The 70,526-nt window shown below is 41.6% G+C and overlaps 6 protein-coding genes and 1 long non-coding RNA gene across 12 annotated transcripts in view; 3 read left to right on the top strand and 4 right to left on the bottom strand.

Moving 5' to 3' along the window:
* The window catches only part of LOC103992733 (uncharacterized), a 6,471-nt gene extending 1,844 nt beyond the window's left edge, over positions 1-4,627 (bottom strand). The window contains exons 1-16 of one of the 2 annotated variants that reach the window (XM_009412556.3): positions 4,413-4,626; positions 3,455-3,534; positions 3,230-3,316; positions 2,993-3,043; positions 2,782-2,899; positions 2,563-2,619; positions 2,397-2,461; positions 2,204-2,287; positions 2,045-2,095; positions 1,880-1,942; positions 1,744-1,790; positions 1,568-1,637; positions 1,419-1,481; positions 468-557; positions 342-380; positions 1-211 (exon numbers count right to left, since the gene is read on the bottom strand). The exon at positions 1-211 is cut by the window's left edge and continues 17 nt beyond it. In XM_009412556.3, coding sequence (XP_009410831.2) covers positions 1-211; positions 342-380; positions 468-557; positions 1,419-1,481; positions 1,568-1,637; positions 1,744-1,790; positions 1,880-1,942; positions 2,045-2,095; positions 2,204-2,287; positions 2,397-2,461; positions 2,563-2,619; positions 2,782-2,899; positions 2,993-3,043; positions 3,230-3,316; positions 3,455-3,534; positions 4,413-4,530 — 1,294 coding nt within the window. In that variant the 5' untranslated portion in view covers positions 4,531-4,626. Of the gene's footprint in view, positions 212-341; positions 381-467; positions 558-1,418; positions 1,482-1,567; positions 1,638-1,743; positions 1,791-1,879; positions 1,943-2,044; positions 2,096-2,203; positions 2,288-2,396; positions 2,462-2,562; positions 2,620-2,781; positions 3,044-3,229; positions 3,317-3,454; positions 3,535-4,412 lie in introns of both variants that reach the window. The other variant, XM_065193302.1, reaches the window with a different exon arrangement.
* Positions 4,628-31,054: 26,427 nt separating this feature from the next.
* LOC135679490 (TPR repeat-containing thioredoxin TTL1-like) lies at positions 31,055-35,772 on the bottom strand. The gene is made up of 7 exons (XM_065193301.1): positions 33,995-35,772; positions 33,184-33,379; positions 32,921-33,105; positions 32,506-32,839; positions 32,217-32,421; positions 31,774-31,880; positions 31,055-31,655 (listed from the first exon to the last, which is right to left on the bottom strand). The coding sequence occupies exons 1-7, from the start codon at positions 34,879-34,881 to the stop codon at positions 31,503-31,505; spliced, it is 2,067 nt and encodes a 688-aa protein (XP_065049373.1). The 5' UTR covers positions 34,882-35,772; the 3' UTR covers positions 31,055-31,502.
* Positions 35,773-39,859: 4,087 nt separating this feature from the next.
* On the bottom strand, positions 39,860-44,937 carry LOC103992731 (ketol-acid reductoisomerase, chloroplastic). Its single transcript, XM_009412553.3, has 10 exons — positions 44,593-44,937; positions 44,367-44,459; positions 43,417-43,482; positions 42,278-42,418; positions 41,632-41,859; positions 41,355-41,472; positions 41,140-41,279; positions 40,903-41,070; positions 40,574-40,729; positions 39,860-40,448 (listed from the first exon to the last, which is right to left on the bottom strand). The coding sequence occupies exons 1-10, from the start codon at positions 44,875-44,877 to the stop codon at positions 40,080-40,082; spliced, it is 1,764 nt and encodes a 587-aa protein (XP_009410828.2). The 5' UTR covers positions 44,878-44,937; the 3' UTR covers positions 39,860-40,079.
* A 928-nt stretch (positions 44,938-45,865) lies between these two features.
* Positions 45,866-48,382, top strand: LOC135679488 (uncharacterized). Its single transcript, XM_065193300.1, has 2 exons — positions 45,866-46,605; positions 47,426-48,382. The coding sequence occupies exons 1-2, from the start codon at positions 46,139-46,141 to the stop codon at positions 48,276-48,278; spliced, it is 1,320 nt and encodes a 439-aa protein (XP_065049372.1). The 5' UTR covers positions 45,866-46,138; the 3' UTR covers positions 48,279-48,382.
* Positions 48,383-55,354: 6,972 nt separating this feature from the next.
* LOC135679487 (protein trichome birefringence-like 37) lies at positions 55,355-57,542 on the top strand. Its single transcript, XM_065193299.1, has 5 exons — positions 55,355-55,522; positions 55,620-55,779; positions 56,632-56,807; positions 56,902-57,060; positions 57,149-57,542. Exons 1-5 carry the CDS (start codon positions 55,365-55,367, stop codon positions 57,438-57,440), a joined length of 945 nt encoding a protein of 314 aa, XP_065049371.1. The 5' UTR covers positions 55,355-55,364; the 3' UTR covers positions 57,441-57,542.
* Positions 57,543-62,549: 5,007 nt separating this feature from the next.
* On the top strand, positions 62,550-65,317 carry LOC135679486 (protein trichome birefringence-like 38). The gene is made up of 5 exons (XM_065193298.1): positions 62,550-63,038; positions 63,143-63,314; positions 64,283-64,458; positions 64,553-64,711; positions 64,800-65,317. The coding sequence occupies exons 1-5, from the start codon at positions 62,716-62,718 to the stop codon at positions 65,089-65,091; spliced, it is 1,122 nt and encodes a 373-aa protein (XP_065049370.1). The 5' UTR covers positions 62,550-62,715; the 3' UTR covers positions 65,092-65,317.
* A 10-nt stretch (positions 65,318-65,327) lies between these two features.
* On the bottom strand, positions 65,328-69,993 carry LOC103993011 (uncharacterized). 5 transcript variants are annotated; one of them, XR_010515269.1, is made up of 7 exons: positions 69,748-69,993; positions 69,503-69,665; positions 67,982-68,099; positions 67,061-67,871; positions 66,852-66,950; positions 65,846-66,000; positions 65,329-65,758 (listed from the first exon to the last, which is right to left on the bottom strand). It is a non-coding gene; the product is annotated as an uncharacterized LOC103993011 (long non-coding RNA). The 5 variants fall into 5 exon arrangements; XR_010515268.1 differs by having other exon boundaries at positions 65,328-65,758; positions 67,982-69,665; XR_010515267.1 differs by having other exon boundaries at positions 67,061-68,099.
* Between the last annotated feature and the right edge of the window lie 533 nt (positions 69,994-70,526).

Below are 70,526 nucleotides of genomic sequence, written 5' to 3'. Positions count from 1 at the left end.
CAACTGAAGTGGTTGTATCAGGATCGAACTCTATGCTATTTGCCTCCCTCAAATTCATAACAGATTGAGCGAATTCAATGACAGCAATCTGCATACCAAGACAAATTCCTAGATATGGAACTTTGTTTTCACGGGCGTATTTAGCTGCAAGGATTTTTCCCTTCACCCCTCTGTCTCCAAAACCTCCTGGGACTAGTATGCCATCTGCACCCTGAGACGAAAGATTGCTAGCATGGCCTCAAGAGAAAAAAAAACTAATATGATGAAATTAAAGCTAAGAAAGTTGACAGAAAATGTATTTTCCTATAAATAATTGACAGTATAACCTGAACCAAGCTCACCTTCAATAGTTTCCACGCTGCTTTGTAAGATTCAGGCACCTGTATAAAGAAAAATCTTAAGATTTTTGTCAAATTTGATCCAACAAGAATTAAAAGAGATCATCTTAAACTGTCAAATTGAAGGACCTCTTTTGCAGTTGTTTCTTCAAGATCAGATGATGGGACCCAGTCCACGACAAGTTTTTTCCGGCAAGCAACAGAAGCATGCAAAAGAGCCTGCAAAGGTTCACAAGAGAATCTAAAATGTACACATGGGAAAGTTCATAGCAGACTAGAAAAATGAATCAAATAATGCATCCTTTGATCAAGACAAATGAGCACTAAATGATAGCTAATCATAACAAAGAAATGTCATAACCCAGCTTGATCAAATAACTGACACATCAACATGACAGGCGTAAAATACTAGCCCAAAATGCTTAGACCCAAGTTATTAGAGGTACACCCATCAAGCTCTTATAATAAATTTAATTCCAAATATTCCTTAATAATGGTCAAACTCCAAAATTGCAAAATCAATTTCTCAAATAATGACTCTTGTTGCTACAAAGTTCACTTGTAATGACAGTTCCTCTGCCAAGTGCTTTTCTACCTGTATCTTCTGCTTGTTTCACATTAAGAAGCCTTGTTAAATATCACTAATAGTGCAAACATTATTCTCGCCGATTTCAAAAAAGTTTAACCTTAAAAGAGAGATTCTAAGTTAGATACATGAAGTAATCCATGATATTTTTAAATTTTCTGAACTTTTAAATTGTCCTTAGGCATTTACATAAACAGCTTCACAAGTCCAGAGTTTAGAACTTTTAAATTGTCCTTGAGCATTTAAACAAGTAACTTCACGTACGACCAATGGCATGTGATAAAAAACAATATTTGATTTGTTTGTAGAAAAAAACTACAGCAATCACATGGAATAAAGGTAACACTGCAGCTTCCAGTGTATCTTGCCTCCTAATGGTAGCAAGGAAAACAAGGATGATAGAAGAAATAAATTGAGTAATACAGATTTATCCACCTATTGAGTAGAGTAGAAGAAAAGAGGATGTTAGATCGATAAATAATACATGAACTCACCTTCAATACGGAGAGGTAAGAATCAGAAAAACCAGTATATTTTCCTACCATAGCAATCCTGACCTAAAAGGTTAAATATGGTTAAAATGGTAAGATTTTGGATCTTTCCAGTGAACTAGAAAAGATTAGCAGAGAAAGAAGGAACTCACAGGATCATGCAATGTATCACAGAGTTTAGCTCTACTCATCCATTCTTCCAGCATGTGTTCCTTAGCACGTCTGTGGATGTTATAGTTACCATCATTAGGAACTAGATTTAATAAGAAAAGGATCAACTGTTGACCTATCAAAGAGATTGAATAAGTAAGCTATGTATCAGACAGACCCTTGAAGGTTCAATAGTTTCAGAAGAGCTTCATGTGCCTTTTGCTCCTAGAGGTGAAGAAGTATGTTACTATGAATGCTAAAACAAATTTGGCAAACACTGAAATCCACAATATCATCAACGTAAAATACTCTACCCTCAATAACAAAGGAATGTGCCAAATGTTTGTAACATCATGTAGAGTAATAATATTGGCTACCTGTAAAAAGGAAAAGAAAACTGTTGTTTGTAAGCATCAAAATGTGTGCACCTCCTTTATAGAAGGTATAATAGACACAGAGCAAGAGTCTAAAGAAGTTACCTGTACATGACAAAATTGTGAAAGTTTTTCTTTAACTTTTACATCAAGTGGCTGTCAGAAGCATCAAATGGAACCCTCAAATATCAACAAAGAAGTTGGAATAAATACTAAACAAGAAAGAAGGGACCGGAGTGAGGAGATCAGAGTTTTGGTATAGACCTTCTCACTGCGGCAGGCTAGAATATTTGGTGTCAGCCCGAGTCCTCGCAATCCCCTAACACTATGTTGGGTTGGCTTGGTTTTCTACAGGGATACAAGGAAAATATAATCCATGAAATATAGGAATAATATACAATTTAGTTGCAAAAGATTTTAATCAAGGCCACATTATGTGTAGGTTTTTAGTCATTACCGGCTCCCCAACTGCCTTAAGAACTGGTACAAGACTGACATGAACCAGACAGAAGTTACCAGGTCCTGTTTAGAACATAAGGATAAACCTCGCTTACAAAGGATGACAAGTAAAAATGCTCTTAAGAGTAACAGAAGTTTAAAGGTGCCTCAAAGACTTTCCTTACCCACACGGTAAGAGAATTGACCCAAAGCTTCTATGAATGGCATCGATTCAATATCCCCTGCATCAAGTATTCCACTGTCAATATTATGAGGAGTATGGTTCCTGCACACATACTTGGACAAACATGGAAGTATTATGCAAATTATATATCTCACAAGTAAGATGAGATTGTATTATTCTACTCCACATTTTCTAGAACAGAACCCTGAAGCAATTTTACCTATAGTTCCACCCAATTCTATAACACAAACATCAGCTGGTCCTTCTTGGCCATCCACAGGAATCATCGCTACACATTCAATCCACTCTTGTATGGCATCAGTGATATGAGGCACGACCTTCAAAAGGCGAAGAGGACACACTATAGTGGTACCAAGACAATATAAAATTTGTGGTACACAATTGGGTTGATGGTTTAGAGAGACAGATACCTGAACTGTTTTCCCCAGATAGTCTCCTCTCCTCTCCTTCTGGATGACGGACTATCACGGGACATGACATCCAGAGAAGAGAAACTTAGTCATTCCATAAAGAATGAACAAGGACAGAGAGGAAAAAAATAACATTGACGAAAATAAATCTCTCATTTCAACGTAAATAACAGCTCAACATAGTTATAATGCTGTCTGTAAATCATATGGTCATCCATCTAAAGCCTGATTGAGCACCTGATAGATTTTCCCAGTTGTGATATTGTTGTCACGAGTTAACTTGATATCAAGGAAACGTTCATAATTTCCTAGATCCAAATCCACCTACAAGGAGAAAAAAAAGAAAAAAGAAAAAAGAAGAAGCCGAAGGCCACCATAAGAAGTGAAACAAAGCCAAAGAACAAATGACTTGCTGAACAATTTAAAAGGGCTCTGATGGTCCATATCTTATGTGTTCTTTACCTCACCACCATCATCTAAGACAAAGACTTCCCCATGCTCAAAGGGGGACATAGTCCCAGCGTCAGTGTTCAGATAAGGATCTGTGTGAATCCACAAAGGACAGCATTAAGCCATCTTTATAAAAAACAACGGGGACAAACTGATAACTTTGCCACGGATATTGACCGGAAGAGAAGACATTTCTTCTTCTTCTTTAGAAAAGAAACCGAGGAAAACATGACCAGAATAAAAGTCGAACAAGATAGAAGCTTTAGCGAACCGAGAACATAATAACTGAAGCAGAAAATAAATCGGAAAAATCCGATAGGTCATATAAATAGTCTTTGTTTCCAGATCATTTCGTGTCAAACAAAAGTACCCAAGCAGACATCATCGTCATCACCAAGGACAGCCCAGGAAGACTTCAAAGTATGGCCATCGCAAGTCCTGTGCATGCATCAGAACGACAAACCATGCAATCTCCAATCACCACTCTTATTTCTCCTTGTCTTTCCTAAGGATAAGGATGAAGGACACTCCATATCGCAGGTGATTTTTCCAAAAAAACCAACAGGGGAACGAGGCTGACGCAAGGCTAATGCAGGGGAAAGAGATGAATGCAAAGGCAAACCGAATTAAGAAGCATGTGGACTTGACACATGAACACCACATGGGAGGGGGTCAAGATGCAAGATTTCTTCTTCCATGCTTCATAGTTTCAAAAGATTAACGTTGCAAACAAGATTGGATCTGAATGTTTGATACAAGGCAACAAACAACGCAGCCGAACCTCCATAACCTTCCGGAAATAGATAAACGAAAAAAAGATGTTACTTTCAAGAAGAAAAATGGGGGCAAGGAGCAATCTTGATCGATGGGGACGACGCTGACACCATGAATCCACCTCGTTAGAGACAAAAAAAAACCGAGCAAAATGCTTTTTTGGGACGTAAACTTGGAGGGGGGGCGAGGCAAGCACCGATTTTTATGGAGGTGACGCGGAGTCCGCAGGCCTTGAGAACGACGCCGATGCTGCTGGCCGTCACCCCTTTCCCCAGCCCGCTCACCACTCCCCCCGTCACCAATACGTACTTCATCTCTCTCCTCTGGCTCAAGAAGAACAGAGAGTGCGACAAAGGGTATGAGTGCCTCCACCCACGCACACTACGCTTCTCCTGCTGTCGCTATGGAGACCGGCGAGGATCGGCAACGGAGTGGCGTTATTTATAGATCCTAACGCCCGAAAAAAGCAATCCCTTCTCCCCTTTCTTTCTTTTTATATTGCTTTTTCCGTCTATATATATATATATATATATATATATATATATATATATATATATATATATCCTCCATTGTTATTTTTTCTAAATGATACCTTTGTTTTGAATAATGCTCAAAATATGTTGTCCCAACCTCAAGTTACTATTGTTGACTTTGTCCTTATCATCAGTTGGTCCAAATAGATATTATAATGCTTTGATCATCATAATAAAAATATTAGAAAATTATATTTAAAAATATTATACATAATATTAGTGAACTTATAATCTTTATTAAATTAATTTTAAATCTAAAAAATTAATATTGTGATGTTCTACCAGCAATTTCAATCAAAGAAATACAGCATGATATATCTATAATATTTTTAAAATAATTTTATCATGTTTTAAACACTTTTATTATTGGAAAACATTATCAATCAAAATAATGTTAGTGTACACAACTTTAAGCCATGGCCTCGGGGCCGACGCGGCCTGGTTCGGATCCGGATGATAGGGGATCTCCTTGGGACGTTCCTCGAGACTACTGAGGTGGTCGATTAAGGTGGTCCGATCAGGAGGGGGTTGTCGTTTCATCCGGGAAGGAACTCTTTGCCTGGGCGTTTAGTGAGAGACCTCCGCCTGCGCACCTGCACAAAGGTCGAGTCGAGGAGCTCGACCCAACCCCTCCAACGATCAAATTAGTGGATGGTGAAGGTGGTTTCTTTTATTAAGTCGTCTTTTCTCTTTTTCGCCTCCCACCTCCTCAGAGCGTGGGGGTTTTTATAGTAAGAATTACCGTTGCATGATGTGCCTGCCCGCAGGGAGTAGGATCGTACTTCTAGTAGCGTCTGACATTGCCGTTGGCGTGGTGTGAGGGATCGAGCCTGAGCAGGGTGTTAATGTGCCTTGGTAGGCATTCCGGTCTGCTTTGACCAGGTGTCTCATCGGGTCAACAGAGACGTGAGACATCATCTGGGGCAACTGATGTCACGTGAGTCTTATCGTAATTATTACCTTCATCAATACACTAGAAACCATTTGATATATCATACTAGGATTTAAATAAATAAACCAACGTCATCCAAATAGAGATCAAAATTTATTTTATTATAATATTTTAGTTAGCGCAACAAAATATTATAAAAATTTATTTAAAATATTATATATAATTTAAATAAACATCTAATCTCTTTTAAATAACAATTAAATATGCATAAAATATAATATTAATTATAATATTTTTAAATGTATTTTTAATGCCATAACAAAAACACTATAATACTATTATCCATTCACTTGGAACGATGTACTCCATGAATCGATCCATAACGTGCTTTATGAGAGATATTTTCAATATTATTGGAGGACACAATTTGAAAAAAAAATAAAGAAAAATTGTTCATGTAAATCGTAATATATAAATGATTTCTATTTAATATTTTTTCCTTCCCATTTTACTGCATACTTCAAAACGGTACGACCCATCTCCTCCCACTAGGACCCACCGCTAACAAGTGGGACCAATCAAGGTTGAGTTGGAGTGTAAGAAAATTTGAGTCTCAAATAAATAAAAATAAAAAAAAGCTTCTTTTGGCCATTTTGCTTCTCACTCAAAAATCCTACCGCGTCTTACCCGGGGTAGCTCACTGGGACCCATCGGTAACAAGCAAAAGAAGACGAGAAGGGTTGCTGAATATGAGTGCGAAAATAAAAAATAACAAAACCCCTTTTCTTCTGTGCACTCGAAAGCGCTCGACCCGTTTGAACCCCAAGTAGTTCATTGTGCCCCATCAGTAACAAGTACGACCAATCGAGGTTATGAGTTGAACAATAATCCTTTTCTTTCTCGCGTTTTGACCCATTCGTACCCGTAGGAGTAGTAGCTTTTCGGGACCCACCATCAACAATCCAAGCCCGGCTGATCGAGGTAGAGTCGGAGAAGGAAGTTGTGATGTGGAGATTAGCACATTAATTCGGTAGGTAAACATATAATGGATGATCATTATTACATTAATCTGATGAACGTTGATTGGTGATTAAATTAGATAATCCTCTTCATCATGTATCAATCGTGGAACTCAAACGAGTGTTGTTCTCTTCCCTTTGTTCTCCTACGGTCGTCGTCGGCCACTTACTATGACGCCATGGGCGGCTTTATCACGTCATCCGGTTGCTTCGGGTCAAAAGCAATGGCAGAGTCATATCGATACATGGCTCAAAACGATTTGATCGCTGACCAGACCACGAGACATATCGTAAGGAGTTTTACTCTTCTCTCATACAGTTGGATTACTGCACATCCATGGCCTCCGAGGGCCTACCAGTCATCTGCCAAACGATGGAAGTAAGCCACATGCCATGCTATCTGTGACAAGAACATGTCCACTCTTGTTCTTTTCCCCTGGGAGTCACATGCCATGCTATCTGTGACACCGTCTTCTCCACATTCCGATGAGATGGTAGGTTCTCTTTAACGTTTTCTGTTGATTGTCCTCTTCCTGATTAAAGAAGAAGTCGAGTCACATAATAAGAGATTGGTTGCAGTCTTCTTCAAGTTCTCGAAACCTAGCTTATCATGGCCTACGTCAGGAGTGGAGCCGTGGAGGGTGGAAGGAACCCGGGACTGGAAAGCCGAGGAATGATGATTTCTTCCATTGCAAGGAAAGAATGCGTCTTCTTGGATGTTCTTCTTCTGTGCTGGGATTAATTAGTATTGCACCGGTCTACCGTATGCAGATGGCAAGACTGACACTTGCTGTTTGGATTTGGTGTGGCCGATGTGTCTTCTCCAGCATATAAACAGGTTCAAAAGAGAGCAATCATGCACGGCAATACGTAAATTACATGATCTGATCGACATATTGGAGTTTATGGATGAAAAGGAGATTCTTGATGACCAAAAAAATAATGGAAATGAAATGATATCAGCTATCGCTCTCATTCTTTCTCGGAGATGCTTTCTCTTCCAAAGTTCATCCGATGCAAACAGAACTCTGATGAAGAACAGTTCTACTATGCACTGGTGCTGCAGCATCTGACCATGCATCTCGCACTATGCTAACACGGTGGAACAGGAAGAGCCCATGCATCTCACACCGCTTTGCCACGTCCTGCTGCATGCATGCACGCGATTTATGCTTGCTCTCGGATACTACGTGTTTGATTAGCACATGGAATCATGCTGTACACTCTCTCTCTCTCTCTCTCTCTGTGATGAGGTTTCAGATTTTATCGGAAAGAAGATCCTTGAACTGAGACGAAGAAGAAGGCATTCTCTCAAATCCAAACAAAGAGTCATCGACGTCGCCCTCAATCTTCCATTAAAGTAGTGTTTGAATTCTGGATAGAGTCTATCAGTTTTTATAGCTGTCTGCTTTGCGTAAACAAATGCTCGGCTTTAGGTGGGTAAGTCAAAAAACTTTCTCCATTACATCCTACGAGTGTTGAAGATTAAACAACTGCACACTTTAGACATGGCCATCTTTGAAGGTAGTAGAGAGCGACTTTAGGTTAAAAGGGTTGAGCACTACGATCCACGAGCATTTTCAACCTAGAATCTCTTTAATTGGAGTACCGGCTACTGACACCCAGACCCAATTTGGTATCTAACATCCTAAAGTTAAACCTACTGATATGTAAAGCTTCTTAAGTCAAATTCGGATGGGAGTTATCTTAGAGTCTAAGTTTGAAAGCGTTGGCTAGAGGAGTTCATCGATGGCACGGCTCTTGAGACCAAGAAAACATCATTGTTTTCGTGCGACAAGCATCGAGACATGCTTGCGTTTGTAAACACCTTTCCAACCTAAACAGTGTCTCTTGATGTTGATGTATTGATCCTCACCATGTATTCCCATTTGACAAGAAGCAATGTTCGTTGTCATTTTGTCTGTGCTACGTGCCATCTCAAATCCATGGAATAAACATACTTATCAGCAAGAGCTGCAACCCTCATCGCTATTTAATTGGAGATATATTTGATTCGGACACGCGGGAGTCGGATTGCTCGTACCGTTCTCCATCATCATCAAGCTTTGTCTTCTCCTCAAACGCCACGAGGTGTGATGCCAACACCTCCATGTCTTCGTTCTCTAGTAGCCAAAAAGTGATGGATTAGTTGTCTTAATCGATGCTTACGAAGGTCGATGATCCTAATCTCATTTTGGTCAACACACCGACGGTGCCTACCCCGGACCGCGACAGGGATCACGGAACGGTCGACCTTGGAGTCCTGCATGACCAATGTTTGACGACGATTTCGTGTTCGCTGGCATGGGTTCATGTTGGAGATCGGTTCCGCGCGCACATGGTAGAATGGGCCCCAGGCAACACGCGGCGGCCGCAGCGAATCCAACGCGCGGAGCTTTGTCGAGTGGCTTTGGTGGCCGTGTCTTCGTCGGCTGCCTCGAACGAAACGGTCATAACGGTCGTTGCGATGGCATTGGATCTCGTGTCCACCGGTGGCTTCGATTATTAGATATCACGGACTTGGGAGTTTGACATTATTGGGGTCTTAGCGCAGTAGGTGGGTCAAAAACAATTAACACCAAGTGGGCCGACCGCCGATTTGTCTCCTTGATTGGAGATGGAGATGTCAGTGGCGCAATTTATTAACGAAGATTTTGGTCGTTGATTTTTGTTGTATGACGTTTATTTTATTGCTTTATGTACCTACAAATACAAATAAATATATATCAGGCTTTTACATATACATCCTTGTCATTTTGAAAAAAGAGATAAATTAATCTTTATATATTTTAATATCGTATATGCATATCCCTCATGATCCTTCACATGTGCTACTTATCATTAACATTGGTCTAAAAAGTTTCAACTTACACTTAACCACAATGAAATATGAGTGATATGGATGCATATACACACACACAACATAGCCTCAATTCTTAAGTAGAAAATTCTCTAACATGTAATGCATATTTTATATATCTATGTATATATTTCCCTGGTTGAGTTTAATGATTCGGAATTATCAAAGGGCATCAGTGAAGTTGTAATGGTTCATACATTAATTATGACAAACCAAGGCATGACTTACCATGGAGCCAAACTTTTGTTCTTATGAACCAAAACACGATAGACGCAAAAATATACAGAATAAAGATCGTTGGTCATGCAACCTAATTTTTAGTTGCTAAAGAATGCCATCCAAAAATATTTTGTAATGAAATAATGATAACAATAATTGATAGACCACCCACCATTATTCTGGAGTGGTGTAAAAGATTACAAGAAAATTGTGCATGATTTTTGTTGATGAACTGATGCATCGTGACTGATGAGTCGCATGGCCTGGTCCACGGGTCAATGTCGGGAGTCTTTGATCCGATGAGATAGTTATCAAGGTCGATCACGCCTTTAGGATGGGGTGCTAGCACCAGAATGTTGATTGACGTCTCTCGGTCAAGATATTGGTTGGCGACTCTTGGTCGGGATGGTCGTAGCTCAAGGGTGGTCGCTCTCCTGCAAAGAAGGCCATCGTCGGTTGGTTTTCGACTTTGGCCCCTCAACGAGTAAGTCAGGGCTTGGTTGGTTTTGTTTGTTTTTTTGTCTCTCTCTTAACCAGATGTCGGTCATGGGTTTTTATACTACTTTACGAGGGTCGACCGTACGCGGGATTGGCGTGGCAGCCGATCCTAGAGGGGCGAGATGGTACCTTTATGCAGTTGCCGTCCCGGGACGCATGGAGTGACGCCAGACGGCGTCGTCCCGAGCTTTTCGGGATGGGACATATCGAGGAACGCTTTAGTACGGACTTTGGTTTGGCGCATGGGAGTGCTCCTTTTGCTGACTTGGCGGTGGCATGGCGTGGCGTTGATTGTGACATAGCCTGGACCCAAAATATACCTTATCAATTTTCACAACAGTTATTATTACTATTATATCTCATGTCATTATGAAAGAGTTATTGTAGTACACGAGTCTCGTATACATTCATACTTTTGACTATTTGAAGTACATATTTTTTAAAGATATCATTCTTAATATTTTATAAAATATTGATTATATATATATATATAAGTATTATTGTTTACGTTAAACATAGTGTAATAAGCCAAAGTATGCTAGTGAATTTAAATATGAGATTAAGTTATAGAAATATGTATACATATGGTGATTAGATGTGATGGTTAAATTTTAATCAACCTTAAATGAATTTAGATTTGAATAAATGTAGTCATAATTAATATAAATAAGTTTTAGTTTTAAACATTATGTATATGGAGGGTCATAATCTATTTAGGCATAGAAAGAATAATAAAAAAATAAATGATAATATAAATAAAAAAGGAGTGCTATACCAAATATTGAGATACATATAGATCGAAGAATGAGTTCACACCAAGGATATCATCTTTATCAAACTAAATTATACTCAATTGAAATTACTGTAATATTAAAATTATATTAGTAAAAATAAAAAAAATTAAAATAAGACATAGGGGGATTCAACATTAGTCCTCAAGATAATCTCTTAAGTACCCTTTATCTTATTTTTGTCTTATTCTTTTTACCAACATGCTAACCCACTCTTTTTTCTTTTTTTTTAACTATCTTCTCAACTTTTCTCATGGAGGCCAAGAAACCCTAACTCTAACGAAGATTGAGATATATTACTCTCCAGCACACTCAGATCATTAAGAAATACAATCTTTCATTGATATCTTTATTTTTGAGTTCAATTGAGTAAGTATAAGTTTAATTGACTATAAATTAGTGGTCATATAAATTATTATATGCATAATATATTTTAGAAAGTATGTTTCATTATGAGTTAGACATGAGCTAAATATAAATATATATATATATATATTTATAAATATTAAAAATATATAAATTATAATAAAAATATATTTTATACATATATATGATTATGTACGATGTGAAAGTGCATAGATATATTATGACATGCAATGCACATATATATTATGACATGTAGTGTGAGAGTATATGTATGTATTATGACGTACGGTATAAGAGTACATATATATATTATGATATGCGATGTAAGAGTTCATTTATGTATTATAACATATGGTGTAGGGGTGTACATATATATTATAATATACAAAATGGAAATACCCATATATACTATAATGACGTATGGTATGGAAGTATACGTATATGTTAAGATATGAGGCATAGAAGTTCATGAATCTACTATATTTCCTACATATGCATATAAGTATTTTGAGTTATTTTGATATAAAATTTTACCGCTTTATTTTGCATATGCTATTTTATAGAATTATGCTTACTAAAAAGATCATAAAATAAGATGTCTCCTGTTAAATATCTTATGTAAATGATTTTAAAATTTTGCATACATAACATGAAGCATGTTTGTCTAAATAAAGTTATAAAAGCTTACACTAATTGAGTGATTATTCATTGTAGATCTTATTTTAAGGTAAGGATACTAGCACATCGAGCCTATGTCATTGATTATAAAGGAAAGTGAGCATATGCAAGCCTATGTCATCGTAAATATAGATGATGATATATGGACATTTTATATGTATAAATTTTGGACATATTATTGTGTTTGTGTTTTCATATGATTAGATATTATAATTATGTATAATTGGTACAAACAAAATCCTATCATTTTATTTACTAAATTATCATATTTTAATTTTAAGATTGCATGCTTTTCATTACACTTTTATGGACGACACTAATAAAAATAAAAATATAGTATTCTATTTTAATCATACATATACGATGGGTGCAACTAGAAATAGAATATTATAGTTGTGATGTTTGAATCGAAAGTAGGATTAAGGTGGTTCCAAAACAAAGATAGGCTTGTCATTAAACTATCGTTATTGGTCCCATAAATATTACAGATGATAAATACAGCCAAACGACTTTTCCTACAGTTGATTGGATGCATGAATATAGGTTTTTTAAAATGAACAAATCGAGTCACCGATACGCTTGTCGGTGGACTTAAAACATTTGTCATCCGTTGATGGAGGGAGCTCAACTTTTGATTTTTTTTTGGGTCTCAAAACATTTTCCTTACCTTCTCTGTCAAATATTTTAAAAAATGGAGAGGAAATAGAAGGATAAATCAAGCACTTAATGATAATTTATGTATAATATTATCCATAACAGTTAAGATTTCCTGTGATAACAATGTTATTGAGGTGATGAAACTTGGGGAGATCTCGACTGGTTGTTATTAAATGTTATCACATACGTAATTTAATCAAGCTATAATATTAATATATCGATAACATACTTTTTCTTTTTGTTTCTTCACACTGCAATTGCTGGGGTTTCGGTATCGAAGACATCATGGAGATGGAGCTGCAATACCAGTACAGAATTCATAGATTCTCCTCTCGTAGCCTGTGAAAGCTGACATTAGATCACCCTACAAGTCGTCACCGAGGCAGCACGGCACATGCCTTGGATGTCAGGGAGCCATCTGCTGCGTAGCTTTATGATTGAATTGGTACATCATCACATGCAATTCCATTGATTCACAGAAAGCATGATGCATCACGTCGATCGACAATTTTCTCGTCGTCACCATGGTGCTGCTACTATGCATGCCGTCAACGTACGGGCGTGTCTCGTGATTCACATGCGTAACCACTGTTCATGCTCACCAAGGCTGCCCACCGGAATACACACTGTAGTCATCGGTAGTGAGAAGGATATGACCATACGTAGCACTTCATTAATGTACTGTGGTGATGGCAGTGCGTTAAGATGGAAAATTCGACAATGTTAATTGCATGATGAGGTGGGCGGTGTTGTGTTTTCGTTTTCCATATGTTGAGGCATGTGTTATCTAACATTTTCTGCAGCTACATGCACTATCTTCTTCAAACGAGGGACAGCGCATCCATGCACACAGTGTAGCCTGCGAATACAAACCTCGCGGTGTCCTCCTCTGCCATCGTTAGCGATGGGTGAAGTGGCGTGTCACGTTGCTGCAGCTATATATGATCGATTGGAAGTGTCTTCCTACATGCAGAGCCCATCATGGCGGCAGAAACAGTTCCGACCGGTGGATTATGTGGGAGCATGTCCACGTGAAATATACGCGGCAAGGTGAAGCCCACATGGCTGAGATGTGGGCGACACGTGGGACGCAGCCGACCCCGGCTCGCCTCCTCCGCGGACAGATCAAGTAAAATGTGGGAAGAATGTCAACGATCTAAGTCGAAAACTTTGCTGATAGTTTTCTTGGAACAATTGATTCCCTCCACCGTAAGTATCGATCAGGTGGATTGCTCATCAAGGACACATGCTTGCAATCCGTAAGATCGATGGTTTTCGATCAGGATCCTGATTATGGTATTGTTATGCAGAATAAAAATTAAAATTAAATAACAATATATCAAATATAAGATACCTATCTTTCGATGCTAAGTCTGATCTATATACTCATCGTTGTCGGATTTAGAATCTGTAATGATGTCTATTGTAAGAGAAACTGAAACGTCTTCTCTTTTTTTATCCTTTGACAAGACCTCTACTAGCAATTAATTAGGGGAAAAGATATGTAATTTTCAATGAAAAATTAATTTTTCATTAGAAGGTCTTCCTTCCTTTATATAGATAAGTAATTAAAAGAGTGATTCCCATCAAAATTATCTTTAACAAATCATATTAGATATTTCTTACAAATAATCATAATTAAAATCCAATCATATCTATAATATATCTTACATAAGCTAACATTTTTTCACTTGGCTCATTAATTAATAAGATATAAAAAATTAAAATAAATAAAATAAAAAAGTATTTAAAAAAATATATCTTAATTAGATTATGAGATTAAAGAAAATATTTTATATGTGCATACAAATTTTATAAAATAGGCTAATAAGTTTAATAAATATAATAATATCATATTAAATCTGATTATCAATGTGAGTCATAATGATTATATATCATCGATATCATACTTCATTCTATATACCACAATACTATTAGTCTTCGCTGATGCTGTCCAAAATGATCCCCATGATTTATCTTATGAAGACAATCCTATTATACACATCCAACCACATACATAAATGTTAACAAGATAATAAAACTAAATAACCTTAATTACATAAATAAAAATATCAATTATAATATATACTTAAACATTCTCATCGTATCTTTTATGGATTGTTCATAAACCCAATAATAAAAATACGTTCTCTCAAATATTTTAAGTTGTAAGACATTAGTAAATCAATCAACAATCAATACAGTAAAACTTATTTTTTAATTGATATTAATTATTTCTACTCATTTATTGAACCAATCAAGTACTTTATAATTTTTTTAATTTTTGAGAGGAAAAAAAATCCTTTTAAAAACCCCGAATTCTCACGGTGTTGTCGCTGCCACTGCATTCTACTACGCCCACGTGCGCATCTCTTATTAGCTGTGCATCGATCGTCTATCGTATACACGTTGCTCGTGGATCATCTATCGTATATGCGTCGCTCGTGGTGCTGCGATTGTTCTCAAGCAGTTGACCGGTAAAGTCACCGTTGCTGCATCGTGCTCACGTGCAATTATGCATCACTGCACTGTACTATGCCAACGTGTTGTCACAGACAAACTTCTAAACAGGGTGTTTGATGTAATGCTTATGTATGTCCGTGTCTTTTGGTATGTTCATGCTTTGTACAATATGTAGAGGGACGGTCGAAGGCTTAATAGTCCCATTTTAGTTAGGTTGGTGGCCGCTGTAGGCTTATAAATAAAGGTTGTATCATGTGGACACGTGTGAGAGATTTTTGGTCTATAATGGACCATTTTACCCTTTGTTGTGCAACTGTTCAGAGCTTGTAAAGTCTGTTTGTAATTTGCATTGTCTATGAAGTAGTGTTTCGGACATGTTTGCTTGTGGATCCCGAGTGAGGCGTTTTCTCTATCATGTTCTCTCAAATGTGAGTCCTAAGGGATCATGGGAGGCTTCGGGTAGGCTGACCTTTGCGGACGGACACGCAAGGGTGCCGCACGACTTAGGCAAAACCAGCTAAGTCCGAGAAGATGGTATCAGAGCGGGACAAGCACTCATAGAAACACTTAGCATGCAAACGTGGGGGACCTAGCGGGGCTGCGTTGAGGGCAGTCAGCACACGCGCGACCGTTTGGGGGAAAACGGGCATGGGGATATAGGGAAAAGGAGTCGCTCGGAGGAGCGGGCATCTGAGATTGACATTCAGAGGAATGGCCAACCCTTCGCGCAAGAGGCACCACGAGAACAGACAAGCTTGGAAGAATGCGAAGCGCACAAAGGTTGGGATGGCTGAGTTTGAGCTACGGCTCAACGTTGACAACCATACTTGATGGTGCTCTAGGCAAGTGAGGCGCTTGGTAAAGGATGAGACCATGCAAGGTGGAATGAGTTGCTCAACGACCAAAAGAGTTATGCAAAACTCACAGAGGTGAGGGAAATTGCTAGCTCGAAGAATTTGGTACTCATACATGGGCTTGTATGCGGACGATGGAATGTTCGTGGCCATCCTAAGGCGACCGAAACTCGGCGCCATGGAGCATTGAAACTTTCTCTTCGGAATGTGAAGGATACGTTCGTCGGAGGCTGAAGTGTGTAACGAGTTCAGCATGTTGCTAGGCCTTGAGTGGTGCAGCGGGGGCTGTATTGACGTGGAGTCGCAATCTAGCAAGTGTGTTTGCAGGAGGCAGAACAATGCACAATTTGTTCAGCATATCAGAGTAGTCCAAGGGGATGGTGGTCTCCGAAATGAAGAGAGATGTTGCTCCAACGGGACAGTTATCCAGGAGGGATAAGTCCCAGCTCTCTAGAGGGAGAATCATGTGGGACAGATCTCACAAGTTGAGGAGGAGTACCTCAACAAATAACAACTCCATGAAGCTCAATGGACTGATCAAGCGGCGAGGAGTCGTCGCATGATCTTGCTTGAGAGAATGCATTGGTGGATGCATTGCGAGATTAAGTGGGGGAGCGACCCAAAGCAACACAAATGAAGACACACTTAGAGTCGATATGGAGATCAGACTCAAGGGAGGGCTGACCCGTGGAATGGTGGGCGCGAGGGCCACCATCAACTCAATGCAAAAACGAGGAGCGGAGCAGCTTGGGTGTAACTTGGCAAAGTACCCAAGCCGCATAAAGGGAGCCAGCATAGAAGATGGAACATGGTGCGGAGGCATAGTGCTTTCCTTGGACAGAGGTCAAGGACATGAACTCTTGCATAGGCAAGAACAGGATCATGTTGTTCCATGGGTCATTCATTCTGTCTGAGCGGACTCATCTTGCATGGTGCCAAAGACGAAGGGAGCTTCTGGGCACATGCACCTTATCTCGGAAAAGCATTTAATGGAGGAACTAAGGCGACTCAATTTGCGGAGGCGAAGTTGGGTTCAGAAGGCCTTAGCACGGGGCAAGAGGACGCAGATGCGGGTACTCTTGAAGAATATGTCATAGTGTTGTCATTCAAGTTGCTCTAAAGGAGGCGGTGCGCAGCGAAGATTGTGCTAGTAGGGGTAGAGGCCCAGGATCCAGACAATGATGCACTAATTACAGTGAAGTCGGGGGACTTCTGGAGCTACTAGGCGACGGACTATCCTAGAGCGGTGCTTCATCTTGGTGTGACCCAAGAGTGGGTGGATGAAGGTTGATTGCCAAGGGAGCGAACAAAATCGAAGGTGGAAGAGACCCTGCAATGTATTGGCAGAGGCCACACATGAAGGGTTCACAATTCGAGTTCATCCCACAAGGATCAGAATGCAATAGAGATGTCACCAGGAGGCAACATGGTGCAGCGGATCGTGGTGGAATAGTTCGTGGCAATACGATACACATAATCTAGTCCCGTGAGGGACTAGATCATACGGAGGTATGATCGGGAGCTACTGGAAGCTCCACTTCGGTGAACAACACGACGACAAAAAGGGCTATGGATTCAAGGAGTGAAGGCCATGGTACCGTAGAGGCGGGTCTTCCGTACGTGCATCGAAGGTTGCATCGGATGAAAACCTTGGTCATAAGCATATGGGGGCTGGGTTCCACCAAGGGAAAAGTTCAAATGCAAGTACCAGTGAGTTCCATGGGAGGGACTTGATCATGCAGAGGTATGATCGAAGCAGCTGGGGAGTTAAACTCCTCTAGAGCTCATATTCGCTTAAGAGAGCCCAACAAGTCAGGGGACAAGGTCGAGTAAGCGAACGTTGTTACCAAGAAAGCTAAGGAGAACATAATCGGTGCAAACCCTACAACATGATGGCAGAGGCCATACATGAGAGTTGTAGTCTGTCTTTCCATCGACCAAAGGGAGCTGTTTGGAGAACACATAGATGTTGAAGCAGGGGGTCGAAAGGGGCGAGGAAGCGACGACGAGTCCAAAGGGACTTAGCTACCCAAAATCAAGCATCAGATAGAATGGAGGTGGACTCAGAGGGGTACCACAGAGGCATATCTACTGATTGTGAAGAAAAGGGATGCAGATGCGAGGCGACGGATAGTAGTGCCATAGGCATGGCAACGCCATGGTACCGTAGAAGCGGGACTTCCGTGCAAGTCATTGATCCCTTGCTCTCATTGAGGGAGAGCGTTTGGTCATGAAAGAGGCCGAGGAGGTGGAGTATGCAAAGGCAAACTCCAAATACCGAGACAAAGCTTAAGGGCAGAGGCCAAGGAACTTCATAAAATCGGTGTCAATGAGTTTCTCATCAAGATAGCCGAAAGTGAAGGACTTCGGGTCAAGCAAGAGTGCACGACCAAGGAACGAAGCAGGCAGTACGCGGTGCTGTACCTTCGCTACTCAGGGGAGTAGGCGGCAGGATTGATGGAGAAGACGGTGCAATCCCAGAAGCAACCAAATCTATTAGAGAATTACTCCAAGTTGGGGTGAAAACTTCCTGCATTCCAGAAGTTCGATGGCATTGAGAAGGTGAATCACAGTAGCTAACTCAACGCAAGGAGTGAAAATACTTCAAGTGCTTCAGAAGTGCGAACAAAGAGTAGGCGAAGGCTAGTAACCAACTCGATGCATGGAGTACAACCTCGAGGAGGCGGGCGAAGTCAAGTAACCTTTGCCTTCTCAACTCTTAAGAGAATGGGCAAAACTGAGTACCCCAATTCTCTTATCTATCCAGCAGAGGAGCTCTGCATATGTTCAAAGACCCTTCGAAGATAATGGAAGACAATAGTTGTCAAATCCTCACCAACGGTGATCAGTGTTATCGAGAGTGGATTGTCCGCTTCATTTCCCAATGAAATGTCAATCAAAAGCAGAAGTGATGTGAAATTACTTGGATGTGACAACTAAGTGAAAGAAGAGTCAATGAGAAAAATTTTGAGGAGAAAGGACCCAAAATTTCAGAAATTTACGAGATGATGCTCGTTAAAGCTCCAACAAGCATCCACCCAGTTCGAACAGAATGAGGCATTTGAGAGACTAGCGCAGTAAGGATGGTCTTTTCCTTCATTTGGAGGATCCACAAGAATCAATAGGAATCAACACAACTCAGCCAACCCCACACTAGAGTCAGAGTCATTGGCGAGTTCAAGCAGCATGACGGATCAAAGGTTCGACTACTCAAAAATAACATCAGAGAGCAATTGGGAGCCAAGAGGCACATTGTAGCTGGAGCAGAAGATTGAAGACTCAGCAAAGGCGAGGAGTTGCAGTGTCGGCAAAGGCTTCAACGAGGACGTCGAAGGAATAAGTGGGAGAGAATGTCACAGACAAACTTCTAAACAGGGTGTTTGATATAATGCTTATGTATGTCTGTGTCTTTTGGTATGTTCATGCTTTGTACATCATGTAGAGGGACGACCGAAGGCTTAATAGTCCCATTTTAGTTAGGTTGGTGGCCGCTGTAGGCTTGTAAATAAAGGTTGTGTCATGTGGACACGTGTGAGAGATTTTCGATATGTAATGGACCATTTTACCCTTTGTTGTGCAACTGTTCAGAGCTTGTAAAGTTTGTTTGTAATTTGCATTGTCTCTGAAGTGTTGTTTCAGACATGTTTGCTTGTGGATCCCGAGTCAGGTGTTTTCTCTATCATGTTCTCTCAAATGTGTTAGGATCGAGAGCACTAAGAGGGGGGGGGGGGGGGGGGGGGTGAATTAGTGCAGCGGAAATCTTACAGTAATTTAAAACCGAAAGCTGCGTTCGTCCGATAAAAAACGATTTCGATATAAAAGCAGAATCACAGTGCAGTTTGCGTCTAAGCGCAGTTTTGCGTCTAAGCGCAGTTTGCGTCTAAACACAGTTTGCGTCTAAGCACAGTTTGCGTCTAAGTGCAGTTTGCGTCTAAACTCAGTTTTACGTCCAAACGCAGTTTTACGTCTAAACGCAGTTTTGCGTCTAAACGCAATTTTACGTCTAAACGCAGTTTTACGTCTAAACGCAGTTTTACGTCTAAATGCAGTTTTACGTCTAAACGCAGTTTTACATCTAAACGCAGTTTTGCGTCTAAACGCAGTTTTACGTCTAAACGTAATTTTACGTCTAAATGTAGTTTTGCGTCTAAAAGCAGTTTTGAACCTTGAAAAGCGTTTTACGTAGAAAGCAATTTGCAGTTATAAATGGAATCCGAATGTAAGCGTAAACTGCAGTGTGAAGATCGTACGAAAACACGATTTACGTTTGAATGCAGATTCTGAAAGATCAGAGCTTAGAAACTCGTTCGTAAAGGCGCAGAGGGCAGTAGCAATGTAGGAGGTTTGCAGTAATGATAAAGTGCTCAAGGTAAAAGCAAACCAGAGATTTAGAGTGGTTCGGTCAGTCTTGACCTACTCCACTTTTGGCTTCCTCCTCCGACGAGGTCACCGACGTCAACTAGCTGCCTTCCTTCAATGGGCGAAGGCTAACTGCCCTTTTACAGTTTCTCTCCTTTTGACAGGCTTAGGAGACAACCTTTACAGATCCTTTCTCTCCTCTCTTTACAACTCAAGACTTAAAGAACAGAAGGAGGAGAACTTTAGGACTTTACACAAATTTGAGCTCTTAGAATCACTGAAAAGATCAAGAATTCGGTGTGGATCTGTTTTCTTTCAGTGTTGAATGGGTGGGGTATTTATAGGCCCCAACCCAATTCAAATTTGGAGCTCAAAACGATCAAATCCCGGAATTCCGGGATCAGGCGGTTGCACCTCTTGACTGGAGAGGTGGCACCGCCTGGCAGAGCTCGAAGACTGAGCTCAGGCGATTGCACCTCTCTGCCAGAGCTCGAAGACTGAGCTCGGTGGTTGCACCGCCTGGCAGAGCTCGAAGACTGAGCTCGGTGGTTGCATCACCTAGCAGAGCTCGAAACTGAGCTCAGGCTGATGCACCTCTCTGCCAGAGCTCGAAACTTGAGCTCTGGCGGTGCTACCTCTTGACAGAGGAGGTTGCACCGCCCAGTCTAGCTCGAAGACTGAGCCCTGGGCGGTTGCACCTCTTGGAATAGCACCGCCCAGTCCCGCTGGAAGACATGGCCTGGGCGGTTGCACCTCTTGGCTGGGGCGGTTGCACCGCCCAGCCTCGCAGCCCTGGCGGTTGCACCTCCTGGCCTAGGCGGTTGCACCGCCTGGTGCAATCAGGGTCCGAATGGTTCGCTCCATTCGGCCCAATTTGAATCTTTTCAGGGGCCCAATTGCCCCAAGATTAAGCTAATGGGATCACCTCCCATTTTCAAGCTTAATCATCATGCTAACTACGATTAACTCTAAGAAAACTTCTGCAGCTATGCTCCGATGCGTCAATCGCTTCTTCCGGCGAGTTTCCGGCAAACTTCCGTCGATCATCCGATAAACCCTCGGTGATCCTTCTGCGGACATCCGGCATACTCCTGGATTTTGCGACGATCCACTTGGCGAGTTCCGACGAGCTTCGCTTGGCAAGCTTCTGGACTTCTCGGATCTGTTCTCGCTGAACCTCCGACGACCGTCCGAACTTCCGTCGAACTCTCGAACTCCCAACATGATCATGATCTTGACTCCGGCGCAACACTTGCTGCTTGTCTTACTCTCATCGTAGTTAATCCTGCACACCAAATCAAAACTTCGATCGAGACAATTAATCCTAAGCAATTAACCAAGTTGTCCGACATGTCATTGGTCCCTCGACGCTTCGTCCGATTCTTCGGCGCATCGTCCTCTTCTGCAGCCTATTGCCCAATCGGCCAGTTGACTCCGCAACTCCGATATCCTTGGCACAATACCCGCTCTTCTTGGCCCGATGCCCGAGTCCACGGCCCGAAGCCTTCTGTCGATACGTCGACCGATCCACCGGCCCGACGTCCAATCTTTTGACATGTTCCTTCGGCACAACATGATTTTCCTGCTTTAATTGTCTCATCCTTATCGAAGCATCCTGCGTCACTCAAAACGCAGATTAAATGCATAAACATATATCAAGTAGTTTCATCATCAAAATACGAGATTCAACAATCTCCCCCTTTTTGATGATGACAACCACTTGATGACGGAGTTAAACTTAACTCCCAGAGTTTAAATAAACTCCCCCTATCAATATGCCATATTGATAGAACCTTGAATTCAAACTGAATTCAAGTCATTGCAATATTCATCATGAATACTTGCAACACGTCAACATGAACATATGCATAAACTTATGCATCACATGTCATGTCATCAACATACTTCTCCCCCTTTGTCATCAACAAAACGGAAAAGTATCACAATCAAGTGTTTGTGATATTGGTTCAACTCATTGCATGAAAAACATAATATCAAGTTTTATCATCATGCAATTTTGCTAGAAAATATAGCAAGTGTTGAATCATGCTTAGAACATTCATGCTATCAAGTTTTAGATATGCAAGTTTTATGACATATAAGATAGCACTTTTGGTAATGTTCAAGATAGCAAGTTCTACATCATGTAAGCTAGCAAATTAGAGATGTTCAAGAAGGCAACTCTTGCTTCTTGAAAATTTTGTTCACTTTGCTAGATGCGCAAGTTAGCATTTTTGCCTCTTGAGATAAGTAAGATAGCGCATTAGCTTCTTTTGAGATAGCAACTTTTTGCTTCTCTTTAGACCAACAAGCTAGCAATTTTTACGATATACAAGTTTCACAATATATAAGCTAGCAAAAATTTCGAAAGCAAATGCAAGATAGCTTTCTTGTGTAAGCTCATGATTCTTGCTTCCTATTGCAATGTGCAAATTGCAAGTTTTGCTTCTTGAGATATTCAAGATAGTGATGTTCAAGAAGACAATTTTTCTTCTTGAAATAAGCAAGTTAGCAATCTTTGCTACTTAAAATATGCAAGCTAGCAATCAAGTTTTTGCATCTTCTTGACTTGTACAAGCTAACTATCTCCCCCTTTGTCATTGTAAAAAAAAAGAAAGAGAGAATACAGTTTTGTAGTTCTCTTTTCCTTTTACAACGATTTCAAAATCATGACAAATGATGAATAATCAAGTTATGAATGTCAAGATAATTTTTCATCATGAATATTTTATCATTGCATGCATTATTATCATAAATTGAAGTATTACATGCATGATATCATATCACCATTCATAATTACATTAATATTTCAATATAACAATTTCTTCTCAAAATGTGTAACTTGGCACTCATAGCATTTTAAATCATGATTTACATCATATGCAATACATCACATCATAATTAGAAAGCACAAGTATTGCATGCATAATTGTACATCATAAATGTTTCATATCATGATGGTATCAATTTTGTCAAATTATATCCTACCATGCATGATCAAAACTTCTCCCCATTTTATCATTGAAAACAAGAAGAAAGTAGGGGGAAGAGCATAAAAGTGTTAAATATTTCAATCATTTCAAGGCATTTACATCATAGATTAAGTCATGATTCGTGATTCATCATAAAGCAAGTTAGTTTTCAATCATCACATAAGGCTTTTAAGGAATTTTTGAAACATAGGAGAATGATTAATTTAAGCGTACAATGTTTCAATCCAATTCAAGTCATGAATATCAATGCTTTCATATTGTGAGTATCAATTCATGAATATCACAAGATATTATTTGTGACTTCAATTTTGCAAGATCAAGATTATGATTTAGATAAAACTTATTCAAATCAAATCATTAACTTGAAATTCATAATCAAGTCATTAAAATTAATTTCGAGATTCACAAAATATCATGAAATCATTAATCTCGATCAAATGGGAAAAGCATTTTTTAAGAGATTCCTTTTCATCTAAGCATGCCTTAGTCTTTATATGCCAAATTAAGATAAGCATGAAAGTTCAAGACATAAGGCAAAGAAATCTTGTATTATGAAATATATGATATCAAGACTCATGATTCATTCGAAAAGATATAGTACAAAGAGCAACTTGAAACATTCTTATCAAGATCACATTTTAAAATATTCCAAGTTTCAAGATATCAATATGACACTTCATTGAATTGCATTTCATTTGAAGAACTCCTTTTTGATAAATGTAGGGAGCATAATGAACGATCTTGATTTATAAAGAGCTTCATGTTATCAAGATCATGATTTTAATAATTATTCTCTTTAGCAAAGAATCACAAAAGCACTTTATTTTTGCATAAGAAATCACATTGTGTTATGATTTATAAATTCTTTTTCTGCACACGAATCATAGGAGATATGAATGTGAAACAAATCTTTGCAAGCAAAAACACTATCATTCATATTTCAAGATGGAGTTTATAAGCATGAATCATTTCATCAAATCCATTTTAGAAAAATATTTTTCATAAGTGTATGAGAAAATCCGATTGTTAGGATACCAATTGTTAAGTGAATCCGAAAATGAAATTAACACTTTCATATATTCAAACATGATTTTTGCTATAGATCTTGAAATTAAGTCAAGAAGATCAAACAAGCTCATGATCATGGATAACTTAAAATCACATGCATAAAATTATTAATAACCATTTCATATTACATCTTTATGCATTACTTTAAATCAAACGTGATTTCATTCAACAATGTTAATCAAACATGATACACATTATTACTTCTTAACCATGATCAAAATCATTTTGTTTGTTTATCATAAAATATGCAATATTATTTTCGAAATTATCAGCATGATCATAATTTTTGTATTTTTATTTTTAAACATGTAATTTTCAAGAAAATTAATTCTAAACTAAAAAAGAAAATATATCATGAAAGCATCAAGTAATTTCAAAATAAACCAAAGGCATTTTAATTACCTCAACGTCGTAGGCTGGTAAGGCGTATTTTGTCGCCTCGCTTTTGTTGACTTTCTCGTCTTCAGATGAGCTCGATTCATCCCAATTTTTGTTCTTCTTCTTGCGTTTGAAGCAAGTAGTTCCATTCTTTTTGCTTTTTAATTTTCGTTTCATTTGTAGTTTAAGTTCACCATCACTTGAGCTTACGCTCGAGTGATCTTCAAATGTTCTATGTCCCAAATCCTTCCTGTTCTTTGGAAGGTTGGTTTGTTCATCATTGTCCTCATCACTTGAGTCATCGCTCAAGTGGCATTCATTTGTCCAGAGTTCCAAATCCTTCCTGTTCTTTGGAAGGTGATTGTGTTCAACATGTTCATCATGTGCATTGTGCACCATTTCATATGTCATCAATGAACCAATTAGTTCTTCAAGTGGTAAGTTGTTTAGATTTTTAGCTTCTTGTATTGCAGTTACTTTTGAATCCCACTTTTTAGAAAGAGAACGCAAAATCTTGTTTACGAGTTCAAAATCCGAAAAACATTTTCCAAGAGCTCTTAAACTATTGACGACATCCGTGAAACGGGTGTACATGTCGCCTATAGTCTCGCTTGGTTGCATTTGAAAAAACTCAAAATCATGCAATAAAAAGTTAACTTTCGAGTGTTTGACTCTACTAGTTCCCTCGTGCGTGATTTCAAGAATTCGCCAAATGTCAAAAGCCGTTTCACACGTAGAAATCCGATTGAACTCATTTTTGTCCAATGCGCAAAATAAGGCATTCATAGCCTTTGCGTTTAAAGAAAAATTCTTCTTCTCCAAATCCGACCATTCGTTCATCGGTTTGGAGGGAAGTTGAAAACCGTTTTCAATGATACTCCATAAGTCTAAATTTGTAGAAATCAAGAAAACTCTCATTCGAGTTTTCCAATAAGTGTAGTCCAATCCGTTAAACAACGGTGGACGAAAGACCGAAAAGCCCTCTTGAAGAGCCATTTCTCTCAGGTGTAAATCCGAAATGAGAAATACCTCGCTTTGATACCAATTGTTAGGATCGAGAGCACTAAGAGGGGGGGGGGGGTGAATTAGTGCAGCGGAAATCTTACAGTAATTTAAAACCGAAAGCTGCGTTCGTCCGATAAAAAACGATTTCGATATAAAAGCAGAATCACAGTGCAGTTTGCGTCTAAGCGCAGTTTTGCGTCTAAGCGCAGTTTGCGTCTAAACACAGTTTGCGTCTAAGCGCAGTTTGCGTCTAAACTCAGTTTTACGTCCAAACACAGTTTTACGTCTAAACGCAGTTTTACGTCTAAACGCAGTTTTACGTCTAAACGCAGTTTTGCGTCTAAACGCAATTTTACATCTAAACGCAGTTTTACGTCTAAACGCAGTTTTACGTCTAAATGCAGTTTTACGTCTAAACGCAGTTTTACGTCTAAACGCAGTTTTGCGTCTAAACGCAGTTTTACGTCTAAACGTAATTTTACGTCTAAATGTAGTTTTGCGTCTAAAAGCAGTTTTGAACCTTGAAAAGCGTTTTACGTAGAAAGCAATTTGCAGTTATAAATGGAATCCGAATGTAAGCGTAAACTGCAGTGTGAAGATCGTACGAAAACACGATTTACGTTTGAATGCAGATTCTGAAAGATCAGAGCTTAGAAACTCGTTCGTAAAGGCGCAGAGGGCAGTAGCAATGTAGGAGGTTTGCAGTAATGATAAAGTGCTCAAGGTAAAAGCAAACCAGAGATTTAGAGTGGTTCGGTCAGTCTTGACCTACTCCACTTTTGGCTTCCTCCTCCGACGAGGTCACCGACGTCAACTAGCTGCCTTCCTTCAATGGGCGAAGGCTAACTGCCCTTTTACAGTTTCTCTCCTTTTGACAGGCTTAGGAGACAACCTTTACAGATCCTTTCTCTCCTCTCTTTACAACTCAAGACTTAAAGAACAGAAGGAGGATAACTTTAGGACTTTACACAAATTTGAGCTCTTAGAATCACTGAAAAGATCAAGAATTCGGTGTGGATCTGTTTTCTTTCAGTGTTGAATGGGTGGGGTATTTATAGGCCCCAACCCAATTCAAATTTGGAGCTCAAAACGATCAAATCCCGGAATTCCGGGATCAGGCGGTTGCACCTCTTGACTGGAGAGGTGGCACCGCCTGGCAGAGCTCGAAGACTGAGCTCAGGCGATTGCACCTCTCTGCCAGAGCTCGAAGACTGAGCTCGGTGGTTGCACCGCCTGGCAGAGCTCGAAGACTGAGCTCGGTGGTTGCATCACCTAGCAGAGCTCGAAACTGAGCTCAGGCTGATGCACCTCTCTGCCAGAGCTCGAAACTTGAGCTCTGGCGGTGCTACCTCTTGACAGAGGAGGTTGCACCACCCAGTCTAGCTCGAAGACTGAGCCCTGGGCGGTTGCACCTCTTGGCTGGGGCGGTTGCACCGCCCAGTCCCGCTGGAAGACATGGCCTGGGCGGTTGCACCGCCCAGCCTCGCAGCCCTGGCGGTTGCACCTCCTGGCCTAGGCGGTTGCACCGCCTGGTGCAATCAGGGTCCGAATGGTTCGCTCCATTCGGCCCAATTTGAATCTTTTCAGGGGCCCAATTGCCCCAAGATTAAGCTAATGGGATCACCTCCCATTTTCAAGCTTAATCATCGTGCTAACTACGATTAACTCTAAGAAAACTTCTGCAGCTATGCTCCGATGCGTCAATCGCTTCTTCCGGCGAGTTTCCGGCGAACTTCCGTCGATCATCCGATAAACCCTCGGTGATCCTTCTGCGGACATCCGGCATACTCCTGGACTTTGCGACGATCCACTTGGCGAGTTCCGACGAGCTTCGCTTGGCAAGCTTCTGGACTTCTCGGATCTGTTCTCGCTGAACCTCCGACGACCGTCCGAACTTCCGTCGAACTCTCGAACTCCCAACGTGATCATGATCTTGACTCCGGCGCAACACCTGCTGCTTGTCTTACTCTCATCGTAGTTAATCCTGCACACCAAATCAAAACTTCGATCGAGACAATTAATCCTAAGCAATTAACCAAGTTGTCCGACATGTCATTGGTCCCTCGACGCTTCGTCCGATTCTTCGGCGCATCGTCCTCTTCTGCAGCCTATTGCCCAATCGGCCAGTTGACTCCGCAACTCCGATATCCTTGGCACAATACCCGCTCTTCTTGGCCCGATGCCCGAGTCCACGGCCCGAAGCCTTCTGTCGATACGTCGACCGATCCACCGGCCCGACGTCCAATCTTCTGACATGTTCCTTCGGCACAACATGATTTTCCTGCTTTAATTGTCTCATCCTTATCGAAGCATCCTGCGTCACTCAAAACGCAGATTAAATGCATAAACATATATCAAGTAGTTTCATCATCAAAATACGAGATTCAACAAAATGTGGGTCCTAAGGGACCATGGGAGGCTTCGAGTAGGCTGACATTTGCGGACGGACACGCAAGGGTGCCGCACGACTTAGGCAAAACCAGCTAAGTCCGTGACAGTGTGGTGGTTATGTGCCAATTAGCGACCATACTCTCGTCGTAATGCTCGGTGATGTTTACGAGTCTATCATGCAACTGTTGGGTACCGTGGCTTTAAGCATCTAGTCAACGCCAGCCATGACCAGTAAATGTTATAGCAACGTTGCTGTAACCATCGTAAGCAGTGATAGTTGCGACATTCGTCATAGTCATGGCACTACTACAGTGACATTGCCACCGTCGCTAATACCCATTGTAAGCATAAAAACTGTGATTATACTATTGTTATGCTAAAAACTAAAATCAAATAACAATAAATCAAATATACGACATATATACCTTTCCATACTATTCAAAACATATTTATATAGATACATCCTCGCCAGATCTGAAAGCTAGACTCACTTTCTCTTCTCTGTCTATACTTCATACTCCTATGAACGTTATATTAGCAACAAATGAGAGATAATAAAAGATTTATAATCTCTTAATGATATATTGTTTTGTCCCTAAGAGATTCTATCCTTTTATAGGTGAGAGCATAGGGTTAAGGATAATTAATTAGGAAAATTCCTCCATCAAAATCATCTCTAAAAGAATCTTATTATAATTAAATTTTATTTATTAATAATTATAATCAAAATTTAATTATATCTATAATCTAATAAAAATTACTACTCGTAGGTTCGATTACACGTGCTACATGAAGCCCATCATAAATGGGTTGATAAATAGGTAGAATGATCGATTGATCCACCGCCAATCACGGCTTCAAATTTTAAATCGGCCGGAAATGTGTATCTGACAGCTTAGAAAATGGATAAAAGAATAAAAAAGAAAGAAGATGACATCAAACTTTTACGCAATGCAAATAAATACTTGAAAATGTACCAAAGCACATGCATTTTGAGACTTTAGGATTCTTTCTTCATCTCTCCTCTCTCCTATACGCCAAGCATTGCTTTCCATCCTTTTCGAATGGAAGATGCAGAAGCACGTGGTTAATAGAGCAATCAAGAAACCCAGTCTTTGTTGGATGAATCTAAAATTATGTGATCTTTCACTTATCTCTATACATTTCTATAAAAGACAAGACTGATGAAAATAATAAAAGATAAAAACAATTATTAAAAAAAATTTATTAAAGAAATGAAAATACTTAAATATATTTACATGTTACTCAACAGAACAAAGGATTTTCCCTATGAAGGATTTTACTGTTGTTGTGACCGAAGACAAGAAGTGAAAAAAAAGTATGTCTCTCTTCTGTTTATACTCTCGATAGAACCAAAGATTTTTCTAAAAAATTTTTTATATAGTTAAGAAATCTTATCTTGGATCACTAATCAATAAACATTGCTCCTAACCATCCATCCAAATGTCGAATCAGTCACTTTCCACTGACATAACCACTGCTCGTCCAGTATAAGCTCATATTAATAATAATAATATATCTATCTAATAATTCTATAAACAATTCTAACCTTATCCATAGCTATATATTTCTAATATTTAATTATATATCAAAAGTAAATTACGAATAAATTTAATTTATATATTATTATTAATTTTAATTTAAATATTTTGATCAATGGTTTGAATTAAACGGAATTACAAACCCATTAGAATGAATCACGATTAGATCGTAACACTTAAACCCAATTTAAATCGATCATATCTGTTTCTATTTGAGCCAAAATCTAATTTAAATATCTATCATTTTTTTCTATCAAATTCATCTAAATTCGACTCAAATAGGTTGTTGGATAGACTCGAATCTCCTAACGAATCCAAAATATAGTCGCGCTCTCTCCGGCCATTAATGAGTGCCAAGTCTTATCTTGTCTTGTAAGAAACAAGCTACTGCTGCAACCCTATCATCATCATCACTCTTTTGATGCTGCCTTTTGGTACTACAAAATGTCAATGTCGATGTGGTCTACTTTATGAACACTATCATTACCGTGTTCTGAGAGCAATTAAAAGGAATTGTTGCCGCCAATTCTTCATGGCTTTGCACGAGCACAAGCTTGAACAGTAGTGACGAGGGTTTTGGTGGTTGGGAGATGGCACTGCAGCCACGAGACATGATCGCATTCACGTCCCACCCACTGGTTTGTCGATGGTGAACGAAGACATGGGTGCTGCTCCATAATGGAGGGTGAGGTCAAGGACATGGAGAGGTTGTGGGGGTACCCAATGGTCGCAAGTTGCACCCTTGCCGACAACCAACCCTAGAAGAGAAATGACAGCTGACTTTGGAGCCAAATCTAGTGTTTCTTCCACAGGCGGAAGGAAGGGGCAACCCTTCCCCTTCCAACCTGGCTTCCATTCCATGTCTTTGGCTTCATCTTGCTTGCTGCTCTCTCTCTCTCTCTCTTGATCTGAGAACAGTCCTCTGCCTCTGCAAGCACCTGCTGATCTCAAAGCACACAAGGTAGGAGAAGACGAGGATTGGCAACATATTACCAAAGCATGTTGTGTGAACCAAATAGTCAAAGTGTGTTGCAGATGAGAAAGCATTCAGCATGTATCAGCATAGCAGAAGCAAAACAATATCTGAGAACACCTTGTGAAGAGGCCCTCTGCCTCTGCAAGCACCTATTGCTAAGCACACGAACTGTGTGCCAAAACCGAACGCAACACTGTCTGATACTCGAACTGTGTTGCAGTCAACACAACAAAGAGGTATTGATGAAGAGAGTAAAGAAGTTGGCACATACCGAAATGAGAAAGAATTCTTTTATTTCACAGATATGGCAGCAGCATGTATCAGCATGGCAGAAGCACAACAACATCAATGACATCCCGTCTTTTCCCTCCCTTTTATCGACTACCACCTCCGTGGCTTCCGATGCTTTTCTCTATATGACTTATATACATGAAATAAATCTTAACCAGCCTCCACAGACACCAATTGATACTACAAACATGCGTCTAGAGAAGACGAGATTGATTTCTCGGTAGATAAGAACATCCTAGCCTAACCAGAAAAGGAAATGATAATGGAAATGACGATCCTGGAACTCCGCAAATGGAGGGATCAAACAAAGCAAAAGTAAAAGGGGAATGATGCTTCAGCTCGATTGCTGGATCAAATGGGAGCTGAATTTTGAATCATCGAAGAAAGGTGGGGGCTCGCCCTAGGACAAATCAAAAGAATCACTTTATTCATCTTAAAGACCGTAGTGCCTCACCGAGTACTCTAACACCTGCTGGCTCGGACAGATCATCTCCTTCACTCTTGTCCCGTTCTTGTAGATCTTAAACGTCGGGACTATCCTCACATTCTCTGCCTTTGCAACATCAGGGCTCCGGTTGATATCCACCTTTCGGTACAAGCACAAAACAAAAGTTAATGCTTAGAAATAAAAATGAAATCAAGCAACAAAAAAGCATGGATGATACAAAGATGGGCAAACTGTGATGCAGGGCTAACAATATTACCCTGAGAAAATTTGCAGATGGGTACCGATTACAGAGTGCATCAACAGATGGGGTTATCTCAGTGCATTGTGGGTTCGAAGCCACCATGAAGTAGACAACAGAAGCTCCTGAAATGGAACAAATTTACTCTCTCATTGGATGTATGAAATGACTGAAAGAAACGTCAGTTGCATGAAACTAAGAAAAATGTCCCATCATAATTTAACTTTGTTAAAACAAAAAGAAAAAGGAAAATAAAGCCAGCATTGTCTTCCTAGACAGTAAGTGCATCATACTGCTAGTAACAGTATGAAATGAAGAGTCATGTCCTACTGGTGATCTGAAGATCACAAGTGCACCACCACTAAACTCTAGAACCGGCTTGGAGAAGAGTAATGATGAAGTTTTAGAATGAAGTCCATAACAGAGTAGGAATACTTAATCACTCGAAGATGCTAACTGACCAGGAAAAGATATTGCTGCTCGGAATTGTTCTACACCAGTGACCTCCTCAACCTCTCCACCAAACTTCAGATTGGAGACATCTTCACCACGGCATGTTTTCAATGCAACCTGAGCATGGAATAAGGCTTCGGCCACCTCAGTGTCCTGCGGAAGCTCCTTCCTCAGGACTTCATAATCTCGGACACATTCAGCCCAGCACTCAAGCTGATTACAATGTGACAAAAAAGGGTTAAAACAAAATAATTCTTGATCTCTCGGTGTCAGAGAAAATGAATCACGTGATACAACCTTGGCATAGGAATCAGCTCGTCTGAGAAGAGCCTTTGTGTAATTGGGTCGGATTCTAAGAGCGTCACTGCAGTCATCAACAGATTTCTGCCACTGCCCAAGCTTAGAACGGCAAGCTGCTCTGTTGCATAGAAGGACCGAATTTGATGTATTGTACCTGAGTCCTTCCCCATAAGCTGCACAGGCCTCTGCGAAATTCCCCAACTTAAAGAGCTCATTTCCTTGAGCTCGAGCCCTTGCCACTGACCTCACATTGCTCATGACCATTGTCACTTCTACATTCCTAGCATCCACCTTCCTGGCCTTTTCAGCTGCCGTGACTGCATTATCGAACCTGTAAGAGTTCCATTTCATGTCTCATCACCCAAGAATTGTTTCTATGCTATTCTGCAGAACTCCAAAGGTATCAGCTTACCTCCCCATTGCCATATCAACTTGCGCTCTAACAATGTAGAAATAGGAAGAGGAAAGCATACCAAAGATCTTGGTAGCTGAGGAGAAAGGGAGTGAGTCCTTGAATTCAGATGATCTTGAAAGAACTGAATCAGCCTCATCAGGATGTTGGAGGTGCAGAAGAGCTTCCGCCCTCGATGCAATTAGCTGCGAGACGCCAAACTGGAAGTTAATTACATATTTAAATTTCACCAAGAAAACCAAAAATGAACCTTCAGGATTTACCGGCGGAGAAGAGTCTGCTCCTGCAGCAATTGCTGCATCAGCTTCTCTTAATGCACTCTTCCAGTCTCCTATCTTCCGGGCATCTCCGCATTTTACCAAATGTCTCTCCACCGCTTGAGTCTTCTGCAACTCAACAGGGTCAGGCGGCTGCCCAGTTAAAAGGAGATGCTTCCTCGCATCCTCAACTAGCCCTAACCTGTGAAAAGAAATGGATTAGACAATACAATGCATTGAAGCAAAAAAACTATGATAATTGCATTGACTGCAATAGATTCTCCAGCAGAAAATCACAAAGCAACATAAAAAATAATCCAGTCTGTGTTGGCCAAAATATTGGATTTACCCAATTAGAAGAGGAGCAAATATTTCCACCTATAACAAATGCCACCAGAATCTGTGCTCAGAGTTCATTCAAATTGAAGCTTTTCAATCAAACTCATGATTTCTACATAAGCATGGAACCTCCAAGAAAACACATGATCCAACAAAAATTAAATACACATCAAACAGGCTAGATCAATCGAGCATAAGGATCAAAGCTTTTGACAAAAGAACAACTAAAAACATGAACATGATTCCAGTATTATATGGCGAGCAAACAAAGAACACAAAAACAGATCAGCCATCAAGGTGGAAGCTTTGGAGCAAATGACAACCAAAAGAACAAAGAAATGATCAAAACCAGTGAAGAGAATGCATCCCTTGCACTGCACATGTATTGTGGGAGACGAACCAGCACCTACACGTCCTCCGGTATGAACTAAGAACAAGCGAGTGAACCAGAACAGATCTTTGGTAATATTGGTCTCACCTTAGATTTAGACATGCCAGCCGATGGTGCGCCCGCCCGTTCGCAGGATCCAACCGGACGGCCTCCTCGCACTCTCTCACCGCCTCCTGCAACCTGCCGAGCCCCATCAGTGCCGCCGCACGATTACTCCGGCATGGAGCATTCTCCGGGCACATGGCCACCGCCCGATCGTAGAACGCCAGCGCCTCCCCGTATTGTCCCCTCTTGTAGTGCTCGTTCCCTGCCCTCGTCACTTCCTGCGGATCCATTCTCCCGGTCGCCCTCCTTGTGGTCGAATCCACCGAATTCCCCATGCCGGCACCACCACTGGGTCTGGCCGCTCCGCCACCGCTCATACCACCCCGCATTATACTGCCATGGCCGTAGTTCCCGGTGCCCGACCCGAGCACATCGCTCCTCGGAGTCGTCCTGGGCATCATCCCGGTCTTTCCGATCTTTCCCGAGGGGTAGATGTTCCCGGTAGGTAGCACATTGGTGTTCGGAGAGCTCGCGGTGCAGATACTACCGCCGCAGCCGCCTCCGACGGAGAAGATTAGTGGCCCGGAGCCAGATTGGTGTTGGCTGATCTCGCCGGATAGCTCCCCGTAGTGGCTCCGCCGCCCCGGGTCGGGGGCAGCGGGCCTCCGGGCGGCGGGGCCGGAAGGGGAGTGGGGCGGCGGGGCGACCTTGCCGGAGGCGGAGCCGGAGGAGCTGGAGCTGCTGCTGCTGTTAGCGGGGCAGGGGCGAAGGGGGGAAACAGGGGATCCAAGGTCAGGGAAGTCGGGCTTGTTCTCCTCCATGCGGAGGGCCGCTTGAAACCGGTCGGCGACCGGCTCGACCTGCCCGGGCGCAGCCAAGCCCGAGCCTGCCTTCTGGTCCGGTCGGCTCGTCTCGCCGGCACGTGACATCAGAAGCCTCGCGACCACCACTTCGGATCTCCTCTTTCACCACCCGCCCTCTGTCTCTCTTACGGATTAATGCCGTTAGCTTTGACAGCCGTAATGGCCACAGCCGATGGACAGAAGGCTACAACAACACAACACAACCCAAAAGGCCTCAAAGACGTACTCCTTAAAAGAAGAAGGGGTGTGTGTGTGCGTGAGTGAGCGAGAGAGAGAGAGAAGAGCTGAAAGATCTCGTGATTTGGTAACACGGAGAAAAGAGAGGAATGGATATGCCCATCTCGGTAGATTTGGAGACGGAGGAAGAGAGAAGTGGGAGAAGGGAACGAAAAAGAAAGGAAGCAGTGAGAGAGAGAGAGAAACAAATAGAAAATGGGGAGAGGAAACTTTTCTGTCGTTTCCGCGCTCTCTATTATTTGCCCCTTCTCCTCCGTCCTCACGGTGACGCAATCTCTCGCTCGCTCTCTCTCTCTCTCTCTCTCCCCTTCTCCCTCGGACTGATGTTTCTCACCCTACATCACGCTAATGCCAATTGACTTCTTGTAGGAGATTGAGATTACGTGTTAATTCGTCCCCCTCTTCCGTGGTTCGCAGTTCGCGAGGCGGCGCATTGTGGATCCTGGCCGGGGGATTCCCGGAATCTTTGACGGAGAAGGGAGGGGGGGTTGGATTTGGGCTAGCGAGGGGAAGGAGAGGAAGGGCGTTTTGGGTAATTCGGTCAGGCGCCACCCCGGGACGATGGGCAGGTGGCCACGTGCGGTGCTTCGATCGCCAGCTGGGCCATTCGGGGAACCCCAAGCGCCGCGTCGCCCTCCACCAAAGCACTCGACGGCGTTAGCGCCGCCGTAGGCGGTGATCCGACGGAGTAGATCTGGTGAACCCCCGGTGTGGAGTCGCGATTGGGTCTTCGATGCGTGCACCGGCTTGAGACCTCCTCACCTTCCTATTTATGATCAAAATTGGAAACCAAGAACAGATAGGATCAAATTGATTTTGCATACAATGAAACAAAAGATCACACAGGAATAGCTTAATACTATTCCAAGCTAATTGGTTGTAACAGTGAACCCAAGAGAGTTTATTTTAGAGACAGTAGGAATACAATAATAAATAATATATTATCTAATGCATATAAAATGTACTCACACGATATAAGATGTGTTCACATTAATAGCATATCTTAATTTCATAATAATTAGCAACAGAATATCATCTTGATGGATTAATTAAGAGATCCTTCATTTATTTATTTATTTCAAATGTATTATCATTTTCACCACTATCTCTTAAATTAAAGCATAAATGTTGAAGAGTAGAATGAAAATGATAAAGTCATTTAATCCTTAGTTAAAGAGTAGGGGAACCAATGATTGATAAACCCTATGAATCACTATCTTTTGAGGTTCATGAGGCCTAAAAATATAAAATCGTACAGGCAAGCCCGATTTGTTTCTGGGCCGTTTTGGTTTGTTTTTGGATTGTTTTTGCGTGACGCGACGAACGTCGTGAGCGGAGCAAAATGTCAGCCATCTCAGTACCCTGGAATCCCCCGGGTGGCACAGGGCTGGATGGGTCATTCGTATAGTAGGGACGGTGTTGCCTCTCACTTCACTTGCTGTCCGCCGCTCGCTCAGTCAAAAATGATCAGTTTTGACCCTTTTTGGGTCGTTTTGGCCTGTTTTGGGGTAGCATAACGTTTAAATGTTGATTTATTAAAATGATGTTAGAAGGAGAGTTATGAGCTCTTGATCTCCTGAGTCACCCTTATTTTTAGAGACGATTTTTGGGATTCACGAACTTTGAAAGGGTAAAATCGAACTAGCATACTCAAAATAAATAATTCCTCGTGAGCTTACGAGATCATACCAATGATAATTAAATATTTATTTATTAGTAAAAATATCTATTTATATGATTTACGAGTAAAAATATACTTATATATTCTTAAAAAATATTAGAAAAGTAAACAAAAGAAAAAAAAAATAAAGATAATTTTCATGAAAAAAACGTCAATTTTTTTTAGGATATCAGAATAAATTAATTCAAATAGTTCAACTGAGAATAATATATTTTTATTGACACTTCAATATATATATATGTATGTATGTATGTATGTATATATATGTATAGATACATGTAAAATACTTGATAATATATTGTCTAATGCATAATATTGCATATTAAGATGTTATAAAAGATATGCTCCTAACAATAGAAATTCTCAATAAATTAATATTTGGTAAGGGAATATTGTCTTGATCTTGAGGCAAGGATTAGGTACATGTACTAAGAGAAGGATAATTAATTAGCTCCCAGTGGAAGAATCAATAGAGAATTTGTTCTGTTTTCTCAACCTTAAACCAATTCACTCTTCTTTTATCTATCCTTAATGGTAATTTATTTCACCATACTCCTAATTTGTTCCATGACAAGGCTTACCGGTGGACAAGCAATCATTAAAGAGATATTAAATATAAATAAACTGAATAATTAAATACCAAGCAATCAATCATCATAAAGAAAATATTATGTCGAATCACGTCATTCTCCAAGCCACAGAAGAGAGAAAATATTTTGTAGAATCTATTTGTTTTATAGGTAAATATTTTCTAATATTAGTGCATTAGAAATGACGATAGGAAATCAAACAAGTCTAATTATGTGCCTAATTAAGCACTTGCAATGCATATTTCTGAGGTCAAGTCGAGTCAACCAACCTGCTTGCATAAATTCTACCAGTCTTTCTTGGGCTTCATATTATATCTTCTACGGCAGATCGATGCTTCCCTCATCGGTGACTCGATCGAGACAAACCTCTGCTCTTTGAATATAACAGTCTCGAGTACTACAGGCATTAATGTGCGTGCGTTGGCAGTGGATGTCATCCACTGAACTCGCTCATGGTTTGGTATGTGCTCTGCACAAGCGACGCCGATGGCGGTATCTCCTCGCTCCGCACACAGGTTTGGGTGTTCGTCCCGTTGACCTGGTCAACCGTGCCGGCCTTTTAATACTCTAATCACACGCATAAGCTCGTGCGTTTGCAAGAGACGTGTCTGCGGACCTCCCACTTGCACCGGCAGCGGGAAACTAGAGTGCAGATTTGAGAGGGGAGATGTTATTCCTTGTGCCACTGCTCTTGATCTAACCAGCGAGATGTGGGAGCCGTGAAAGGAGGAGGAGGAAAAGATTTGAAGCCTGGAGCTCATCTGGGAGCCGCAAGTGGTCCTCGACACCTCTGAGTCGGAGGGACGCAATGAAGTGAAAGCTTGCTGTAGATTCCCTGACATGGATGAATGATGAAAGGGAGGCAGAGAGAGGTTTGGCGTGGCGTCGGTGTTTATTATATGAGGGTTTTAGCGGCAGCAGCAGCAGCACAGGGTGGCCAGTCGAATGATGCTGCTTACAAGGACAGCATCCCTGTTTGTTAGCAAAGAGCATCGTATCTTCTGGGGAAGGTTCACTGCGCTGAGCTCAAAGCTCCATCGGTGGTGGGCGGGAGTTGGTGTTGGCAAGCTCGATTTGTCATTGTTTTACCGCTAACACACTCCATTGTGTTCTGCATCCGCATGGGGGCTTCAGATTGGCTAAGCAGGTGCAGATCGGTGGTGTTTCAATGTCTTCTATGACAAAGAATTAAGTAGGCAATAACTTCCAAGCTTTTGGAGCTCCCAACATCCATGGCGACCACACATAAAGCGCCAAGCAAGTGATTACTGCCAGTCTAAAGCTGATGTACTTGGCCTGCAGATCACATGGCTAAAGCATTGTTTACAGTTTGACGTGTTCCTCTGAGCCTCCTTTTGCCTTTGGTACATCCAAATTAACTCTTTGAGCAAGCTTTTGGGCCTCTTTTTCGAGGAGGACGAGATGACCACATTGGTGCGTGACCTGTGAAGGACTCGGATTTGATGGTCTTCAGGTCGAACGAAGTCCCTCTTTTACCTCGTTTGTTGGTACACACTGCCTGTGAAAGCTATGGAGGGCAGGCATGTTCGGTTTTCGTCTTCTTCACTTTGATCCGTTCGCTGTCATTGCTTGCGTCAACGTCCGTGCCAGTAGCTATCTACGAATCTTTCTCTCCGGGAAAAGGTTTCGAGATCAGAGGTCATGGCCGTGCTGCCGTGACTCCACACCTGTTCCACAAACACCGACATGGTTAAAGAAAGGAGAGATGCAAACAATGTTGATTCCGTGGGTCAATTCTATGCCAACTATTATCCATTGTCCGGTGGCATCAGAGACCCAATTCCATCAAATTCATCTACCCATCTCCCAAGAACGTCCTCCATGTGGGCATGAAGACGAGCACAGTGCAAGCAGCAGAGAGTCTCATGTTCAGTAAGGACGCCATGAGCTCTTCTCTCTGTCCCCATACGTATTTTACGCACACGCGCTCCGAAGAGATGACAAACGCCATAAGCGTCAGTTCTGCACCGAAAAATTCTTAGTAGAAATCAGACTATCAAGAAGACGGAGAGGGTTAAGTTTCTCTTGGTTGCTTCAATGCTCGTGACGTGATTGCATCGTAAGAGGGGAGAGCTCTTGAAGCTCTAATGCTCGTGCGCCGCTCGGGTTCCACGCCGGAGGGGTTGAAGCCATGACGACAACAATGATCGATGACGGTGGCTGCTACATGGATTTGGCTCTCGCTTCATAGCCACTCCTCTCTGCAACTCCCCGAGTAGATAGATCCAAGTCATTCAGATCATCATGAGAAGAGAGAAGTCGTCGATCGCTTCAAGTCTTTAATGATGTCTATCATCGACCATCATGGTCATTCAAATCAGCATCTAAATTAGCTTATAGTGATCCGTCATCTAGAACATGTTCACTGAGTAGATTCAAGCTTCGCAAGTTCTGTTCCCTGACTGAATCTTCCACATTTTATTCCTATGCTAAGTCAGCTCAAGTGCTTTAATTTGTACTTCAACCTCCATAATAAGCATTCACTGATGATGTTGTACTCTGCAACGACAAAAGCTAGCCAAACACTTAAAGAGTTAGATCAAGCTCTTGCAGTACACAACCACTGTTATTCAAAGTTGGAAACACAAATGTCAAACTACTTCACTAGAACCACATACTAGGCAATCTCGAATCATAATTTCTCCATAAACGTTGGAACTGCATATTTGGGAAGATTTTCCAAAGATTTAGCCTCAAACATCCGAGAGATGTTAAGCATCGAAACTTCTTACATCTCAATTGCTTGTTTGTCGCAATTCCGGGCGGACAAAATCAGCATCAGGTGGAACTGAGATGTCAACAGTTGGCCTCAGTTGTGCACAAACCTCGATCGCACCATGGACCGGATCGGATAAGAAGTTGCTGATGAGGTCCTGATTAAGGGGGCTCTCTTTGTCGACAATAACAAAAGCCTGCTGCGTGAGGATGTAATCAAACCGTGGAGCCCATTTTCTGGATCCCAGACGTGCAGTCGTGGAACAGTTATCCACCATAAATGATACCCCGCGAGCATGCATAAAAGGGTTCAGTGAATCAACAGACTCTATGACACTCTCATTGATGATCTCGGAATAAGAGTGTCCCTTCTTCCTTAGGACCTCAATCTGCATAATGTTAATGCCAGAAAGGGTTTAAGCCACATGAACAAACTTCAAAAATATAAATATGCTCTTTAAACCAATAGGGTTTAAGCAACAAGAACTAATATTAAGAACAACAGAATATGTACCTGTGCCATCATCAGAGCCACATAAACTCCTGCAGTAAACGGATGCAAAGGACCCAGGTCGCCTTCAGGCCGAACAGCACGAACTTGCTCACCAACCTTCCACATACGTGTTTGATCGATTTTACCCATGGGGAAAGCGGGGAGACCATCCTTTTCCTGAAAGAGGAAATAATAATAATGTTTTTTTCATTTTTCTTCAGGCAGGAAAGAGAAGAAAATCCAGTCTTTCTGGTACAAAGCACATGCTTCATAAAAGCACCCAAAAAAAAAAAACACCAGCTTTTATACAATAGCTCTGATGGCATAAACCAGCAGGCTTAAGAGCTTACATAAAAGCGCCGTCCAGCTAGTACAACGCTGCGAATTTCACTGCCACAGGCAACATCCTCATAGCACTCATACAATATGTCCATGCAAGGATAGTAGGATGCACTGTATGCAGCATTAAATTCTTTCTTCCCCTCTTCTGACAGAGCATTGTACACAGCAAGCATACCCTAAATTTTACAGAGCAGTTGAATGAGTAGGGCACCTTAGATCGAGCAACACAAAGCAAATACATTTACCTTTGTCGAAATGGTTTTTGATATTATTCCTGTGATACATTCTACAGTGTTTTTGTAAGCCAGTTCTTCGCTCATTCCATTCTCGGTGTATCTTCTAAATAATGCCTCCACAATTCCATGCACAGCACCAAGTAAAATACCTACATAAGAATCAACTAAAATTAGGTGACCTGCAGAAGTCTACTAGCAATCTACTAGCAGGTTGACAAACCAACCGCGCTCCCCAAAAATGTCACTCTTGTATTCCTGCTCCAATGTAGTAGCAAAGGTGAAAGGGGAACCTAAAGCGACTGACCACCCCAGAGCAACATCTGTAGCTCTGCCATCAACATCCTGTTGGGAAAGCAAAAAGGTATCGTTAAGCATAACTTGTCAAGAAAAGAAATAGATCCAAACATACATCTAGAGTTGTAAAGGCTTCGTTAAGGTGTACTGCATGGAAAAACATCACAGGAGAATTAGGTATTAATTCTTAATAGGCCATGGAGGTACCTGGTGTACAGCAAAACTAGAATTGATCCCTGCACCGTTGATCTCTTTCCCCTGGACATACAACCTTCTAACAGATGGGCCCATTCCCTTGGGGCATACAGCAATTACACTGATGTCTTTTGGAAAATCAAGACCAACGGACTGCAAGTGTCCAAGAAGAAAGCCATGGGAGAGGCCCAGGATGCTGTTTGGCTTCATGTGAGAGAGTACTTTCTCATAGTTGTCAGCCTAGAGTATCAAGACACACAGCATTGGAGTTAACTTATGGTCATTAAAAAATATATCTTCCCAACTTGCTAACCTACAGAAGCTCAAAATTAATACTGCACTAAAAGAAATCACAACACTAAACAAAAATATATTAGCAATTTGGCCAACATTATGACCTAACTCAAATACTTAAGAACAACATGTAGAATAATGATTAAAATTTAAACCATAAGTTATCATTTCAGACTTAACCTACATGTTCGATAAATACTATTATATTAGGTATACTTGCAATTCCTTTACAAAAAATACATATTTCCATGACCATAATGATAAGGTTTCCAAGCCGGATGAGATAAAAATCTGCAGAATCATGTCAAACCAGCACATAAAGACAATCCACTTGACTGTGGATTCTGTATGCTCATAAGCTAACCTGTGCAGCATCAGAAATCAACAACAGCAGAAGATCACTGCCTGAAACTGTTTCCCAGATATCACCCAAAGTCCCATTTTCTTCAGTGAATCCAGCAGCACGTGCTTCATCAAAAGAACTAGAACCTTTTCTCAAACCAATCTGCAAATGTTCAAATCATAGAACTAAAAATTACATATACATAGAACACAAAAGAAAATCTGAAAGGTAGCTTCATCTTAGTTCCCTTAGTTGATAAGAATGTGTAGTGCACAGAACAGAAGCAACTTGTACAACATGGGGGAAGCATATCACATCATAAACATATTAAGGGGAAAAAACTTTAAATATACCGATAGATCAAATAAATCATGTAAAAGGGATTTAATGGAAAAACAAGCATCTAATATGCTACTCACAGTAACCTAGACAATATTAGAATTTCAATAAAGAGGCATTAAAAGACAGGCACAAACAAAGGTTGCATCCAACTCAATAGTAGATGTAGACAGGTCAGCAGAACTGATCATAAGAACGACTACAATGGCAAACAATACAAACCATTTTCAGGCTAATATAAAGCTAAGCAGATATAGGTTCCTAAAATTAGAAAGAAAGAGTAAGATATTCACTAGATTTCTCACCTTTTCTTTTTGTTTGCAGGTCAAAGGTCAAATAAAAATGCCAAAAGTCCCTATTTATAACTGTCGCGGAGAAAAGGCATTGTCAAAAAAAAAAGGACCAAGTACATAACAATTTAAACCACTATGTTATTGATAATAAATTCCATGGTTCGTCTTACCGATCCGTACAAGCATACCGATCGACTATCGGTACGGTACATATCGAATCATAACATATTGACACATGGTATGGTGGAATATACCAACAGACTGGTATGTACCGCCCATACCAATCCTCTATCAGACTGGTCCATATCGTCCATACTGAACGAAACACCATGGCATGACGAACCATGATAAATTTAGTGTTTATGATAGATAGCTCTATCATCATCATAAAACATATTAGTTTGTGTAGACAGTTCATGTAGGTATTCAGAGCATATATAGGTCGGATCTTCCATCGTGAAGATGCAAGATCTCACTTCAAAAAACAGTGACAAATAACAAAGAAATGAAACTTAAAAGCAGAATCACCTTTACTACAATGTCTGACTTTGCGGCAGCAAGTGAATCCCTCAAATTCTGTGCTTGGGCTGGACCCTACAAAAAAAAGACCTTGGTATTAGATATGCAAAGGTTGTCCATAGAAAAAAAACAGAACCATAAGGTGAATCTAATGAAAATTACAAATAACATGACCACCCAATTTCCTATAGATAAATTATAGAAGATTGTATGGCAACTTACACAACAAAGAAACTGACAACAGTTCATGAATTTGCTAAAACGTGAAAGAACCTGCAGCATCCCTCGGACTTTCCAAGAATATATGAATAAATATGCCTCAGCACAAGATACAAAACTAAAAGAACTATTTTTTTCAATACAAGCCACCCTATGTATTTGAAAAAGAAGAAGCATAGAATCACGAGTAATATGCACATTAACATCTAGACACCATAAAACATTAAAATGCCATAATTTGTCTCCTTTAATGATCAGTGATAGTCATTCTCTATCACGTTGCACCTTTTTGCCTAAAACAAGTTTAAAAATAAAGCATGCTCGAGAAAGCCATATGCTTCTACCAGTAAAGCATTAGATATTTGACCAATTATTATCTGATTTAACTCGATTTGTTTGATTCATTGCGAAACAATCAGAATAGACCGATAGACTTGTTCCCAAGAAAAAAAATAACAGTAACCACCTTCAGCCAACCTATAAATTAATGTGGCATAATGCATGTTGCAAACCCCCCAGTAAAACATACGAATTAGCAAACTCGAACAATAGCACCCAGGCAACAAGCTTCAGTTTAAGGCAAAAGGTGCTATGCAAGAGTCAAGTTTCGTCATTCTTTAACCAGTATTACCAGGAAGGAGGTGAAATTATTGTATCTGAATACAAGGAAATACAGAAAACAAAATCGCAATTTTGGCATCTATGGAAGAAAAAGTTATGGTTAAAAAGGGATATTTCACCTGAGACCCCCAGCCGATCACACCAATCTGCTTGATCCCCTTGAACGCATCCGGCAACAAGGGGAACAGATCTCTTCCACCTCTAACAATATACTGATAGCAAAACAAGGACCCAAAAACATAAACGAAAAGGAAGTCAAGAACACCATTCACACACAGAAAGAAGAAAAATCTGAAGAAAATGGGGCGAGAAAACAAGAGGCAGAGCTGAAAGGAGGTGAAAGACCTCATCGTGGCCGGCAAGGGTGACCTTCTCCTTCTTGAACACCGAGGTCTCAAAGTCGAGGGAGGGGGCTGACCTGCCGATGGAAGGCACGGAAAAGACCATCCGGGCCGCGAGGGCAGTGCCGCTTCCGGCCGCGGCGTCCATGTCGAGCCGAGGGAGGAGACGCCTCAGGCACTTGAAGGCCGATAAGGAAGATCCAAAACCTAGGGTTTTGGGCGCCGCCGGTTTCAGCGACTTGGAGAGGGGGACGGAAGCTGCAGAAGGGGTGAAGGAAGCCGCCGACATCAGTGAGGAGAAATGCGTAGGGCGTGAGAAGGACAGCACGAGATAAGCAACGCCACTGTTCACTTAACAATGCAGAGTTAGCACTTAGTTCGTACTTTAATGACTCACTTTTGCAAATAGCTCCCTTATATTATCATTTTCATAGGATGTTGTGACATCACAGCGTCGGTATTTTGCATTCGTACCCCTCCTCGTGTACTTGTTTCATCTATAAATGTGATACTATTCTAGTCGAGAATCGCCGACCTACCCGCCTTCATATTGGCGGAAGGTGGGGCCGTTTAAATTCCACCGTGGGCCCAACACGGCTCCTGCAATGGGGCACGTCGGGGAAAAGGAACTCCACGCCGTGCCGCCTCACGTATACATCCCTCGGCGTCTCCTCCGGTCACCCTCCGTCCTCGTTCGTCAACAAAGACTCGAAAGGATGCCTGAACAAAGGAGTTTGTTCTCTTTGGCTACGAAGTAGTAGACCGAGAAGAGGAAGAACGAGTCCATCAGTCTTCAATTCGTATAAAGGAAAATCGACACGCAGTTCTTTATCACCACATTACATCTTCTTCCTAACCTTGTAGACCTACTCTTCTCCCTCATTCTAACATTTCGGCACATGCATGACGTGGAACCCAAAGCAGACGCCTCGAATGGAAGCTGGAAGTGGCTTCATCTCTCAGTCTCATCAGCACGCATTACGCCGGTAGCCAAGCTTTGTGGCGCAACATCTTTCACATATGGCCATGGTGGAGTTTGGGGCCACCTCAATGCCTTTGTGGCCGAGCGAGGACTTGAACAGCGGCCTCGGTTGAGGATTTATCCACTTGGTGAATGTGAGGCCGACGACGTGGACGCCATGTCGGGGGAGATTTAGATCACGCGAAGGTGGCTACAGATCGAATCTCTCCTTTCATGTTCTCGACCAGGAAACAGAGAGCCGTGGCCACATACCGCACAAGGCATTGGCTGCAAGAGGTGGCCACCGACGTCAATGGTGGGAGACTCAACAGTAGGTTTCGTGAGTTAGAAAAGCAACCGGGAAGTGCGACACACGTGAGCTATGATGCTTGGTGCCCGTCCACAAGCGATATACGTGATCGATCCTGATTCAGCTTTACTAATATGTATGTCGTCCATCGTTTCTTCTTCCCCATGTGAGACTGCGATCTCGCTGCCTCCTTTTGAATTAGTCTATTGGTAGTAGTTAGCACTGTCCACAAAGCATAAATACATTTTAGATTTGGAAAGGCTGAGACAAAGCAGAGGCATGTTGGATTCTGTTCGTTCCTTCAACGACGACAACGAGAAGAAGAAGAGCAAGTTTGTGCCGCTTCGTGTCGCGGCTCGCATCTTTGACTTCCTTGCCTCCTCCCCCTGCTCCTCTTTAACAACCAATTCAGAGAAGTCCGCTGCTGCTCCTGTTCCTGCGGTTCTGAGTCCAGTGATGGCGGAGAGCGCAGGTTTGCCGGCAGCAGCGGCTGACGATGGGATGGTGGAGGTGGCGGCGATGCAAAAGGCAGTGAAACAGCTGCACTTTGGTGAGCGCGAGGAGATCAAGGTGGCAGCGGTTGCTGAGATCAAGAAGTTGGCGGCCGGCGATCCCGGCAGGAAGCGGTTGCTGGCCGCGCTCGGTGTCATCCCCGCTCTGGTGTCCATGCTCGTTGAGTTGCAGGACGACCAACACCGGCAGCTTATAGTTGAAACGCTCATCGTGCTAGCCCACGGCTCTTTCAAGTGAGTAGTACACACCACCTTCTCTTCGTCTTCCTGATGTGATCTTGGAATTGTTATGTTGTCGTTCATCAAAGACGGAGGCACAATCCAAGCGCTCGTTAATGGTGTTGTCATCCTCGTCGATAGTTCTTCCTCATCAAAACCTTCATCCTCCATGGTCATCAGCTTCTTTTGTGACGATCATACAGCAAATACAGAAGCCTATCGGAAGAAATCCGATAGCTTGAGAAGATTAAGTTCTAGCATCTTATCATGCCCAGCCTTCTAATTCTTCTTGTTGATCTTCCTTTACCTCCAATAGGATATCAAACATATTCCAGAGTTGCTTGTGTTGCTCGACTATGATGTCCACTCACATATCCTCTTTGCATTAGTCACAGTAGCAAATATCTTTTAAGCGCAGATCTAAAGATAATGGATTGAAGATTCTTTAAGCCGATGGCGAGCTGCCAACCCTCTATTATATAAGGATCTATACTGGAAATTTAGATATGTCGATGTAATGTAGCAAGAAGCAAGATTGACCGAGTGACACGACACGGCAGAGTCGGCAGATTTCCATTGTCTTAGATGTCTTTGCTAAGTTTGACTCGCAACTGTCAACCGAACAGGGATCCTTCCTCCTCGACTTCCTTTCTATTTCAACGTTGACCTGGATCCCTTTGTGCATCTCACCCAACTATTTCATTGACCATCAAAAGATCTGTTGGATCTCGCGGAAGATCTTCCAGATATATTTGTCATTTTGACTGCTCATAACCTCTACAGTGTTCAGTCACATCTACTTTGGTGATCTCAGTCTAACTTGTGCTTGTTCCAGGAACAAGGCACTCATTGTGGAGGCAGGTCTCCTCGTCAAACTGCAGCAGCTCACGAACACCGAGGACCTCCCAAGGAACCAGCGTTTGGCTCCCCTCCTCCTATCCCTCTCCTTCCTGGCAAAAACCCAGTCCCCAATTAACCCCATCCGCATGCTACCTTTCCTGATCGAAATCTCCACCGCCACCGAAACAACCGACGAGACGAAGTTGACATGCTTAGCTACCTTGTACAACCTATCCACAAAGCTCGACAACGTTAGAGCCATCGTTTCCAGCGGCGCAGTGCATATTCTCCTAAAGTTGATCCAGAACAGGAAGGCCTCACAGGGAGCTCTGGCAACTCTGGGCAACTTGATGCTGAGTGAAACAGGAAAGAGAGCCATAGAGGAGGACTCGATGGTCCCGGAAGCGCTGATGGAGAGCATGGCGTGGGAGGATGAGCCCAAATGTCAAGAGCTCGCCGCCTACCTACTGATGGTTCTTGCTCACCGGAGCAGGACCCAGAGGCAGAAGATGACAGAGCTGGGGATAGTGCCATTAGTCCTTGAAGTGGCATTGTTAGGGAGTCCCATTGCGCAGAAGAGGGCACTGAAGATACTGCAGTGGTTCAAAGATGAGGGGCGTGCAAGGACCGGAGGGCATTCTGGGCCTCAAGCAGACCAGATTTCGCTTCCGAGCAGCTCAGCTGGTAAGCAGCATATCCGGGAGTGCAGAAGGGCTGTGAAGAAGATGGTAAAGCAGAGCCTCGATAGGAACATGCAAGTCATTACAAGGAGAGCTCATGCTTCAGAGGATTTTTCTTGCTTCAAGAGCTTGGCTGGCTCTTCCAGCTCCAAGAGTTTGCCTTATTGAACACGACAAAGCTGACAATTTGCTCAAGGCAATTGTGACATTGTAAATCTAGTGAAATTGATGGTCTAGTTTGCCTAATACAATGATCTATCTATGTGATCTTACATATTGCGTCTACCCTCACTGAAATTTTGTGTGTAAGAAGAGATCAGTAGGGGCATGTATAGCATGCATGTCTTCTGTGTAAGAACAGAGGAGGAGGACTCACGCAGTAATGGAGGGAGTTCCAAGAGAGGCAAGCAGAATCACATTCCATGTATCAGGCAACCCAGGTAGACACCATTGGCTACAGTCAGCGTATCTTGCAGGCTCGCAGCTTCGCATGCAGTGAAGTGTAGATGGCCGTGTGCGCATCTCTCCGGTACTCCGACAGCCTTGTGATGTTCAGATACGTCAAAGGAGTAGCCATCTTCTTGATGGTTCTCTCCAAAAGAGACACCATGGATCTGGGAAACCTTTGCAGGAAGGTCTCGCTGGTAATTGGCCAGGTCTGGTTGTAGCACCAGCTTTCGCTGTACGTAAATTCAAGTGTGAGATGGGAGCAGCGTTAATTACATATTATCTCTTTAATTTTTATATTTTAAAAAAATATATTAATATTTATGTAATTACAAAAATGAATCATCTAGATTCGTTAACTTACTATTATCGATTTATAAGTATAAAAATAAAAAATTAAAATTTTTAAATATTTCAATTGTTGGTGCGGATGACGTCGACGGATGACGACGTCGATACAAATGCAAAGTGATATCATTCAGCAACTATATCAACATTAATGCAAATGCAGAGCAACCTCCCGTGATGTCTTCCTCCATTACTATTAATTGAAATATTAAAATTATTTTTTATATATTTTTATTGGTAAAATCGATAACATTAATATAAGTGGACTTAAAATATTTTACTTTAATAACTATATAAATATTAATGTAACTAACTATAAGGCTAATGTGTAATTAACTAACAGGCCAAATTATCTTATTACAAGTGAGATATTGGTTTTATTATTAGAAATAATGCAGGGTCACGAAGACATATGAGATTATTTTTAATTAAACGTGTAAGAATGCTAGAGAGCTTATGTTTATGATGGTATAAGAAAGATCTAAATTGAATCTAACTTGACGGCTATTATTTCTATGAAAGATAAGAAATGCGTTGTTCCTTGTCCGTTACTCAATATCATGCATGGCAGTTAATTTTTGTTGAAATCATTGGAAACATATTCTATGAAAACTAATTATATGATCAATTAGCTGGACAACCATACTAAAACTACTAAAACTTATTTTTGAGAGGAGAATGACTCCCTTATCTTTGTATCATTGATTCGTTATGATGCTAAGGGTGGATTTTGTTCTTGTGTAATTTAAGCTATAAAAGTTTTCTTTTCGAGTCAAAAATAGGAAAAAAACAGTTAACAAAATCATATACTTGCGCTTTATACATCCGATAGGTGCGTGCCATTCGCTGCCGACCATTCCGAGCGTCAGCCTCAGCCCACCCCATCTGTCCGAACCATTTCTCTCCTTAAACTTCTCGCTGCATGGATTTACTATATATTTATTCTTCACGCTACATAAATAGATCTTGAAACCTCTCCCTCGCTCCATCACTTCCTTCTTTCTTCCTTCCTTTCTTTGTCATGAGATCGAGAGCTCAATGGAGTTTCGTGCTTCTCTGCGCGCTGCTGTCGGCGCTGATCGCCTCCTGGCACGGCGACCGAGAGCATCCGTTACACGCATCATCTTGGCAGTGTCACGTCGCCGGGGACGAGGGAGGGATCGAGCTGATGGGGATAAAAAGAGGAATAATCTTTGTATAGGAACAAATACTAGAAGACCAAAGTACGCAGCGGAATAAAATGGAAACACAATCAAACAAAACACCAAGATATACGTGGAAAACCCCTTCAATGTGAAGGGTAAAAACCACGGGGCAAACTAGAGATAATCCACTATGAGAATAATGAATATACAAATCTCAATCTCTTGCCCAAAACCCTAGCAACAACCACAAGAGAATAACTGGGATACAAGGATCACGTCACTGTCCACAATATCTAAAACCTCCCCAAGTAATCACAGCAAGAGTCTACTGTAGATTTGATCTAACCTGAGATGAGAACACTGCTAGATGATTGTGAACAGTCTCTCTGCGTTGTCCTTGTCTTCTTCCCTTTCTTTCTCTTCCTTTTCTGCCTTGATCTCCTTCTTCTCTTTGGAATCCCGTGGCCACAAAGATCTGCCTCGTTGCTGCCTTTTTATAGCCTTAATCTGCTTCTAAAACGCAGCCACCACACCCCCCTAATCTTAATTAGGGTTAGGTTAAGAGAGGGTGTGGGCTGATAAAGCCCACATGGGCTGAATATGGGCCATCAGCCCAACAACCTCCCCCTTCAGCCCATAAGGGAGGCTGTCCCATGACTCCTCAATGTGAAGCCATGCCGACCAACTGTCGGCATATCTCCTGTCTTTCTTTTGGTAAGGTCTTCGTCAACATGTCTGCTCCGTTGTCATCTGTATGAATTTTCTGAAGCTGCAACTGCTTCTCTTCAAATACATTTCGAATCCAGTGGTATCTGACATCTATATGCTTTGACTTGGAATGAAACATTGGGTTCTTACACAAATGGATTGCACTCTGGCTGTCACAATGCACCACATAATTTTTCTGTTTCAACCCCAATTCTTGTAAGAATTCTTTCATCCATAACATTTCTTTGCATACCTCTGTAGCAGCAATATATTCTGCTTCTGTGGTGGAGAGAGCAATACACCTTTGTAACCTGGATTGCCATGACACAGCTCCCCCTGCAAAAGTAAGTACATAACCTGAAGTAGACTTCCTCGTATCTATATCTCTGGCCATATCTGCATCTGTGTAACCTGTCAACACAGGTGGTCCACCTCCAAAGCTTAAACAAACCTTAGAGCTCCCTCTGAGATATCTAAAAATCCACTTCACCGCTGCCCAGTGCTCTTTGCCTGGATTTGCAAGAAATCTGCTAGTAACACCCACTACATATGCGATGTCTGGCCTCGTACACACCATTGCATACATTAAACTTCCAACTGCTGAAGCATAAGGAACCTTTTGCATTTTCTCCTTCTCCTCATTACTTGACGGACTCTGTTCTGAGCACAACTTGAAGTGACCTGCAAGAGGAGAACCAACTGGCTTAGCATTGCTCATACTGAATCTTTCCAATACCTTCTCGATGTATTTCTCCTGTGACAACCAAATCTTCTTGTTTTTCCTGTCACGAGAAATCTGCATGCCTAGTATTTGCTTTGCTGGCCCCATGTCCTTCATTGCAAAAGACTCACTCATTTCCTTCTTCAACCTGTCAATTTTAGACATATCTTTCCCAAGAATAAGCATGTCATCAACATAAAGTAAGAGAATAATAAAATCCTCACCAAACCATTTGATGTACACACAATGATCTGAAGCCGTTCTTTTGTATCCATTTTCTGTCATAAATGAATCAAACTTTCTGTACCACTGTCTTGGAGCTTGCTTTAGCCCATACAAGCTCTTCTTCAACTTGCAGACAAAATTATCTTTACCTTTGACTTTGAAGCCTTCTGGTTGCTCCATATAAATTTCCTCCTCCAAATCACCATGAAGGAAAGCTGTCTTCACATCTAACTGCTCAACCTCCAAGTCCTGGCTAGCAGCAATACCAAGAGCAACACGAATAGAAGACATTTTAACAACAGGAGAAAATATCTCTTCAAAGTCAATACCTTTCTTTTGACCAAAGCCTTTCACAACCAATCTAGCTTTGTACTTTGGTTGAGAACAATATTCTTGAGTCTTCAACCTAAAAACCCACTTGTTCTTCAAGGCCTTCATTCCATTTGGTAGCAGCACCAAATCATAAGTGTGGTTCTTCTGAAGAGCATCCATCTCTTCCTGCATAGCAGCTAACCACTTCTCTTTCTGCTCACTCTCAACTGCTTCCTGGTAACTCTCTGGTTCACCTGCATCAGTAAGCATCACATACTCATCTGTAGAGTATCTTCTGGAAGGTTGACGTTGTCTAGAAGATCTTCTCAACTGAGGTTCTGCGGGAACTTGCTCTCCTACTTCTTCTTGCTCAACATGTCCTACAGGTAGATCAATATCAGGTTCTACACCATCTTCCTGCATATCTCCCCCATCACCCTGATATACTGGAGGAGTAACTGGGTCACAATCTGCTAATCCTTCTGCAGAAGTCTTGGCTGGTGCCTTCTTCTTCAAATCCTCAAAGGTTTGATCCTCAAAGAAGATCACATCTCTGCTCCTGAACACCTTCTGCTTTTCTGGATCCCAAAGCCTGTAACCAAACTGATCATGTGAGTAACCAAGAAAAATACATTCTTTAGACTTACCATCCAGCTTGGACCTCTCATTATCTGGAACATGTGCAAATGCACGACAACCAAACACTTTCAAATGCCTGTAGGAAACATCTTTCCCTGACCATACATGCTCTGCAACATCACCATCTAGGGCTGTACATGGTGATAAGTTGATCACATCAACTGCAGTCCTCAAAGCCTCATCCCAAAACCTTTTGGGTAGCTTGGCCTGTGAAAGCATACATCTGATCTTTTCCATGATGGTGCGGTTCATCCTCTCTGCAATTGCATTATGCTGAGGTGTACCAGGAACTGTCATCTCATGTTGGATTCCATGTGACCTGCAATAGTCATTAAACAATCCTGTATACTCACCACCATTATCTGATCTTATGCATTTCAATTTCCTTTCTGTCTCCCTTTCAACCCTGGCATGAAACTCTTTAAAGACATTAATAACCTGATCTTTGGTCTTCAAAGCATAGGCCCAAACTTTCCTAGAAAAATCATCTATAAAAGTGACAAAATAAAGTGCACCACTTATACCAAGAACATCAACAGATCCACCAGGAGTTTTTGTCCTCAAAGGACCACATACATCTGTATAAACACGGTCTAAGGCATGCATTTTTCTAGACAAAGCAGCACTAGCAAATGAAACTCTATGTTGTTTACCAGCTAAACAATCAATACAAGGGTTCAGATGTATACCTCTGAGATCTGGTAATACCTCTCTCTTGGAAAGAGTTTGCAGCCCCTTCTCGCTCATGTGTCCCAATCGCCTATGCCACAACTCCATACTGAAGTCTTTCTCTGTAGCATTTAACTGCTCACCATAAGCTTTAGCCTGCAACCTGTACAAAGTATGACATTTCTTTCCATTAGCTATAACAAGAGAACCCTTACTGAGTTTCCATTGCCCTTTGTGAAATCTGCTTTCATAGTCTTCATCATCTAGTCTTCCAACTGAAATTAAATTCAGCCTCAAGTCAACCACATGTCTCACATCCTTAAGTACCAACTTGCAGCCAAGGTTGGTCTTTAAATGGATATCACCCATGCCAATGATGTCTGCTGTGCCATAGTTGCCCATCTTGACAACACCAAAGTTTCCAGACCTGTATGTAGCAAAAAACTCTCTCCGAGGTGTAGCATGATAAGAAGCACCTGTGTCAATCACCCACTCAAGATCCTGACACACACAAGAAAAAATATCATCAGAACGAGACAAAATCAAATAATCACCACCCTGCACTGTAGCTGTAGTATTATCCTTTGATTCTGTAGACTCCACTTCTTTTCCCTTTTTCTTGTTCTTCTTAGGTTGCTTACATTGGTTCTTGTAATGTCCTTTCTCACCACAGTTATAGCAAACAATATCTTTTCTTGATCTTGACTTGCTCCTACCCACACGTGAACTGCTTCTGAACTTTGACCTTCCTCTGTTCTCTGAGATAAGTGACTGTGAATCATTCTGAGATGCTGCTGAACTCTTTCTTCTCAACTCCTCATTCAACAAACTGCTTGTTACTTGACTCATAGTGACAATACCATCTGGCGTAGAATTACTGAGGGAAACCACCAGTGTCTCCCAACTTTCTGGTAATGAACTGAGAAGTAACAATGCCTGCAACTCATCATCAAGAGACATTCTCATAGAGGATAACTGGTTAGTAATACTCTGCATTTCATTCAAATGCTCAGCAATAGAAGCACCTTCTCTATATTTTAGGTTCACAAGTTTTCTGATCAAAAAAGCTTTGTTGCCAGCTGTTTTTCTCTCATAGAGACTTTCCAATTTTTTCCAAAGAGAATATGCAGAAATTTCAGTAGAAACATGGTGAAAGACACTATCATCAAGCCACTGTCTAATAAACCCAATTGTTTTTCGATCTAACCTCTTCCACTCATCATCTGTCATAGTTGTAGGTTTTGCACTATCCCCCTGCAAAGGTCCATACAAATCTTTGCAATACAAGAGATCTTCCATTCTTGGTTTCCATATCATCCAATTATTTCCATTTAAACTAATCATGCGAGAAATATTACTGGCCTCCATGTTCAAATACAAAAATTAAATCACCAAAACCCCGCTCTGATACCAGTTGATGGGGATAAAAAGAGGAATAACCTTTGTATAGGAACAAATACTAGAAGACCAAAGTACGCAGCGGAATAAAATGGAAACACAATCAAACAGAACACCAAGATATACGTGGAAAACCCCTTCAATGTGAAGGGTAAAAACCACGGGGCAAACTAGAGATAATCCACTATGAGAATAATGAATATACAAATCTCAATCTCTTGCCCAAAACCCTAGCAACAACCACAAGAGAATAACTTGGATACAAGGATCACGTCACTGTCCACAATATCTAAAACCTCCCCAAGTAATCACAGCAAGAGTCTACTGTAGATTTGATCTAACCTGAGATGAGAACACTGCTAGATGATTGTGAACAGTCTCTCTGCGTTGTCCTTGTCTTCTTCCCTTTCTTTCTCTTCCTTTTCTGCCTTGATCTCCTTCTTCTCTTTGGAATCCCGTGGCCACAAAGATCTGCCTCGTTGCTGCCTTTTTATAGCCTTAATCTGCTTCTAAAACGCAGCCACCACACCCCCCTAATCTTAATTAGGGTTAGGTTAAGAGAGGGTGTGGGCTGTGGGCTGATAAAGCCCACATGGGCTGAATATGGGCCATCAGCCCAACACGAGCGGCATCAGCTGTAACATGTTCCGAGGCAGCTGGGTCTACGACCAGTCCTACCCGCTCTACGACTCCTCCACCTGCCCCTTCCTCGATCCGGAGTTCGACTGCCAGCGCTACGGCCGGCCCGACAAGTCGTATCTCAAGTACCGGTGGAAGCCTGATTCTTGTGAGCTCCCAAGGTTGGTTGCTGTCACCGCCACCACCACAGCTTCTTCTTCTTCCTCCTTCCGTTCATTACCGGGCAGCCAATTGAATTTAATGCATGCTCTTGTGAAGGTTCAACGGTTTGGATCTCCTGAGGAGGTGGAAAGGCAAGAAGATTATGTTCGTGGGCGATTCCATCAGCGTCAACCAGTGGCAGTCACTCGTCTGCATGCTTCCCGACGGCAAGACGACCTACAAAAAGAACGACACGCTCTCCACTATAACATTCACGGTGCCGCCCTCCTCTCCTCTCTTCTTCTCCCTCGGACTACCATCATGACCACTGCTTTCGTCAATCGCTGTTAACATATTAATCGTCTGTTCTTTTTGTTTGTGGGGACGAACACCTCATACGTCACATTCACAACTTGCACAACATTTTCTCCCTGGATTTGACCTCTCCTGAGCTCATTGTAACGATGCCTAATGGCCGAACTCCCCGACGATAAGCCCTTTGGGTTTTAATACTGAGAGACCTCCTCGAGATCCTGCAACCATTGCATCGAGTTGATAGGCTGGAACGAGTATTTTCATCGTATTCTTCGTCGGGCCTCAGCATGGAGTGTAACATCCATGCATCGTAGTTAGTGCATATTTCAACCTACGTAACCTTTATCTCTGGCAACGGATGATTGGGAAATTTGACAGCTTATTCTCCCATCACTCAACCTGTTTCTTGATCCAACTTTTCTCATGCTATCCTCCTTGTCTGTCCTGTAAGTGAAGTCAACCCAATGGCAAGGATAAAGTGCACATCCAAATTCCTCTGATTTCTTCTTTTCCGTCGTTCTGCAATCTGGCACAAAGATTACCGGGTGCCAAAGCTCATGTACAACAAAGGTTTTACCATGTGTGAGCAGCAGGGATTCCAGATCCAACATCAGCACTGCACATCAAACTAGATCCTCCGTCATGTACCCGAGAAGAATGAAGGAGAGAGGAGAAACCCGACAGAGATCTTCATGGCGAACTTATCAGAAGCGTATAGCTGACCTGCTACTTCGAGCACAGTCGTCGTTTGTCTTGGATTTCAGCCAACAGGGCACATGAGTGCAAGGACAGCTAACCAGATGCAGTATTGCAGGACTATGGCGTGTCGGTGATGCTGTACCATAGCACCTACCTGGTGGACATCGTGGAGGAACCCATCGGCCGCGTGCTGAGGCTCGACTCCATCCAGTCCGGTGCGGCCTGGCTGGGCATCGACATGCTGGTCTTCAACACATGGCACTGGTGGTCCCACAATGGGAAAAAGCAACCGTGTGCGACCTGCCCTGTTCACAGATCCCCCCAACCTCTTCTTGCCTCCCCTCTCCTCTCACCCTGTATGACAAGAAGCAACTTTGTGGCGCAGATGGGACTATGTGCGAGATGGAGACCAAGTTCTGAAGGACATGGATCGGTTGGTGGCCTTCAACAAGGGGCTGACTACGTGGGCCAAATGGGTGGATGCCAACATCAATCCTGCCGCAACCAAAGTCTTCTTCCAAGGGATCTCCCCCACCCATTACAAGTTGCGTTATACAGATAGCACTGTGAATCCTGTGGCTTCTGTTTCATGAAGCTGATCTCACTGTCTTCTTCCTTCGTTTTGGCAACAGGGGACCAGAATGGGGGGATAAGAACGCAAAGAACTGTTACGGACAAACGCAACCAGTAAACGGCTCGACTTACCCAGGTGGTCCGGTTCCAGCTCAAGGAGTAGTGACGAGCGTCCTCGGCGCCATGTCCAAACCAGTCTACCTGCTCGATATAACCTTGCTTTCTCAGCTAAGAATAGATGCACATCCGTCTGCTTACAGTGGAGATCATCCTGGTATGGACTGCAGCCACTGGTGTCTCGCTGGCGTTCCCGATACTTGGAATCAGATCCTGTATGCAGCACTTCTTTGACGGAACCGATACCTGCAACAAGATTTGTGCAAAGACTACCAAAGCATGCAACTGGTAACCAGTTAGCAAGAATTATCTGCTCTAGCATCGAATGGTGAATTGATCATTGATCACATGATGTATATGGTATTCCTGATTCAAATGGTGCCTTCATTACCGAAAAACGATCCCCTGCTTAAATTACAAAATCAAAAGAGAAGCCTCAAGTAGAGGCAGATTATAACATTGTCCTTTGTCATGCGAATAAGTTTCAGTGGAACTCGGTTTAAGAATGGTTTCGTTTACTGATCCAGCTTTCTCTGTTTACAAGCAGACCTCATGGTTATTAACATGCATTCTACAGGAAAGTGATAGGAAAACCAGACAAACGCATGTTTAAAGGTAACACTAGCACTTGTATACTGCATGCATTGTTTCTGTTTAGATGCTTAGACTTCGCTCCTACACGAACAGATTAGTTATTTGAAGTAAACCTCAGTACAAGATCGGTCGATGTCAACATATTGGCCATCCTGTTCCTTTATCCTGGAATACAAGTTTCTCTACTGTTGGCTCCAATAGCTTCTTGCTTAGATCATCTTTAATGCACACCGTCCCCAACGAAGCACAATCAATTCTTCTTCTCTTGTGGCTTTTGCTATGATCATCTTTAATGCACACAGACTTATAGCGGGGATTAGGATCCAATCTGCGTCTTAACGTAACCTCGAGGGACTCGATTAATCATTCTAAGCCCAAAAGGTAGGCGACTCTTGTTGATCATAACTTTTTATGATTTCTGTCTTGTTCAGCATCCGAACCACCATGGTCTCGAGGGACTCGACCAACCATGATGTTCAGTTAAGTCAATACCATTGTTATAAGATGAGTCTGATTCGATGATATACTCTCGAGGGACTCGACTAAGCATATTATATTCTTAGGTTACCGGTGACATCTCTATATTGTAGGCAAGATTACAAATCACGATATAGGTGAACCTCGAAGAATTTGACTAACTAAACATTATTAGTTATGAAGACAATGCTATGCTATGGGTAAGAAAGAAGACATTTCTCACATTATTCATAAAAAAATATAGTTTGAATGCAAAAGCTGATCTAATAACTAATTTTCACATAAGAACATCTTTGTGTGATGAACAGTAGTCACTCTCTCATTTACTTGCAAACTTCCTGAAACTATTCGAGTAATAGCAGGCCTTTCCTCCATAGCATCAGAATATTTAAGAGTGTCTCCTAATGACCATTTGATAGGGATGATTTTTTCCACGCCAGCTTATTCGAGACCGACACTAAAATGGTACTACAGTGTATCTCGATGACCATCCTACCTTATCAAGATCAAAGAATGATCAGACGGTTTACGTAATTTTATCTCAGACCAGTCAGTAAAAAATCCTATAGATCAAGTATAAAAAGGAATACGCCAATTCACACGGAGGGGGGACTCTCTACACACTCATCTATTTATACAACTTACACCGTTGTCTTCTCCCCTTCACTGACTTTAGTATCGGAGGGGTGGCATTGAGCAACCCCCAATGCTAACCTATCATGTAGGATTGTCAATGGATAGGAGGTGACTCCGCTAACAGGACGTAGCCAAATAACCACGGGATAACCCTTCACCCGAGGACACCCATATGACCCATCCCCGGGGAGGAACCTTACAACCAAGAAGATTCTAGACCGCCTACTCGGTCATCCCGAACTGAGTCCATGCTAACAAAGTGACTTCCAACTGGACCACCCATATGGTCTCACCTCACCAAGTCAATCGCGTTAGCCAAGAAGAGGCACCTGGGTGAGCATGCACCTTCATCAATAGACCAATCGTGCTGACTCATCAATCGATAGTACTCATGACACTATTATTTTAACGCTAGAAGGAGGGTCAAACATTATAGACACACCCTTCAGCTTCCTTTTTTATGAACACATAAGATAAGGTGGGGCGGAGATGAGCCCCATGCTTACCTTGTTAGAAGCATCTCTTAGGCTTTGGCGTCAGGGGGTCGAGCATCCATGGCTCCGCACTCCTGCTACTCCCCTTGACCCCTTTAAGCTAGTGCCTCGCTTTCTCCGCTTGCGAGAGAGTTGGAGCCAAACACTTAATGACTCCTCAGGGGATGCTCCAATGATACCTGAGGCTTAGGATCTCCCGCCCCACGAAGTGGTAATGCAAAACAAGGGAACAGGATTTCAAACATTCTCGAGCTCGCTCAAGAATCATTCAAAGGGCGAACAGTATATTCCAAAGAGGTTTTCATTAAATTAGACAAAATAAGTTATAAAAGCAAATGTCATCCCGAAAGAGAGGCTATAAAACAAGAGCTAATAAGAAACAAAAAGGGTCATCAAGACCCAATTGTATCAGGCAAGAGGAGGTAAGGCCAGAGGAGACATCGGGTGATCATCGAATGGAACCTCTACGGGAGTTGCTAGTCATAAATGCTCTGAAAGCCAATAACGTGAGTGATGACATATGTGATATGACATATACTCTTTTTACTTAGTATTATTATGATATTTTCTTACTTTATATTACTTGATGCATAAATATATTATGGTTTCCATGGATCTATGCAATAGGAATCGGATCGTGATAAGATCACGATAATAAGACCGATTCATCTTTAAATACATATTCTAAATAATCTTAGTCATAAGTTATTCGAGAGGGACATCGAGATAACCGAACAGACTGGTGTGCTATATATTCGTCCATATGATGGAGATAATTGATCTCATAGCTACTCGTGTGGGGACACTACGACTAAAGTGTTGTCAAGAGATGTGATGTCAAGAAATGTTGAATTTAATGAACAAAAGAGTTGGAGTTGAAAAAGTAATAAGAAGCATAAGAAAACTATAGCTTCGTAAGATGATGATATAATACAAGCACTAAAGAGTTTTTATCTGAATCATCACCCGATTATGTTATATGATTCAAGAAGTCTAATTATAAAAAGGATAAGAATGATTTAGAAACTATATGATGTGATTTAGAGAATTGATAATAATAATGATGAGATTGCTTTATGGTGACTATATAGACCCCATGTGTTAGTCATGAAAAATATAATATTTTTAAAATTATAAGGATTTTTAAGTAAAATATAGAATATTTTGTCTTGCCATATTTTTTCTTTGTGTGATGGTTCTATCTATTCTCCTTATGTAGTTCAACAATCTTCATTTCTTCTCCATAAACAAGTTAATAGCTCAACTTGGCCAAAAACACATACCTGTTACTCTGCTGTTTGCAAGTGATTAGGGAGCAACTTCTTTTTGGATGCAAGAGTAGGCTTCAAGGAATCCTAATGCCAACTGTGTGTGGGGTCTGCTTCAATCATCAATCATCATGGAGAGTGGAGCCTATTAATAATAATCAGGACATCAAAGAGAAGAGATAGATGTATGGAATAGTCCACTTGCTCTATCCATCATTTTGTCTTGCCAACTGCAAATTACTGTAGGAGTTTGCTGCTGTGCCAAGTCTCTGATTCAAATAACAGTCACAGCCATTTTTAATTTATTAATGAGGTGTATGGATTAGATATTAAGCTAATAGAGTAAGTGAGAAATTATGGTCACAACAGGCAACAGTTCTCAGCAATCTATAACAGGCAACAGTTCTATGATTCACATTTTGTGGTCCTCAATACTACTCTTTTTTGTTTGGTTGTTGAATCTATTGATTACTATCTTTTTCTCAATGTTTCTTCTTTATTTCTCTATGACATCTCTTCAAATCCAAAATTAAGGTAAAATTTTTATTTTTTTGTGAACTGGGTGAATGGTAAATGGTTTGATAGTGGTGATGAATCAGAACCATTGGGCATTAATTGCTACTAGCCTCGGTGGATCTAGTTTGTAAGAAATGATATAATTTTTATTCGGAATGCCTCCTCTCCTAATAAGATTTTGCATAGAATAATCCTAGCTAATGATGAGGGCAAATTACCTTCTTGCACTCTGTACGGTCAACGGAGCACATGCTACCCGGGGGTTCCAATGTGCTGAGATGACTGACGTTTCGCGCTGCTCGTTACAGTCACCGCAGCATGTGAAAATGACTCAAAATCAATCCAAACCTAGTCATTTTTGGCTGCGTGAGCGAGCGACGAACGACGAACAACGTGCGAAGTGAGAGGCGGCACCTTTCCTGTTATCCAAATGTGTCATTCAGTCCTGTTCCACTCGGGGGGTTCTAGGGTGTTGAGATGGTTGATGTTTCGTACCACTCACCGTGGCCATCGCAACATGCAAAATCGATCCAAAAATAGCCCAAAACTGGCCATTTTTGGTTGCATGAGTGAGCGACGGAGCGAGCGAAGCAAGGTGCAACACCTTCCATGTTATCCGAAAATCTCATCTAGTCTTGTGCTACGCGGGGGGTTCCAGGGTGCTGAGATGACTGACGTTTCATGCTGCTCGCTACAATCACTACATCACGCGAAAATGGCCCAAAAACAATCCAAAATTGGTCATTTTTTACTGTGCGAGCGAGCGGACAACGAGCAAAGCGAGGGGCGGCACCTTCAAGAGGAGTGTGTTAAGTTGAAATGTAATGCCTTTGTCAAAGTGTCATTTGAGTGAGGTATTGGTTTTGTTATTAGAAGTGATTTGGATGCAGGTTCATGAAAGTATATGATGTATTTTTTTCAATTAAAGCAGTAGGAGTGAGTGTGAGAGAGCTTATGTGTTGTAGTTTCTGATGGTATAAGAAAGACTCCAATTGAATCTGACTTGATGACTATGGTTTCTGTGATAGACAAGAAATGTGTTGCTCTTTGTTCGTTACTCAATATTATGCATGACATTTGATTTTTGTTGAAATCATTTGAGACATATTCTGTCTATCATGAATATAAAGAAACTTAACTATATGACTTATTGGCTGGCCAACAATACTAAAAATACTGAAACATTTTTATTTTTGAGAGGAGAATGACTGACTCCCTTATCTTTTATCATTGATTCGTTATTGTGGAATCTAAGCAATAATAGTTTTCTTTTTGGGGAAAAAATAGAAAAGAAAAAAGCTACCAAAAGCATATACTTGCACTTTATACATCCGGTAGTGCATGCCATTCACTGCCGACCATTCCGAGCCTCAGCCTCGGTCCACTCCCTCTGCCCCTCCCCTCTCTCCTTAAACTTCTCGCTTCATGGATTTACTATATATTTATTCTTCACGCTATATAGATAGATCTCCTTGAAGCCTCTCTCTCTCTCTTTCTCCATCACTTCTTCTTCCTTCCTTTGTCATGGGATCGAGAGCTCAATGGAGTTTCGTGCTGCTCTGTGCGCTGCTGTCGGTGCTGATCGCCTCCTTGAATGGCACGGCGACCGAGAGCTTCGGTCACACGCATCATCTTGGCAATGGCACGTCGCCGGGGAGGAGGGAGGGAGCGAGCGGCATCAGCTGCAACATGTTCCGAGGCAGCTGGGTCTACGACCAGTCCTACCCGCTCTACGACTCCTCCACTTGCCCCATCCTCGATCCGGAGTTCGACTGCCAGCGCTATGGCCGGCCCGACAAGTCGTACCTCAAGTACCGGTGGAAGCCTGATGCTTGTGAGCTCCCAAGGTTGGTTGCTGTCACCGCCACCACCACAGCTTCTTCTTCTTCTTCTTCCTCTCTTTCGTAAATTACCGGGCAGCCACTTGCATTTAATGCATGCTCTTGTGAAGGTTCAACGGTTTGGATCTCCTGAGGAGGTGGAAAGGCAAGAAGATTATGTTCGTGGGCGATTCCATCAGCATCAACCAGTGGCAGTCACTCGTCTGCATGCTTCACGCCGCCGTCCCCGACGCCAAGACGACCTACAAAAAGAAAGACACGCTCTCCACTATAACATTCACGGTGCCGTCCTCCTCTCCTCTCTTCTCCTTCTTCTTCTCCTTCTTCTCCCTCGGACTCCCATCATGACCGCTGCTTTCGTCAATCGCTGTCAACATATTAATCGTCTGTTCTCTTTGTTTGTGGGGACGAACACCGCAAACGTCACATTCACAACTTGCACAGTGGCTCACTTGTTAGAGCTAATCATGGGAGACAGCAGAGCATGTCTGTGCACTGTGCGACATTTTCTATTTTACCTTCTCCCTGGATTTGACCTTTCCTGAGCTCATGTCACGAGGCCTAATGGCCGAACACCGCGACGATAAGCCCTTTGGGTTTTAATACTGAGAGGCCTCCTCGAGATCCTGCAACTATTGCATCGTGTTGATAGGCTGGAACGAGTGTTTTCATCGTATTCTTCGTCTGGTCTCAGCATGGAGTGTAACATCCATGCATCGTAGTTAGTGTATTTGTCTCTGCCAAAATATGATTAGGAAATTTGACAGCTTATTCTCCCCTCCCTCAATCGTTTTTCGTGCATCGTTCAGAGCTTCAAATGTAATAATAACCTGTTTCTTGATCCAACTTTTCTCATGCTATCCTCCTTGTCTGTCCTGTAAGTGAAGTCAACCCAATGGCAAGGATAAAGTGCACATCACATCCAAATTCCTTTGATATCTTCTTTTCCCTCTTTCTGCAATCTGGCACAGAGATTACCGGGTGCCAAAGTTCATGTAGAACAAAGGTTTTACCATGTGTGAGGAGCAGGGATTCCAGATCCAACAGCAGCACTGCACATCAAAATAGATCTTCCGTCTTGTACCCGAGAAGAATGAAGGAGAGAGGCGAAACCCGACAGAGGTCTTCATGGCGAACGTGTCAGAAGCGTACAGCTGACCTGCTACTTCGAGCACAGTCGTCGTTTGTCTTGGACTTTAGCCAACAGGGCACATGAATGCAAGGACAGCTAACCAGATGCAGTATTGCAGGACTATGGCGTGTCGGTGATGCTGTACCACAGCACTTACCTGGTGGACATCGTGGAGGAACACATCGGCCGCGTGCTGAGGCTCGATTCCATCCAGTCCGGTGCGGCCTGGCTGGGCGTCGACGTGCTGGTCTTCAACACGTGGCACTGGTGGACTCACAAAGGAAGCAGCCAACCGTGTGCGACCTGCCCTGCTCACAGATACCCCAAAGCTCTTCTTGCCTCCCCTCTCCTCTCACCCTGTATGACAAGAAGCAACTTTGTGGCGCAGATGGGACTATGTGCGAGATGGAGACCAAGTTCTGAAGGACATGGATCGGTTGGTGGCCTTCAACAAGGGGCTGACTACGTGGGCCAAATGGGTGGATGCCAACATCAATCCTGCCGCAACCAAAGTCTTCTTCCAAGGGATCTCCCCCACCCATTCCAAGTTGCGTTATACAGAGAGCACTGTGAATCCTCTGGCTTCTGTTTCATGAAGCTGATCTGACTGTCTTCTTCCTTCGTTTTGGCAACAGGGGAGCAGAATGGGGGGATAAGAACGCAAAGAACTGTTACAGACAAACGCAACCAGTTAGCGGATCGACTTACCCAGGTGGTCCGGTTCCAGCTCAAGGAGTAGTGACGAGCGTCCTCGGCGCCATGTCCAAACCAGTCTACCTGCTCGACATAACCTTGCTTTCTCAGCTCAGAAGAGATGCACATCCGTCTGCTTACAGTGGAGATCATCCTGGCATGGACTGCAGCCACTGGTGTCTCGCTGGCGTTCCCGATACTTGGAATCAGATCCTGTATGCAGCACTTCTTTGACGGAACCGATACCTGCAACAAGATTTGTGCAAAGACTACCAAAGCATGCAACTGGTAACCAGTTACCAAGAATTATCTGCTCTAGAATCGATTGGTGAATTGGTCATTGATCACATGATGTATATGGTATTCCTGATTCAAATGGTGCCTTCATTACTGAGAAACGATCCTCTGCTTAAATTACAAAATCAAAAGAGAAGCCTCAAGTAGAGGCAGATTGTAACATTGTCCTTTGTCATGCTAATAAGTTTCAGTGGAACTCAGTTTAATAATGGTTTCATTTACTGATCCAACTTTCTCTGTTTACAAGCAGACCTCATGGTTACTAACATGCATTCAACAGGAAAGTGATAGGAAAACCTGACAAACACATGTTTAAAGGTAACACTGGCACTTGTACACTGCATGCATTGTTTCTGTTTAGATGCTTACACTCCGACATGAACAGATTATTTATTTGAAGTATACCTCGATATCAACATATTGGCCATTCCTCTATCCTTGAATACAAGTTTCTCTACTGTTGGCTGATGAGACCTTTGATCCCCAGTTCAATATCTTCTTGCTTGGATCATCTTTATGCACACTTGCCCCAATGAAGCACAAGCAATTTTTCTTCTCCTGTGGCTTTTGCTATGGCCTCTTTGAATTCCTCCTCAGTCTTCACCTACAAAAGTTCACAGGATTTGCTTTGTCGCATGAGTTCCATACTCGATTGTAGGGTTAAAATCAGCAATTGTTGTCACAAACTCACCTTGCTATTACTACACTTGCCTTCCCCGCTGTTAATGGCACCAACAACTCCAGTATAGTTCCGGTTCTTAATCTCATTGTAAGGTCCATCATGGATCTCTACTTTAATGGTGTATCCACCATTATTAATGATGAAGACAATGCTCCGCTGCCCTGCTGGATCATATTCAATACATCTTGAGCTGTCACCTAAAGAATGACGGGAAGTAGAAGTAATGCCGAGCAAGGATTGAATTGTACCATACCAAAATTTCGAGATTTATTTGGTATAATATGGTACGGTACTGTATACCGAACGATATATTTCGGTATACCACTCGGTATATATATATAAGTAAATCACTCGGTTTACCTCTATGTAGGGCGACGTCGCTGAGGCGATGTCGCAGATTAAAAAAAAAAAAAAGTGCCAAGGCGACGTCGCAGATTATAAAAAAAATATATTGGGCGACGTCGCCTCCCAGTGACGTTGCAGATAAAAAAAAAATTTGCAAGCGACATCGCCCGAGAAGAGAAGAAAAAAAAAATCTTCGCCTCTCTCCACCTCGCGACATCGATGCCTCTTCTCCTGCGCGCAGATGAGAAGTCGTCGACAGACAAGGAGGAGAGCGGCGATCTCCAGGTTCTCCCTTTTTTTTCCTATTTATTTCTTCCCCTTCTCCCTCTTCTGTTTTCTCCCTTGGTCACCATCGACGATAACGCCTCAATCGACTGTACCGCTCGGTAGCGGACGATCCGTATACCGGTCTATTGACGGACCGGTACATATCGCCCGATACGGGCGGTATCATTCGGTATTGCAGACTTTGATACTGAGTACTGAATACACAGAAACTGTTTTTTCCCCCTTCTTTCTTTTTTTTTTCTTCCTTTAAGATGTGAGGAACCCAAATGTAAGTACCACCAGCCCTCTATATACTGCTGGGTCAGAAAGAAGACATTTCTCACATTATTCATAAAAGACATCTTTGTGAGATGAACATGCAGGTAGTCACTCTCTCATTTACCTTGAAACTTCCTGCACCTATTTGAGCAATAGCAGGTCTTTCCTTGACAGCATCAGAATATTGAAGAGTGGCTCCTACTGACCATCCAATAGATCCATACTGCATTTGGAACCCATATCTGTTTCAGTTGCATTCTTGAGTTGAGCCGAATGCCATCATAATAAGGAAGTCAGAACATTAGGAACAATCTGATCATAAAACTTACTCACCCACACTTCTCTGGCAAACAAAGTCTTTGGCAATTGAACCATGAATCACCAGTCTCTGTAATAACATTGGTCTCTCCACTCAGCACATCCTGCTTAATGGCATCAATTGTACAAGAAACAAGTAGTACAATACTGAACCTAATTAGAATTATGCATTTGTTGTGAACAAAGATGCTCTTTGATATTTTTAAGATGGGAGAAGGTTGGTGTTGAAAATGGTGATAAAAAAATGCAACAATTATGTACTTTTTGTCAAAATTAGCTATACACAACAAAGTTTTGATTGTCACTGAAGTAGTCAACCCCTCAAAAAAGTGAAGGAAGAAGAAGAACAAAATAAAAGGTGTTTTGCAACCAAGGACTGATGTCATACCAATATAAGTTGGTAACGGTTGGTGCTCTTTTTTTTTCTTAATGATACCAAATGATATAGGAGGGTATATTACCTGAAATGAAATTAGTATTTGACTGAAAAATAAAATTTAGATTTCAATCATGTTAAGGGAAAAACAAATAAATGAAATATGATTTGATAGCAAGAATAATAATGGCAAACTTGCCTGAATGTGCTAAAAAAGGATATTGACCCATAAAGGCTCATTATTCTCCCATTTGAGAGGTATGCTTGAAGGCCGTAGATACACCAGTAATTAACTGAAGCAGTCATATTCTTCCTGAGATTCCGAGATGCAGTTAAAACGTCCGCCATGAAAGGGACAGACCAATATCAATAGTAATTCGGTCAGGCTGTCCAATCATTGCTTCTTCTCAGCATGGAATAGCCCACACAGCTAAGTCATTAAATATTGGCCTAACAAACACATTTGCATCAGCTGATTCCACAATATCACCACAGAAGTTGGTACTTATGGTACAACTATTAAGCACCAATGAAGTGAGGACGGTGATCTGGTACCATACCTTTAGCTGATGCAATAATGGCTATTGGATACTCACATGCATCTGCTAGCTCCATGAAGGCCTGCTGGGCTTTGGCTACCCTCAGTTTCAGTCCTGCAACTAACAATGGCTTTACAGCCTTTGTATGATAATTACATACAAATTAGAAGTAAAATAAAGGTCTCAAGAATATTGCCTATAGCAATCATATTCAGATCATAACTATTAGCAGCTCAGCCTCAGCCCTCAATGGTATCAAGTCCTCAAGAATGCACATATGATTGTATCTAAAGATGTAGATGTTTGGGTCTACAAAGACTCTCAGGACATCAGTCTTTGTCACAGAGCTTATTCAGTGATCTCTTACCGGGCATATCAGTTAACAGTACTCGGAACTGTATTGCCTACCTAAAATTGCTGCAAAACTGAAGGAATGATACATAAAATTAAATTCTACCACAATCACATACAGTTTACACTGCAACGATTCCGTAACCAAAAATTGACAGCATCAGAGAACTAACTAATGAGTTAGCTTTTGTGCTTAGAAAATTCAAAAATGATGATAACAACATGCATAAAAGAGAAACTTCTCATCCATTCCAAGTTTCCCATATCCTGAAAGTGGAAAGCTGATAGAATTCACAATATACAAGCAAGAAAAGATCTATAAGGCAGATATATTATGCAGAAACAAATGGCAATCATTATTTCCTATTCACACACACACACATACCCACAATCTAACTTGAGCATACTCTGTCAGTACAGACCTGTTCAATTTAACAACAAATAATTGACAGTATATATATTTTCAATTACTTAGATTTTTCATATTAGTTAAAACCATTAGCCATTGTACTTAATCAGATTCCTCTGACATTTTCATGGAAAGATTGTCAATAGATATTAATATCGTAATTGACTCTCGAATTCATGTTAAATTCTACTGATGACAAACTAGACCACTGTTAGATATCGATGAAACACCCATGCAGAGTGAGCACACAACCATGTGCACACATTGCCAGGAGCTAAAGAAACTATCAACCATCTAACTGTACAATTCAGCTCCACAGGAAAGACTGAAATTTGTAGCACTTTTCCAGGTAGACTATTGCATTAAGTATTAACTATGTTTGCTTGTAGAATACAAATGACTTAGACCTGGAGATGAATTCAAGAATATTAATACTGATAGAAGATGACAGGCAAATGTTCAGAGAACAGGAAAGCGCATACTTCTGTAGTTTAGGAGGATAACAGTAAGCAAAGGCGACAGAGACGCTCAACAGTTAGACAGATAAACATAAAGTTAAATGCGACTTGCAATCACAAGCATTGAGATTGAATATAACTTTAGGTAATCTGATCAAACACTTGCAATTGAAAAGAAACGATCGGTTGATTCCACATGCTTTAGTAATCATCAGTGTCCAAACGTAGAAATCGAACAAAATAGTAACTAAAATGATTCTGGCTTATTATCCTCTGTACCAAGATATCAAATTAGCATTTAGCAGAATGTCCAAGGCTACCTACTTGGGCGCGAGGAAGTATGCAATGTGCTCGATCACGAAGGTAGGTGTGGATCCCCGACAAGCTGCGGCTGATGCTGACGATTGAAGTACACGGGCAAGCTCTGCTTCAAGTCCGACGAGATCGCCGTGTGGATCATTGTCCAGTCCAAATTATATACCACCTCCTACAAATTACAAGCCGATATATAAGCCAATCCGACCAAATCCACGCTCTTGCTCTTTGAAATCGGAAACCAACTCGGTGACCTCGGAGAAGCCGATGGTATGGAGGAGGATGCGGCTGGTGCCATAGTCGTCGGAGTTGTGCCCTCCCACGACGCAGATGACGGGTGAGGTTGTCGCCCCAGGAGCCGGCTACGCCAACGGTGAAGGTGAGATCCACAGGAGTATCCGTCCGCAGCGAAACCGGCGCTGAGCTCGATGCAGTAGATCACCAGGTTGAGCTCCGGCTCCGCGGTGAGGTGGTCAAGCAGGGCCACATTGACGTCGGCGGGGACAGCGGACACATCAGTACGCCGACTTGCTGTTATAAATTGTTCAAATTAAAAAGAAAAAAAAATTTCTTTTCAAAAGATTTATTTGAAAAGATGTTTTCTTTTATAGTTATTTTGGTAGTTATTTTTCAAAAATTATATCTTTTGAGAAAATATCTATAAATAGATATTTGAAGGTAAATTATTATAATTTTTTTTTTATATTCTTCTTCCTTACTTTCAAATTAGATATTCTCTAATTCCAAGATTCTTTATTGTTTATTTAAATCTTCTAAAGATTTATCATATCAACTAAAACTATTTACATCAAACTCATACTAATTGTATCGAGAAAAGAGTACAAATATCATTTTTAGAAAAATATTTATATACATTTCAAGCCTAAATATATTTCCTAAAGTATTCTTGATCTTATGTTTATTATTTGTTTCTATAGTGTTTTTATCCTCTTCTTTATCGTATTTTTCCAACAATCTAAAAACGATATTTGTGAGTTTATATAAATTCACTATGGAGGCCACAAATACCATC

Source organism: Musa acuminata, chromosome BXJ1-7, assembly GCF_036884655.1.
Source record: "Musa acuminata AAA Group cultivar baxijiao chromosome BXJ1-7, Cavendish_Baxijiao_AAA, whole genome shotgun sequence".
In the NCBI taxonomy this organism is placed as follows: Eukaryota; Viridiplantae; Streptophyta; class Magnoliopsida; order Zingiberales; family Musaceae; genus Musa; species Musa acuminata.
Note: the sequence above shows the minus strand (reverse complement) of the source record. Positions and strands in the feature narration are given on the sequence as shown.

Coding starts and splice junctions, on each gene's coding strand:
- LOC103992731 (XM_009412553.3), bottom strand. CDS start 44,877: ATGTCGGCGGCTTCCTTCACCCCTTCTGCAGCTTCCGTCCCCCTCTCC. Junction 43,483..44,366: donor TGATCGGCTGGGGGTCTCAG/GTGAAATATCCC, acceptor TTTTTTTTGTAG/GGTCCAGCCCAAGCACAGAA. Junction 41,071..41,139: donor CAAAAACCATTTCGACAAAG/GTAAATGTATTT, acceptor TGTAAAATTTAG/GGTATGCTTGCTGTGTACAA.
- LOC135679490 (XM_065193301.1), bottom strand. CDS start 34,881: ATGTCACGTGCCGGCGAGACGAGCCGACCGGACCAGAAGGCAGGCTCG. Junction 32,422..32,505: donor GAGCTGATTCCTATGCCAAG/GTTGTATCACGT, acceptor CATTGTAATCAG/CTTGAGTGCTGGGCTGAATG. Junction 31,656..31,773: donor CATCTGCAAATTTTCTCAGG/GTAATATTGTTA, acceptor TTGTACCGAAAG/GTGGATATCAACCGGAGCCC.
- LOC135679486 (XM_065193298.1), top strand. CDS start 62,716: ATGGGATCGAGAGCTCAATGGAGTTTCGTGCTGCTCTGTGCGCTGCTG. Junction 63,039..63,142: donor GATGCTTGTGAGCTCCCAAG/GTTGGTTGCTGT, acceptor GCTCTTGTGAAG/GTTCAACGGTTTGGATCTCC. Junction 63,315..64,282: donor TCTCCACTATAACATTCACG/GTGCCGTCCTCC, acceptor GCAGTATTGCAG/GACTATGGCGTGTCGGTGAT.
- LOC135679487 (XM_065193299.1), top strand. CDS start 55,365: ATGTTCCGAGGCAGCTGGGTCTACGACCAGTCCTACCCGCTCTACGAC. Junction 55,780..56,631: donor TCTCCACTATAACATTCACG/GTGCCGCCCTCC, acceptor GCAGTATTGCAG/GACTATGGCGTGTCGGTGAT. Junction 56,808..56,901: donor CACAATGGGAAAAAGCAACC/GTGTGCGACCTG, acceptor TTTGTGGCGCAG/ATGGGACTATGTGCGAGATG.
- LOC135679488 (XM_065193300.1), top strand. CDS start 46,139: ATGTTGGATTCTGTTCGTTCCTTCAACGACGACAACGAGAAGAAGAAG. Junction 46,606..47,425: donor CTAGCCCACGGCTCTTTCAA/GTGAGTAGTACA, acceptor TGCTTGTTCCAG/GAACAAGGCACTCATTGTGG.